Source organism: Budorcas taxicolor, chromosome 1 (genome assembly GCF_023091745.1).
Source record: "Budorcas taxicolor isolate Tak-1 chromosome 1, Takin1.1, whole genome shotgun sequence".
In the NCBI taxonomy this organism is placed as follows: Eukaryota; Metazoa; Chordata; class Mammalia; order Artiodactyla; family Bovidae; genus Budorcas; species Budorcas taxicolor.
The window spans coordinates 61,459,661-61,530,871 of record NC_068910.1 but is presented as its reverse complement, the minus strand read 5'-3'; positions in this window follow the sequence as shown (position 1 = coordinate 61,530,871).

Here is a 71,211-nt window from a genome sequence, read left to right as displayed (position 1 = left end):
CATGTCAACACTGGAGAGGAATCCTCAGGTTGCGGCCCCGAGTCCTCACAAGGTCTTAGGCCCCGGCATCGACGGGAGCGGAATCCCGAGATGGCCACTAGCAACTCGCATGGGGACTGACCTTTCCTGAGGCCACCAGAGCGGGTCCCTGAGATCCCCGTCGTAACACGAGAAGACCTGCCTCAACCCGAGAAAATCCAGGAGGTTCTCCCCTCCAGGCGAGATGAGGCCCATTTCCGCTGCGTCGTCTCGAGGCTAATCACACCTCACCTCTGGAACTTCCAAAGGGTCCTTCACACCCTTGGTGCAACTCAAGAAGTTACCGAAATACCCGTCTCCACTCGAGAGGAATCACGAGGGTCCCGCCCACATCCAGAGGAGCCCCGTTTCCACCTCGTAGCTCCAGATGTGGGATCCTTTCCCTGCTTTTTCGGGAAAGAATTTCAGGCGTTCCCATCACATCTCAAGAGGAGGCGCTCTCAACAGGAAAGGCGAGACGAACTTAGGATCTTGTCACCATTCCAAGAGTCCCCAAGGTGTCTCAGTCCATTCCAGAGAAATCTCTTTTCCCTGCTCTGGCTCGTCATTCACACCGAGGATAGACTCACACCATGGTGGCACGTGGCACAGCACTGTGGGAAATCCTCGTGCGAAAGCCTCGAGGAAAAGCCACATTTCCCTTGATCCATGTGACGGGAAGCGTGACACTGCTGCTACAGCTCGGGAGAAAAGCACAAATGCATGTGCCCAGTCGAGACGAGGGCTGACTCCCCTGGGGAGACTCCAGAAGTACCCCAAGGTCCATGTCAGCACTGGGAGGTTTTCTCAGGATCCGGTCCCGACTCCACACAAAGTCTTAGGCCCCGGTATCGACGGGAGAGGAATCCCGAGAGGCCCCCTAGCAACTCGCATGGGGACTGGCCTTTCCTGAAGAGCGGGTCCCTGAGGTTGCCGTCGTAACTCGTGAAGACCTACCACAACTCGAGAAAATCCAGGAGGTTCTTCCCTCCAGGCGAGATGAGCCCGATTGCCGCTAAGGCGTCTGGAGGCTGATCACACCTCACCTCTTGAACTTCGAAAGGGTCCTTCACACCCTTGGTGCAACTCAAGAAGTTACCGAAATACCCGTCTCCACTCGAGAGGAATCACGAGGGTCCCGCCCACATCCAGAGGAGCCCCGTTTCCGCCTCGTAGCTCCAGATGTGGGATCCTTTCCCTGCTTTTTCGGGAAAGAATTTCAGGCGTTCCCATCACATCTCAAGAGGAGGTGCTCTCAACAGGAAAGGCGAGACAAACTTAGGATCTTGTCACCATTCCAAGAGTCCCCAAGGTGTCTCAGTCCATTCCAGAGAAATCTCTTTTCCCTGCTCTGGCTCGTCATTCACACCGAGGATAGACTCACACCATGGTGGCACGTGGCACAGCACTGTGGGAAATCCTCGTGCGAAAGCCTCGAGGAAAAGCCACATTTCCCTTGATCCATGTGACGGGAAGCGTGACACTGCTGCTACAGCTCGGGAGAAAAGCACAAATGCATGTGCCCAGTCGAGACGAGGGCTGACTCCCCTGGGGAGACTCCAGAAGTACCCCAAGGTCCATGTCAGCACTGGGAGGTTTTCTCAGGATCCGGTCCCGACTCCACACAAAGTCTTAGGCCCCGGTATCGACGGGAGAGGAATCCCGAGAGGCCCCCTAGCAACTCGCATGGGGACTGGCCTTTCCTGAAGAGCGGGTCCCTGAGGTTGCCGTCGTAACTCGTGAAGACCTACCACAACTCGAGAAAATCCAGGAGGTTCTTCCCTCCAGGCGAGATGAGCCCGATTGCCGCTAAGGCGTCTGGAGGCTGATCACACCTCACCTCTTGAACTTCGAAAGGGTCCTTCACACCCTTGGTGCAAATCACGAAGTTCCCCGACAAACCCGTCTCCATTCGAGAGGAAACACCTGGGTCCCGACCACATCCAGAGGAGAACCGTTTGCGCCTCGTAGCTCGAGGTAAGGGATCCTTTCCATGCTTCGTCGGGCAAGAGTTCCCGGAGTTCTCGTCGCATCTCAAGAGGAGGCCCTCTCAACAGGAACGGCGAGAGGAACTCCAGAGTCATGCCACAATTCCAAGAGTCCCGCAGATGTCTCAGTCCATTCCAGAGGAAACTCTTTCCCTTCGCCGTCTCGTCTTTCACGCCGAGGATCGACTCACACCAAGGTGGCACGTGGCACAGCCCTGTGGGAAAGCCTCGTGGGAAAGCCTCGAGGGAAAGCCTCGAGGGAAAGCCACAGATCCCTTGATCCACGTGACAGGAAGCGTCACACTACTGCTGCAGCTCGGGAGGAAAGCGCACGTGCATGCCCCCACCCGAGACGAGGCCTGACTCCCCTGGGGAGACTCAGAAGCACCCCAAGATCCATGTCAACACTGGAGAGGAATCCTCAGGTTCCGGCCCCGACTCCACACAAGGACTTACGCTCCGGCATCGACGGGAGAGGAATCTCGAGATGGCCCCTAGCAACTCGCATGGGGACTGGCCTTTCCTGAGGCCACCAGAGCGGGTCCCTGAGGTCCCCGTCGTAACTCGAGAAGACCTGCCGCAACTCGAGAAAATCCTGGAGGTTCTCCCCTCCAGGCGAGATGAGGCCCATTTCTGCTGAGGCGTCTCGAGGCTGATCACACTTCACCTCTGGAACTTCCAAAGGGTCCTTCACACCCTTGGTGCAACTCAAGAAGTTACCGAAATACCCGTCTCCACTCGAGAGGAATCACGAGGGTCCCGCGCACATCCAGAGGAGCCCCGTTTCCGCCTCGTAGCTCGAGATGTGGGATCCTTTCCCTGCTTTTTCGGGAAAGAATTTCCGGCGTTCCCATCACATCTCAAGAGGAGGCGCTCTCAACAGGAAAGGCGAGAGGAACTTAGGATCTTGTCACCATTCCAAGAGTCCCCAAGGTGTCTCAGTCCATTCCAGAGAAATCTCTTTTCCCTGCTCTGGCTCGTCATTCACACCGAGGATAGACTCACACCATGGTGGCACGTGGCACAGCACTGTGGGAAATCCTCGTGCGAAAGCCTCGAGGAAAAGCCACATTTCCCTTGATCCATGTGACGGGAAGCGTGACACTGCTGCTACAGCTCGGGAGAAAAGCACAAATGCATGTGCCCAGTCGAGACGAGGGCTGACTCCCCTGGGGAGACTCCAGAAGTACCCCAAGGTCCATGTCAGCACTGGGAGGTTTTCTCAGGATCCGGTCCCGACTCCACACAAAGTCTTAGGCCCCGGTATCGACGGGAGAGGAATCCCGAGAGGCCCCCTAGCAACTCGCATGGGGACTGGCCTTTCCTGAAGAGCGGGTCCCTGAGGTTGCCGTCGTAACTCGTGAAGACCTACCACAACTCGAGAAAATCCAGGAGGTTCTTCCCTCCAGGCGAGATGAGCCCGATTGCCGCTAAGGCGTCTGGAGGCTGATCACACCTCACCTCTTGAACTTCGAAAGGGTCCTTCACACCCTTGGTGCAAATCACGAAGTTCCCCGACAAACCCGTCTCCATTCGAGAGGAAACACCTGGGTCCCGACCACATCCAGAGGAGAACCGTTTGCGTCTCGTAGCTCGAGGTAAGGGATCCTTTCCATGCTTCGTCGGGCAAGAGTTCCCGGAGTTCTCGTCGCATCTCAAGAGGAGGCCCTCTCAACAGGAACGGCGAGAGGAACTCCAGAGTCATGCCACAATTCCAAGAGTCCCGCAGATGTCTCAGTCCATTCCAGAGGAAACTCTTTCCCTTCGCCGTCTCGTCTTTCACGCCGAGGATCGACTCACACCAAGGTGGCACGTGGCACAGCCCTGTGGGAAAGCCTCGTGGGAAAGCCTCGAGGGAAAGCCTCGAGGGAAAGCCACAGATCCCTTGATCCACGTGACAGGAAGCGTCACACTACTGCTGCAGCTCGGGAGGAAAGCGCACGTGCATGCCCCCACCCGAGACGAGGCCTGACTCCCCTGGGGAGACTCAGAAGCACCCCAAGATCCATGTCAACACTGGAGAGGAATCCTCAGGTTCCGGCCCCGACTCCACACAAGGACTTACGCTCCGGCATCGACGGGAGAGGAATCTCGAGATGGCCCCTAGCAACTCGCATGGGGACTGGCCTTTCCTGAGGCCACCAGAGCGGGTCCCTGAGGTCCCCGTCGTAACTCGAGAAGACCTGCCGCAACTCGAGAAAATCCTGGAGGTTCTCCCCTCCAGGCGAGATGAGGCCCATTTCTGCTGAGGCGTCTCGAGGCTGATCACACTTCACCTCTGGAACTTCCAAAGGGTCCTTCACACCCTTGGTGCAACTCAAGAAGTTACCGAAATACCCGTCTCCACTCGAGAGGAATCACGAGGGTCCCGCGCACATCCAGAGGAGCCCCGTTTCCGCCTCGTAGCTCGAGATGTGGGATCCTTTCCCTGCTTTTTCGGGAAAGAATTTCCGGCGTTCCCATCACATCTCAAGAGGAGGCGCTCTCAACAGGAAAGGCGAGAGGAACTTAGGATCTTGTCACCATTCCAAGAGTCCCCAAGGTGTCTCAGTCCATTCCAGAGAAATCTCTTTTCCCTGCTCTGGCTCGTCATTCACACCGAGGATAGACTCACACCATGGTGGCACGTGGCACAGCACTGTGGGAAATCCTCGTGCTAAAGCCTCGAGGAAAAGCCACATTTCCCTTGATCCATGTGACGGGAAGCGTGACACTGCTGCTACAGCTCGGGAGAAAAGCACAAATGCATGTGCCCAGTCGAGACGAGGGCTGACTCCCCTGGGGAGACTCCAGAAGTACCCCAAGGTCCATGTCAGCACTGGGAGGTTTTCTCAGGATCCGGTCCCGACTCCACACAAAGTCTTAGGCCCCGGTATCGACGGGAGAGGAATCCCGAGAGGCCCCCTAGCAACTCGCATGGGGACTGGCCTTTCCTGAAGAGCGGGTCCCTGAGGTTGCCGTCGTAACTCGTGAAGACCTACCACAACTCGAGAAAATCCAGGAGGTTCTTCCCTCCAGGCGAGATGAGCCCGATTGCCGCTAAGGCGTCTGGAGGCTGATCACACCTCACCTCTTGAACTTCGAAAGGGTCCTTCACACCCTTGGTGCAAATCACGAAGTTCCCCGACAAACCCGTCTCCATTCGAGAGGAAACACCTGGGTCCCGACCACATCCAGAGGAGAACCGTTTGCGTCTCGTAGCTCGAGGTAAGGGATCCTTTCCATGCTTCGTCGGGCAAGAGTTCCCGGAGTTCTCGTCGCATCTCAAGAGGAGGCCCTCTCAACAGGAACGGCGAGAGGAACTCCAGAGTCGTGCCACAATTCCAAGAGTCCCGCAGATGTCTCAGTCCATTCCAGAGGAAACTCTTTCCCTTCGCCGTCTCGTCTTTCACGCCGAGGATCGACTCACACCAAGGTGGCACGTGGCACAGCCCTGTGGGAAAGCCTCGTGGGAAAGCCTCGAGGGAAAGCCTCGAGGGAAAGCCACAGGTCCCTTGATCCACGTGACAGGAAGCGTCACACTACTGCTGCAGCTCGGGAGGAAAGCGCACGTGCATGCCCCCACCCGAGACGAGGCCTGACTCCCCTGGGGAGACTCAGAAGCACCCCAAGATCCATGTCAACACTGGAGAGGAATCCTCAGGTTCCGGCCCCGACTCCACACAAGGACTTACGCTCCGGCATCGACGGGAGAGGAATCTCGAGATGGCCCCTAGCAACTCGCATGGGGACTGGCCTTTCCTGAGGCCACCAGAGCGGGTCCCTGAGGTCCCCGTCGTAACTCGAGAAGACCTGCCGCAACTCGAGAAAATCCTGGAGGTTCTCCCCTCCAGGCGAGATGAGGCCCATTTCTGCTGAGGCGTCTCGAGGCTGATCACACTTCACCTCTGGAACTTCCAAAGGGTCCTTCACACCCTTGGTGCAACTCAAGAAGTTACCGAAATACCCGTCTCCACTCGAGAGGAATCACGAGGGTCCCGCGCACATCCAGAGGAGCCCCGTTTCCGCCTCGTAGCTCGAGATGTGGGATCCTTTCCCTGCTTTTTCGGGAAAGAATTTCAGGCGTTCCCATCACATCTCAAGAGGAGGCGCTCTCAACAGGAAAGGCGAGAGGAACTTAGGATCTTGTCACCATTCCAAGAGTCCCCAAGGTGTCTCAGTCCATTCCAGAGAAATCTCTTTTCCCTGCTCTGGCTCGTCATTCACACCGAGGATAGACTCACACCATGGTGGCACGTGGCACAGCACTGTGGGAAATCCTCGTGCGAAAGCCTCGAGGAAAAGCCACATTTCCCTTGATCCATGTGACGGGAAGCGTGACACTGCTGCTACAGCTAGGGAGAAAAGCACAAATGCATGTGCCCAGTCGAGACGAGGGCTGACTCCCCTGGGGAGACTCCAGAAGTACCCCAAGGTCCATGTCAGCACTGGGAGGTTTTCTCAGGATCCGGTCCCGACTCCACACAAAGTCTTAGGCCCCGGCATCGTCGGGAGAGGAATCCCGAGAGGCCCCCAAGCAACTCGCATGGGGACTGGCCTTTCCTGAAGAGCGGGTCCCTGAGGTTGCCGTCGGAACTCGTGAAGACCTACCACAACTCGAGAAAATCCAGGAGGTTCTTCCCTCCATGCGAGATGAGCCCGATTGCCGCTAAGGCGTCTGGAGGCTGATCACACCTCACCTCTTGAACTTCGAAAGGGTCCTTCACACCCTTGGTGCAAATCACGAAGTTCCCCGACAAACCCGTCTCCATTCGAGAGGAAACACATGGGTCCCGCCCACAACCAGAGGAGAACCGTTTGCGCCTCGTAGCTCGAGGTAAGGGATCCTTTCCATGCTTCGTCGGGCAAGAGTTCCCGGAGTTCTCGTCGCATCTCAAGAGGAGGCCCTCTCAACAGGAACGGAGAGAGGAACTCCAGAGTCGTGCCACAATTCCAAGAGTCCCGCAGATGTCTCAGTCCATTCCAGAGGAAACTCTTTCCCTTCGCCGTCTCGTCTTTCACGCCGAGGATCGACTCACACCAAGGTGGCACGTGGCACAGCCCTGTGGGAAAGCCTCGTGGGAAAGCCTCGAGGGAAAGCCTCGAGGGAAAGCCACAGATCCCTTGATCCACGTGACAGGAAGCGTCACACTACTGCTGCAGCTCGGGAGGAAAGCGCACGTGCATGCCCCCACCCGAGACGAGGCCTGACTCCCCTGGGGAGACTCAGAAGCACCCCAAGATCCATGTCAACACTGGAGAGGAATCCTCAGGTTCCGGCCCCGACTCCACACAAGGACTTACGCTCCGGCATCGACGGGAGAGGAATCTCGAGATGGCCCCTAGCAACTCGCATGGGGACTGGCCTTTCCTGAGGCCACCAGAGCGGGTCCCTGAGGTCCCCGTCGTAACTCGAGAAGACCTGCCGCAACTCGAGAAAATCCTGGAGGTTCTCCCCTCCAGGCGAGATGAGGCCCATTTCTGCTGAGGCGTCTCGAGGCTGATCACACTTCACCTCTGGAACTTCCAAAGGGTCCTTCACACCCTTGGTGCAACTCAAGAAGTTACCGAAATACCCGTCTCCACTCGAGAGGAATCACGAGGGTCCCGCGCACATCCAGAGGAGCCCCGTTTCCGCCTCGTAGCTCGAGATGTGGGATCCTTTCCCTGCTTTTTCGGGAAAGAATTTCCGGCGTTCCCATCACATCTCAAGAGGAGGCGCTCTCAACAGGAAAGGCGAGAGGAACTTAGGATCTTGTCACCATTCCAAGAGTCCCCAAGGTGTCTCAGTCCATTCCAGAGAAATCTCTTTTCCCTGCTCTGGCTCGTCATTCACACCGAGGATAGACTCACACCATGGTGGCACGTGGCACAGCACTGTGGGAAATCCTCGTGCGAAAGCCTCGAGGAAAAGCCACATTTCCCTTGATCCATGTGACGGGAAGCGTGACACTGCTGCTACAGCTCGGGAGAAAAGCACAAATGCATGTGCCCAGTCGAGACGAGGGCTGACTCCCCTGGGGAGACTCCAGAAGTACCCCAAGGTCCATGTCAGCACTGGGAGGTTTTCTCAGGATCCGGTCCCGACTCCACACAAAGTCTTAGGCCCCGGCATCGTCGGGAGAGGAATCCCGAGAGGCCCCCAAGCAACTCGCATGGGGACTGGCCTTTCCTGAAGAGCGGGTCCCTGAGGTTGCCGTCGTAACTCGTGAAGACCTACCACAACTCGAGAAAATCCAGGAGGTTCTTCCCTCCAGGCGAGATGAGCCCGATTGCCGCTAAGGCGTCTGGAGGCTGATCACACCTCACCTCTTGAACTTCGAAAGGGTCCTTCACACCCTTGGTGCAACTCAAGAAGTTACCGAAATACCCGTCTCCACTCGAGAGGAATCACGAGGGTCCCGCCCACATCCAGAGGAGCCCCGTTTCCGCCTCGTAGCTCCAGATGTGGGATCCTTTCCCTGCTTTTTCGGGAAAGAATTTCAGGCGTTCCCATCACATCTCAAGAGGAGGCGCTCTCAACAGGAAAGGCGAGACGAACTTAGGATCTTGTCACCATTCCAAGAGTCCCCAAGGTGTCTCAGTCCATTCCAGAGAAATCTCTTTTCCCTGCTCTGGCTCGTCATTCACACCGAGGATAGACTCACACCATGGTGGCACGTGGCACAGCACTGTGGGAAATCCTCGTGCGAAAGCCTCGAGGAAAAGCCACATTTCCCTTGATCCATGTGACGGGAAGCGTGACACTGCTGCTACAGCTCGGGAGAAAAGCACAAATGCATGTGCCCAGTCGAGACGAGGGCTGACTCCCCTGGGGAGACTCCAGAAGTACCCCAAGGTCCATGTCAGCACTGGGAGGTTTTCTCAGGATCCGGTCCCGACTCCACACAAAGTCTTAGGCCCCGGTATCGACGGGAGAGGAATCCCGAGAGGCCCCCTAGCAACTCGCATGGGGACTGGCCTTTCCTGAAGAGCGGGTCCCTGAGGTTGCCGTCGTAACTCGTGAAGACCTACCACAACTCGAGAAAATCCAGGAGGTTCTTCCTTCCAGGCGAGATGAGCCCGATTGCCGCTAAGGCGTCTGGAGGCTGATCACACCTCACCTCTTGAACTTCGAAAGGGTCCTTCACACCCTTGGTGCAACTCAAGAAGTTACCGAAATACCCGTCTCCACTCGAGAGGAATCACGAGGGTCCCGCCCACATCCAGAGGAGCCCCGTTTCCACCTCGTAGTTCCATATGTGGGATCCTTTCCCTGCTTTTTCGGGAAAGAATTTCAGGCGTTCCCATCACATCTCAAGAGGAGGCGCTCTCAACAGGAAAGGCGAGACGAACTTAGGATCTTGTCACCATTCCAAGAGTCCCCAAGGTGTCTCAGTCCATTCCAGAGAAATCTCTTTTCCCTGCTCTGGCTCGTCATTCACACCGAGGATAGACTCACACCATGGTGGCACGTGGCACAGCACTGTGGGAAATCCTCGTGCGAAAGCCTCGAGGAAAAGCCACATTTCCCTTGATCCATGTGACGGGAAGCGTGACACTGCTGCTACAGCTCGGGAGAAAAGCACAAATGCATGTGCCCAGTCGAGACGAGGGCTGACTCCCCTGGGGAGACTCCAGAAGTACCCCAAGGTCCATGTCAGCACTGGGAGGTTTTCTCAGGATCCGGTCCCGACTCCACACAAAGTCTTAGGCCCCGGTATCGACGGGAGAGGAATCCCGAGAGGCCCCCTAGCAACTCGCATGGGGACTGGCCTTTCCTGAAGAGCGGGTCCCTGAGGTTGCCGTCGTAACTCGTGAAGACCTACCACAACTCGAGAAAATCCAGGAGGTTCTTCCTTCCAGGCGAGATGAGCCCGATTGCCGCTAAGGCGTCTGGAGGCTGATCACACCTCACCTCTTGAACTTCGAAAGGGTCCTTCACACCCTTGGTGCAACTCAAGAAGTTACCGAAATACCCGTCTCCACTCGAGAGGAATCACGAGGGTCCCGCCCACATCCAGAGGAGCCCCGTTTCCACCTCGTAGTTCCATATGTGGGATCCTTTCCCTGCTTTTTCGGGAAAGAATTTCAGGCGTTCCCATCACATCTCAAGAGGAGGCGCTCTCAACAGGAAAGGCGAGACGAACTTAGGATCTTGTCACCATTCCAAGAGTCCCCAAGGTGTCTCAGTCCATTCCAGAGAAATCTCTTTTCCCTGCTCTGGCTCGTCATTCACACCGAGGATAGACTCACACCATGGTGGCACGTGGCACAGCACTGTGGGAAATCCTCGTGCGAAAGCCTCGAGGAAAAGCCACATTTCCCTTGATCCATGTGACGGGAAGCGTGACACTGCTGCTACAGCTCGGGAGAAAAGCACAAATGCATGTGCCCAGTCGAGACGAGGGCTGACTCCCCTGGGGAGACTCCAGAAGTACCCCAAGGTCCATGTCAGCACTGGGAGGTTTTCTCAGGATCCGGTCCCGACTCCACACAAAGTCTTAGGCCCCGGTATCGACGGGAGAGGAATCCCGAGAGGCCCCCTAGCAACTCGCATGGGGACTGGCCTTTCCTGAAGAGCGGGTCCCTGAGGTTGCCGTCGTAACTCGTGAAGACCTACCACAACTCGAGAAAATCCAGGAGGTTCTTCCCTCCAGGCGAGATGAGCCCGATTGCCGCTAAGGCGTCTGGAGGCTGATCACACCTCACCTCTTGAACTTCGAAAGGGTCCTTCACACCCTTGGTGCAAATCACGAAGTTCCCCGACAAACCCGTCTCCATTCGAGAGGAAACACCTGGGTCCCGACCACATCCAGAGGAGAACCGTTTGCGCCTCGTAGCTCGAGGTAAGGGATCCTTTCCATGCTTCGTCGGGCAAGAGTTCCCGGAGTTCTCGTCGCATCTCAAGAGGAGGCCCTCTCAACAGGAACGGCGAGAGGAACTCCAGAGTCGTGCCACAATTCCAAGAGTCCCGCAGATGTCTCAGTCCATTCCAGAGGAAACTCTTTCCCTTCGCCGTCTCGTCTTTCACGCCGAGGATCGACTCACACCAAGGTGGCACGTGGCACAGCCCTGTGGGAAAGCCTCGAGGGAAAGCCACAGATCCCTTGATCCACGTGACAGGAAGCGTCACACTACTGCTGCAGCTCGGGAGGAAAGCGCACGTGCATGCCCCCACCCGAGACGAGGCCTGACTCCCCTGGGGAGACTCAGAAGCACCCCAAGATCCATGTCAACACTGGAGAGGAATCCTCAGGTTCCGGCCCCGACTCCACACAAGGACTTACGCTCCGGCATCGACGGGAGAGGAATCTCGAGATGGCCCCTAGCAACTCGCATGGGGACTGGCCTTTCCTGAGGCCACCAGAGCGGGTCCCTGAGGTCCCCGTCGTAACTCGAGAAGACCTGCCGCAACTCGAGAAAATCCTGGAGGTTCTCCCCTCCAGGCGAGATGAGGCCCATTTCTGCTGAGGCGTCTCGAGGCTGATCACACTTCACCTCTGGAACTTCCAAAGGGTCCTTCACACCCTTGGTGCAACTCAAGAAGTTACCGAAATACCCGTCTCCACTCGAGAGGAATCACGAGGGTCCCGCGCACATCCAGAGGAGCCCCGTTTCCGCCTCGTAGCTCGAGATGTGGGATCCTTTCCCTGCTTTTTCGGGAAAGAATTTCCGGCGTTCCCATCACATCTCAAGAGGAGGCGCTCTCAACAGGAAAGGCGAGAGGAACTTAGGATCTTGTCACCATTCCAAGAGTCCCCAAGGTGTCTCAGTCCATTCCAGAGAAATCTCTTTTCCCTGCTCTGGCTCGTCATTCACACCGAGGATAGACTCACACCATGGTGGCACGTGGCACAGCACTGTGGGAAATCCTCGTGCGAAAGCCTCGAGGAAAAGCCACATTTCCCTTGATCCATGTGACGGGAAGCGTGACACTGCTGCTACAGCTCGGGAGAAAAGCACAAATGCATGTGCCCAGTCGAGACGAGGGCTGACTCCCCTGGGGAGACTCCAGAAGTACCCCAAGGTCCATGTCAGCACTGGGAGGTTTTCTCAGGATCCGGTCCCGACTCCACACAAAGTCTTAGGCCCCGGTATCGACGGGAGAGGAATCCCGAGAGGCCCCCTAGCAACTCGCATGGGGACTGGCCTTTCCTGAAGAGCGGGTCCCTGAGGTTGCCGTCGTAACTCGTGAAGACCTACCACAACTTGAGAAAATCCAGGAGGTTCTTCCCTCCAGGCGAGATGAGCCCGATTGCCGCTAAGGCGTCTGGAGGCTGATCACACCTCACCTCTTGAACTTCGAAAGGGTCCTTCACACCCTTGGTGCAAATCACGAAGTTCCCCGACAAACCCGTCTCCATTCGAGAGGAAACACCTGGGTCCCGACTACATCCAGAGGAGAACCGTTTGCGCCTCGTAGCTCGAGGTAAGGGATCCTTTCCATGCTTCGTCGGGCAAGAGTTCCCGGAGTTCTCGTCGCATCTCAAGAGGAGGCCCTCTCAACAGGAACGGCGAGAGGAACTCCAGAGTCATGCCACAATTCCAAGAGTCCCGCAGATGTCTCAGTCCATTCCAGAGGAAACTCTTTCCCTTCGCCGTCTCGTCTTTCACGCCGAGGATCGACTCACACCAAGGTGGCACGTGGCACAGCCCTGTGGGAAAGCCTCGTGGGAAAGCCTCGAGGGAAAGCCTCGAGGGAAAGCCACAGATCCCTTGATCCACGTGACAGGAAGCGTCACACTACTGCTGCAGCTCGGGAGGAAAGCGCACGTGCATGCCCCCACTCGAGACGAGGCCTGACTCCCCTGGGGAGACTCAGAAGCACCCCAAGATCCATGTCAACACTGGAGAGGAATCCTCAGGTTCCGGCCCCGACTCCACACAAGGACTTACGCTCCGGCATCGACGGGAGAGGAATCTCGAGATGGCCCCTAGCAACTCGCATGGGGACTGGCCTTTCCTGAGGCCACCAGAGCGGGTCCCTGAGGTCCCCGTCGTAACTCGAGAAGACCTGCCGCAACTCGAGAAAATCCTGGAGGTTCTCCCCTCCAGGCGAGATGAGGCCCATTTCTGCTGAGGCGTCTCGAGGCTGATCACACTTCACCTCTGGAACTTCCAAAGGGTCCTTCACACCCTTGGTGCAACTCAAGAAGTTACCGAAATACCCGTCTCCACTCGAGAGGAATCACGAGGGTCCCGCGCACATCCAGAGGAGCCCCGTTTCCGCCTCGTAGCTCGAGATGTGGGATCCTTTCCCTGCTTTTTCGGGAAAGAATTTCCGGCGTTCCCATCACATCTCAAGAGGAGGCGCTCTCAACAGGAAAGGCGAGAGGAACTTAGGATCTTGTCACCATTCCAAGAGTCCCCAAGGTGTCTCAGTCCATTCCAGAGAAATCTCTTTTCCCTGCTCTGGCTCGTCATTCACACCGAGGATAGACTCACACCATGGTGGCACGTGGCACAGCACTGTGGGAAATCCTCGTGCGAAAGCCTCGAGGAAAAGCCACATTTCCCTTGATCCATGTGACGGGAAGCGTGACACTGCTGCTACAGCTCGGGAGAAAAGCACAAATGCATGTGCCCAGTCGAGACGAGGGCTGACTCCCCTGGGGAGACTCCAGAAGTACCCCAAGGTCCATGTCAGCACTGGGAGGTTTTCTCAGGATCCGGTCCCGACTCCACACAAAGTCTTAGGCCCCGGCATCGTCGGGAGAGGAATCCCGAGAGGCCCCCAAGCAACTCGCATGGGGACTGGCCTTTCCTGAAGAGCGGGTCCCTGAGGTTGCCGTCGTAACTCGTGAAGACCTACCACAACTCGAGAAAATCCAGGAGGTTCTTCCCTCCAGGCGAGATGAGCCCGATTGCCGCTAAGGCGTCTGGAGGCTGATCACACCTCACCTCTTGAACTTCGAAAGGGTCCTTCACACCCTTGGTGCAAATCACGAAGTTCCCCGACAAACCCGTCTCCATTCGAGAGGAAACACATGGGTCCCGCCCACAACCAGAGGAGAACCGTTTGCGCCTCGTAGCTCGAGGTAAGGGATCCTTTCCATGCTTCGTCGGGCAAGAGTTCCCGGAGTTCTCGTCGCATCTCAAGAGGAGGCCCTCTCAACAGGAACGGAGAGAGGAACTCCAGAGTCGTGCCACAATTCCAAGAGTCCCGCAGATGTCTCAGTCCATTCCAGAGGAAACTCTTTCCCTTCGCCGTCTCGTCTTTCACGCCGAGGATCGACTCACACCAAGGTGGCACGTGGCACAGCCCTGTGGGAAAGCCTCGTGGGAAAGCCTCGAGGGAAAGCCTCGAGGGAAAGCCACAGATCCCTTGATCCACGTGACAGGAAGCGTCACACTACTGCTGCAGCTCGGGAGGAAAGCGCACGTGCATGCCCCCACCCGAGACGAGGCCTGACTCCCCTGGGGAGACTCAGAAGCACCCCAAGATCCATGTCAACACTGGAGAGGAATCCTCAGGTTCCGGCCCCGACTCCACACAAGGACTTACGCTCCGGCATCGACGGGAGAGGAATCTCGAGATGGCCCCTAGCAACTCGCATGGGGACTGGCCTTTCCTGAGGCCACCAGAGCGGGTCCCTGAGGTCCCCGTCGTAACTCGAGAAGACCTGCCGCAACTCGAGAAAATCCTGGAGGTTCTCCCCTCCAGGCGAGATGAGGCCCATTTCTGCTGAGGCGTCTCGAGGCTGATCACACTTCACCTCTGGAACTTCCAAAGGGTCCTTCACACCCTTGGTGCAACTCAAGAAGTTACCGAAATACCCGTCTCCACTCGAGAGGAATAACGAGGGTCCCCGCGCACATCCAGAGGAGCCCCGTTTCCGCCTCGTAGCTCGAGATGTGGGATCCTTTCCCTGCTTTTTCGGGAAAGAATTTCCGGCGTTCCCATCACATCTCAAGAGGAGGCGCTCTCAACAGGAAAGGCGAGAGGAACTTAGGATCTTGTCACCATTCCAAGAGTCCCCAAGGTGTCTCAGTCCATTCCAGAGAAATCTCTTTTCCCTGCTCTGGCTCGTCATTCACACCGAGGATAGACTCACACCATGGTGGCACGTGGCACAGCACTGTGGGAAATCCTCGTGCGAAAGCCTCGAGGAAAAGCCACATTTCCCTTGATCCATGTGACGGGAAGCGTGACACTGCTGCTACAGCTCGGGAGAAAAGCACAAATGCATGTGCCCAGTCGAGACGAGGGCTGACTCCCCTGGGGAGACTCCAGAAGTACCCCAAGGTCCATGTCAGCACTGGGAGGTTTTCTCAGGATCCGGTCCCGACTCCACACAAAGTCTTAGGCCCCGGCATCGTCGGGAGAGGAATCCCGAGAGGCCCCCAAGCAACTCGCATGGGGACTGGCCTTTCCTGAAGAGCGGGTCCCTGAGGTTGCCGTCGTAACTCGTGAAGACCTACCACAACTCGAGAAAATCCAGGAGGTTCTTCCCTCCAGGCGAGATGAGCCCGATTGCCGCTAAGGCGTCTGGAGGCTGATCACACCTCACCTCTTGAACTTCGAAAGGGTCCTTCACACCCTTGGTGCAAATCACGAAGTTCCCCGACAAACCCGTCTCCATTCGAGAGGAAACACATGGGTCCCGCCCACAACCAGAGGAGAACCGTTTGCGCCTCGTAGCTCGAGGTAAGGGATCCTTTCCATGCTTCGTCGGGCAAGAGTTCCCGGAGTTCTCGTCGCATCTCAAGAGGAGGCCCTCTCAACAGGAACGGAGAGAGGAACTCCAGAGTCGTGCCACAATTCCAAGAGTCCCGCAGATGTCTCAGTCCATTCCAGAGGAAACTCTTTCCCTTCGCCGTCTCGTCTTTCACGCCGAGGATCGACTCACACCAAGGTGGCACGTGGCACAGCCCTGTGGGAAAGCCTCGTGGGAAAGCCTCGAGGGAAAGCCTCGAGGGAAAGCCACAGATCCCTTGATCCACGTGACAGGAAGCGTCACACTACTGCTGCAGCTCGGAGGAAAGCGCACGTGCATGCCCCCACCCGAGACGAGGCCTGACTCCCCTGGGGAGACTCAGAAGCACCCCAAGATCCATGTCAACACTGGAGAGGAATCCTCAGGTTCCGGCCCCCGACTCCACACAAGGACTTACGCTCCGGCATCGACGGGAGAGGAATCTCGAGATGGCCCCTAGCAACTCGCATGGGGACTGGCCTTTCCTGAGGCCACCAGAGCGGGTCCCTGAGGTCCCCGTCGTAACTCGAGAAGACCTGCCGCAACTCGAGAAAATCCTGGAGGTTCTCCCCTGCAGCCGAGATGAGGCCCATTTCTGCTGAGGCGTCTCGAGGCTGATCACACCTCACCTCTTGAACTTCGAAAGGGTCCTTCACACCCTTGGTGCAAATCACGAAGTTCCCCGACAAACCCGTCTCCATTCGAGAGGAAACACGAGGGTCCCGCCCACATCCAGAGGAGCCCCGTTTCCGCCTCGTAGCTCGAGATGAGGGATCCTTTCCCTGCTTCGTCGGAAAGAGTTCCAGGCGTTCCCGTCGCATCTCAAGAGGAGGCCCTCTCAACAGGAACGGCGAGAGGTACTCCAGGGTCGTATCACCATTCCAAGAGATCCCCAGGTGTTTCAGTCCATTCCAGAGGAACCTCTTTTCCCTTCACCGGCTCGACTTTCACGCCGAGGATCGACTCACACCAAGGTGGCACGTGGCACAGCCCTGTGGAAAGCCTCGTGGGAAAGCCTGGAGGGAAAGCCACGAGGGAAAGCCACAGATCCCTTGATCCTCGTGACAGAAAGCGTGACACTACTGCTGCAGCACGGGAGGAAAGCGCACGTGCATGCCCCCACTCGAGACGAGGCCTGACTCCCCTGGGGAGACTCAGAGGCACGCCAAGATACTTGGTAACACTGGAGAGGAATCCTCAGGTTCCTGGCCCTGACTTCACACAAGGGCTTAGGCCCCCGCATCGACGGGAGAGGAATACCGAGATGGCCCGTAGCAACTCGCATGGGGACTGGCCTTTCCTGAGGTCACCAGAGCGGGTCTTGAGGTCCCGGTCGTACCTCGAGAAGACATGCCGCAACTCGAGAAAATCCAGGAGGTTCTCCCCTCCATGCGAGATGAGGCCCATTTCCGCTGAGGCGTCTCTACACCTCACCTCTGGAACTTCGAAAGGGTCCTTCACACCCTTGGTGCAAATCAAGAAGTTCCCCGACATACCCGTCTCCACTCGAGAGGAAACACGAGGGTCCCGCCCTCATCCAGAGGAGTCCCGATTCCGCCTTGTAGCTCGAGATGAGGATCCTTTCCCTGCTTCGTCGGGAAGCAGTTCCCGGCATTCCCGTCGCATCTCAAGAGGAGGCCCTGTCAACAGGAGCGGCCAAGGAACTCCAGGGTCGTGCCACCATTCCAAGAGTCCCCCAGATGTCTCAGTCCATTCCAGAGGAACCTCTTTTCCCTTCACCGGCTCGTCTTTCACGCTGAGGAACGACTCACAACAAGGTGGCACGCGGCACACTCCTGTGAGAAAGCCTCGAGGGAAAGCCACAGATCCCTTGATCCACGTAACAGGAAGCGTGACCCTACTGCTGCAGCTCGAGAGGAAAGCGCATGGGCAAGCCCCACACGAGACGAGGCCTGACACCCCTGCGGAGACTCAGAAGCACCCCAAGATCCATGGCAACACTGGAGAGGAATCCTCAGGTTCCGGCCCCCAACTCCACACAAGGTCTTAGGCCCCGGCATCGACGGGAGTGGAATCCTGAGATGGCCCCTAGCAACTCGCATGGGGACTGGCCTTTCCTGAGGCCACCAGAGCGGGTCCCTGAGGACCCCGTCGTAACACGAGAAGACCTGCCACAGCTGGAGAAAATACAGGGGGTGCTCCCCTCCAGGCGAGATGAGGCCCATTTCCGCTGAGACGTCTCGAGGCTGATCACACCTCACCTCTGGAACTTCGAAAGGGTCCTTCACACCCTTGGTGCAAGTCAAGAAGTTCCCCGACATACCCGTCTCCACTCGAGAGGAAACACGAGGGTCCTGCTCACAGCCAGAGGAGCCCCGTTTCCGCCTCGTTGCTCGAGATGAGGAATCCTTTCCCTGCTTCCTCGGGAAAGAGATAGCGGCGTTCCCGTCGCATCTCAAGAGGAGGCCCTCTCAACAGGAACGGCGAGAGGAACTCCAGGGATGTGCCACCACTCCAAGAGTCCCCCAGATGTCTCAGTCCATTCCAGAGGAACCTCTTTCCCTTCACCGGCTCGTCTTTCACGCCGAGGATCAACTCACACCAAGGTGGCACGTGGCACAGCCCTGTGGGAAAGCCTCGTGGGAAAGCCTCGAGCGAAAGCCTTGAGGGAAACCACAGATCCCTTGATCTACGTGACAGGAAGCGTGACACTACTGCTGCAGCTCGGGAGCAAAGCGCACGTGCATGCCCCCACTCGAGACGAGGCCTGACTGCCCTGGGGAGACTCAGAAGCACCCCAAGATCCATGGCAACACTGGAGAGGAATCCTCAGGTTCCGGCCCCGACTCCACACAAGGTCTTACGCCCCGGCATGGACGGGAGAGGAATCCCGAGATGGCCCCTAGCAACTCGCATGGGGACTGGCCTTTCCTGAGGCCACCATAGCGTGTCCCTGAGGTCCCCGTCGTAACTCGAGAAGACCTGCGGCAACTCGAGAAAATCCAGGAGGTTCTCCCCTCCAGGTGAGATGAGGCCCATTTCCGCTGAGGCGTCTCTAGGCTGATCACACCTCACCTCTGGAACTTCGAAAGGGTCCTTCACACCCTTGGTGCAAATGAAGAAGTTCCCCGACATACCCGTCTCCACTCGAGAGGAAACACGAGGGTCCCGCCCACATCCAGAGGAGCCCCGTTTCCGCCTCGTAGCTCGAGATGAGGAATCCTTTCCCTGCTTCGTCGGGCAAGAGTTCGCGGCGTTCCCGTCGCATCTCAAGAGGAGGCCCTCTCAACAGGAACGGCGAGAGGAACTCCAGGGTCGTACCACCATTCCAAGAGTGCCCCAGATGTCTCAGTCCTTTCCAGAGGAACCTCTTTTCCCTTCACCGGCTCTTCTTTCATGCCGAGGATCGACTCACACCAAGGTGGCACGTGGCACATCCCTGTGGGAAAGCCTCCTGGGAAAGCCTCGAGGGAAACCACAGATCCCTTGATCCACGTGACAGAAAGCGTGACACTACTGCTGAAGCTCGGGAGGAAAACGCACGTGCATGCCCCCACTGGAGACGAGGCCTGACTCCCCTGGGGAGACTCAGAAGCACCCCACGATCCATGTCAACACTGGAGAGGAATCCTCAGGTTCCGGCCCCGATCCCACACAAGGTCTTAGGCCCTGGCATCAACGGCAGAGGAATCTCGAGATGGCCCCTAGCAACTCGCATGGGGACTGGCCTTTCCTGAGGCCACCAGAGCGGGTCCCTGAGGTCCCCGTCATAGCTCGAGAAGACCTGACGCAACTCGAGAAAATCGAGGAGGTTCTCCCCTCCAGGCGAGATGAGGCCCATTTCTGATGAGGCGTCTCGAGGATGATCACACCTCACCTCTGGAACATCGAAAGGGTCCTTCACACCCTTGGTGCAAATCAAGAAGTTCCCCGACATACCCGTCTCCACTCGAGAGGAAACACGAGGGTCCCGCCCTCATCCAGAGGAGCCCCGTTTCCGCCTCGTAGCTCGAGATGAGGGATCCTTTCCCTGCTTCTTCGGGAAAGAGTTCCAGGCGTTCCCGTCGCATCTCAAGAGGAGGCCCTCTCAACAGGAACGGCGAGAGGTACTCCAGGGTCGTATCACCATTCCAAGAGATCCCCAGGTGTCTCAGTCCATTCCAGAGGAACCTCTTTTCCATTCAAGGGCTCGACTTTCACGCCGAGGATCGACTCACACCAAGGTGGCACGTGGCACAGCCCTGTGGGAAAGCCTCCTGGGAAAGCCTCGAGGGAAAGCCTCGAGGGAAAGCCACAGATCCCTTGATCCACGTGACAGGAAGCGTCACACTACTGCTGCAGCTCTGGAGGAAAGCGCACGTGCAAGCCCCACACGAGACGAGGCCTGACTCCCCTGCGGAGACTCAGAAGCACCCCAAGATCCATGGCAACACTGGAGAGGAATCCTCAGGTTCCGGCCCCAACTCCACACAAGGTCTTAGGCCATGGCATCGACGGGACAGGAATCCAAGGATGACCCCTAGCAACTCGCATGGGGACTGGCCTTTCCTGAGGCCACCAGAGCGGGTCCCTGAGGTCCCCCTCGAAACTCGAGAAGACCTGCCACAGCTGGAGAAAATCCAGGAGGTACTCCCCTCCAGGCGAGATGAGGCCCATTTCCGCTGAGGCGTCTCGAGCCTGATCACACCTCACCTCTGGAACTTTGAAAGGGTCCTTCACACCCTTGGTGCAAATCAAGAAGTTCCCCAACATACCCGTCTCCACTCGAGAGGAAACACGTGGGTCCCGCCCACATCCAGAGGAGCCCCGTTTCCACCTCGAAGCTCGAGATGAGGGATCCTTTCCCTGCTTCGTCGGGAAAGAGTTCCAAGCGTTCCCGTCGCATCTCAAGAGGAGGCCCTCTCAACAGGAAGGGCGAGAGGAACTTCATGGTCGTGCCATTATTCCAAGAGTCCCCCAGATGTCTCAGTCCATTCCAGAGAAACCTGTTATCCCTTCACCGGCTCGTCTTTCACGCCGAGGATCGACTCACACCAACGTGGCACGTGGCACAGCCCTGTTGGAAAGCTTCGTGGGAAAGCCTCGAGGGAAAGCCTCGAGGGAAAGCCGCAGATCCCTTGATCCACGTGACAGGAAGCGTCACACTACTGCTGCAGATCGGGAGGAAAGCGCACGTGCAAGCCCCACACGAGACGAGGCCTAACTCCCCTGCGGAGACTCAGAAGCACCCCAAGATCCATGGCAACACTGAAAAGGAATCCTCTGGTTCCGGTCCCGACTCCACACAAAGTATTAGTCCCCGGCATGGACGGGAGAGGAATCCCGAGATGGCCACTAGCAACTCACATGGGGACTGCCTTTCCTGAGGCCACCAGAGCGGGTCCCTGAGGTCACCGTCGTAACTCGAGAAGACCTGCCGCTACTCGAGAAAATCCAGGAGGCTCTCCACTCCAGGCGAGATGAGGCCCATTTCCGCTGAGACGTCTCGAGGCTGATCACACCTCACCTCTGGAACTTCGAAAGGGTACTTCACACCCTTGGAGCAACTCAAAAGTTCCCCGGCATACCAGTCTCTACTCGATAGGAGACACGAGGGTCCCGCCCACACCCACAGGAGCCCCGTTTCCGCCTCGTAGCTCGAGATGAGGGATCCTTTCCCTGCTTCGTCGGAAAAGAGTTCCCGGCGTTTCCGTCGCAACTCAAGAGGAGGCTCTCTCAACAGGAACGGCGAGAGGAACTCGAGGGTCGTGCCACAATTCCAGGAGTCCCCCAGATATCTGGGTCCATTCCAGAGGAACCACTTTCCCTTCACCGGCTCTTCTTTCATGCCGAGGATCGACTCACACCAATGTGGCACGTGTCACGGCCCTTTGGGTAAGCCTTGTGGGAAAGCCTCGAGGGAAAACGTCGAGGGAAAGCCACGGATCCCTTGACCCTCATGACCGGAACCGTGGCACTACTCCTGCAGCTCGGGAGGATAGCGCACGAGCATGGCCCCACTCGAGACGAGGCCTGACTCCCATGGGGAGACTCAGAAGGACTCCAAGATCCATGTCAACACTGGAGAGGAATCCTCAGGTTCCGGCCCCGACTCCACTCAAGGTCGTAGGCCCCGGAATGGACGGGAGAGGAATCCCGAGTTGGCCCCTAGCAACTCGCATGGGGACTGGCCTTTCCTGAGGCCACCAGAGCGGGTCCCTGAGGTCACCGTCGTAACTCGAGAAGACCTGCCGCAACTCGAGAAAATCCAGGAGGTTCTCTCCTCCAGGCGAGATGAGGCCCATTACCGCTGAGGCATCTCGAGGCTGATCACACCTCACGTCTGGAACTTCGAAAGGGTCCTTCACACCCTTGGTGCAAATTAAGAAGTTCCCCGACATACCCGTCTCCACTCGAGAGGAAACACGAGGGTCCCGCCCACATCCAGAGGAGGCCCGTTACCGCCTCATAGCTCGAGTTGAGAGATGCTTTCCTTGCCTCTTCGGGAAAGAGTTCCCAGCGTTCCTGTCGCATCGCAAGAGGAGGCCCTCTCAACAGGAACGGCGAGAGGAACTCCAGGGTCGTGCCACCATTCCAAGAGTCCCCCAGATGTCTCAGTCCATTCCAGAGGAACCTCTTTTCCCTTCATCGACTAGTCTTTCAGGCCGAGGATCGACTCACACCAAGGTGGCACGTGGCACAGGCCTGTGGGAAAGCCTCGTGGGAAAGCCTCGAGGGAAAGCCACAGATCCCTGGATCCACGTGACAGGAAGCGTGACACTACTGCTGCAGCTCGGGAGGAAAGCGCACGTGCATGCCCCTACTCGAGACGACGCCTGACTCCCCTGGGGAGACTCAGAAGCACCCCAAGATCCATGGCAACACTGGAGAGGAACACTCAGATTCCGGCCCTGTCTCCACATAAGGTCTTAGGCCCCGGCATGGACGGGAGCGGAATTCCGCGAGGGCTCCTGGCAACTCGCATGGGGACTGGCCTTTCCTGAAGACACCAGAGCGGGTCCCGGAGGTCCCCGTCGTAACTCAAGAACTCCTGCCCCAACTCGAGAAAATGTAGGAGGTTCTCCCCTCCAGGCGAGATGAGGCCCATTTCCGCTGAGGCATCTCGAGGCTAATCACACCTATCCTCTGGAACTTCGAAAGGGTCCTTCACACCCTTACTGCAACTCAAGAAGTTCCCCGACATACCCGTCTCCACTCAAGAGGAAGCACAATGGTCCCGCCCACATCCAGAGGAGCCCCATTTCCACCCCGTAGCTCGAGATGAGGGATCCTTTCCCTGATTGTCGGGAATGAATTTCTGGCGATCTGGTCGCATGTCAAGAAGACGCGCTCTCAGCAGGAAAGGCGAGAGGAACTCCAGGGTCGTGCCACCATTCCAAGAGTCCCCCAGATGTCTCAGTCCATTCCAGAGGAACCTCTTTTCCCTTCGCGGGCGCATCTTTCACGCTGAGGATCGACTCACACCAAGGTGGCACGTGGCACAGCCCTGTGGGAAAGCCTCGTGGGAAAGCCTCGAGGAAAAGCCTCGAGGGAAAGCCACAGATCCCTTGATCCACGTGACAGGAAGCGTGACACTAATGCTGCAGCTCGGGAGGAAAGCGCACGTGCATGCCCCCACTCGAGACGAGGCCTGACTCCCGTAGGGAAACTCAGAATCACCAGAAGATCCATGTCAACACTTTAGAGGAATCCTCAGATTCCGGCCCCGACTCCACACAAGGTCTCAGACCCCGGCATCGACGGGAGAGGAACCCCGAGCTGGCCCCTAGCAACTCGCAAAGGGACTGGCCTTTCCTGAGGCCACCAGAGCGGGTCTTGAGGTCCCCGTCAATACTGGAGAAGACCTGCCGCCATCCGAGACAATGCAGGAGGTTCTCCCCTCCAGGCAAGGTGAGCCCATTTCCCCCGAGGCATCTCGAGGCTGATCACACCTCACCTCTGGAACTTCGAAAGGGTCTTTCACACCCTTGGTGCAAATCAAGAAGTTCCCCGACATGCCCGTCTCCACTCGAGAGGAAACACAAGGGTCCCGCCCAAAGAGAGAGGGGCCCAGTTTCCGCCTCATAGCTCGAGATGAGGGATCCTTTCCCTGCTTCATCGGGAAAGAGTTCCCGGATTTCCCGTCGCATCTCAAGAGGAAGCCCTCTCAACAGGAACGGCGTGAGGAACTCCAGGGTGTTGCCACCATTCCAAGAATCGCCCAGATGTCTCAGTCCTTTCCAGAGGAACCTCTTTTCCCTTCACCGGCTCGTCTTTCACGCCGAGGATCGACTCACACCAAGGTGGCACGTGGCACAGCCCTGTGGGTAAGCCTCGAGGGAAAGCCTCGAGGGAAAGCCACAGATCCCTTGATCCACGTGACAGGAAGCGTCACACTACGGCTGCAGCTCGGGAGGAAAGCGCACGTGCAAGCCCCCAGTCGAGACGAGGCCTGACTCCCCTGGGGAGACTCAGAAGCACCCCAAGAGCCATGGCAACACTGGAGAGGAATCCTCAGGTTCCGGCCCCGACTCCACTCAAGGTCTTAGGCCCCGGCATGGACGGGAGAGGAATCCCGAGATGGCCCCTAGCAACTCGCATGGGGACTGGCCTTTCCTGAGGCCACCAGAGCGGGTCCCTGAGGTGCCCGTCGTACCTCGAGAAGATCTGTCGGAACTCGAGAAAATCCAGGAGGTTCTCCCCTCCAGGCGAGATGAGGCCCATTTCCGCTGAGGTGTCTCGAGGCTCATCACACCTCACCTCTGGAAGTTCGAAAGGGTCCTTCACACCCTTGGTGCAAATCAAGAAGTTGCCCGAAATACCCGTCTCCACGCGAGAGGAAACACGAGGGTCCCGCCCACATCCAGAGGAGCCCCGTTTCCGCCTTGTAGCTCGAGATGAGGGATCCTTTCCCTGCTTCGTCGCGCAGGAGTTCCCGGCATTCCCGTCGCATCTCAAGAAGAGGCCCTCTCAACAGGAACGGCGAGAGGAACTCCACGGTCGTGCCACCATTCCATGAGTCCCCCAGATGTCTCAGTCCATTCCAGAGGAACCTCTTTTTCCTTCGCCGGCTCGTCTTTCACGCCTAGGATCGACTCACAACAATGTGGCACGTGTCACGGCCCTTTGGGTAAGCCTCGTGGGAAAGCCTCGAGGGAAAACGTCGAGGGAAAGCCACGGATCCCTTGACCCTCATGACCGGAACCGTGGCACTACTCCTGCAGCTCGGGAGGATAGCGCACGAGCATGCCCCCACTCGAGACGAGGCCTGACTCCCATGGGGAGACTCAGAAGGACTCCAAGATCCATGTCAACACTGGAGAGGAATCCTCAGGTTCCGGCCCCGACTCCACTCAAGGTCTTAGGCCCCGGAATGGACGGGAGAGGAATCCCGAGTTGGCCCCTAGCAACTCGCATGGGGACTGGCCTTTCCTGAGGCCACCAGAGCGGGTCCCTGAGGTCCCCGTCGTAACTCGAGAAGACCTGCCGCAACTCGAGAAAATCCAGGAGGTTCTCTCCTCCAGGCGAGATGAGGCCCATTACCGCTGAGGCATCTCGAGGCTGATCACACCTCACGTCTGGAACTTCGAAAGGGTCCTTCACACCCTTGGTGCAAATTAAGAAGTTCCCCGACATACCCGTCTCCACTCGAGAGGAAACACGAGGGTCCCGCCCACATCCAGAGGAGGCCCGTTACCGCCTCATAGCTCGAGATGAGAGATGCTTTCCTTGCCTCTTCGGGAAAGAGTTCCCAGCGTTCCTGTCGCATCGCAAGAGGAGGCCCTCTCAACAGGAACGGCGAGAGGAACTCCAGGGTCGTGCCACCATTCCAAGAGTCCCCCAGATGTCTCAGTCCATTCCAGAGGAACCTCTTTTCCCTTCATCGACTAGTCTTTCAGGCCGAGGATCGACTCACACCAAGGTGGCACGTGGCACAGGCCTGTGGGAAAGCCTCGTGGGAAAGCCTCGAGGGAAAGCCACAGATCCCTGGATCCACGTGACAGGAAGCGTGACACTACTGCTGCAGCTCGGGAGGAAAGCGCACGTGCATGCCCCTACTCGAGACGACGCCTGACTCCCCTGGGGAGACTCAGAAGCACCCCAAGATCCATGGCAACACTGGAGAGGAACACTCAGATTCCGGCCCTGTCTCCACATAAGGTCTTAGGCCCCGGCATGGACGGGAGCGGAATTCCGCGAGGGCTCCTGGCAACTCGCATGGGGACTGGCCTTTCCTGAAGACACCAGAGCGGGTCCCGGAGGTCCCCGTCGTAACTCAAGAACTCCTGCCCCAACTCGAGAAAATGTAGGAGGTTCTCCCCTCCAGGCGAGATGAGGCCCATTTCCGCTGAGGCATCTCGAGGCTAATCACACCTATCCTCTGGAACTTCGAAAGGGTCCTTCACACCCTTACTGCAACTCAAGAAGTTCCCCGACATACCCGTCTCCACTCAAGAGGAAGCACAATGGTCCCGCCCACATCCAGAGGAGCCCCATTTCCACCCCGTAGCTCGAGATGAGGGATCCTTTCCCTGATTGTCGGGAATGAATTTCTGGCGATCTGGTCGCATGTCAAGAAGACGCGCTCTCAGCAGGAAAGGCGAGAGGAACTCCAGGGTCGTGCCACCATTCCAAGAGTCCCCCAGATGTCTCAGTCCATTCCAGAGGAACCTCTTTTCCCTTCGCGGGCGCATCTTTCACGCTGAGGATCGACTCACACCAAGGTGGCACGTGGCACAGCCCTGTGGGAAAGCCTCGTGGGAAAGCCTCGAGGAAAAGCCTCGAGGGAAAGCCACAGATCCCTTGATCCACGTGACAGGAAGCGTGACACTACTGCTGCAGCTCGGGAGGAAAGCGCACGTGCATGCCCCCACTCGAGACGAGGCCTGACTCCCCTAGGGAAACTCAGAATCACCAGAAGATCCATGTCAACACTTTAGAGGAATCCTCAGATTCCGGCCCCGACTCCACACAAGGTCTCAGACCCCGGCATCGACGGGAGAGGAACCCCGAGCTGGCCCCTAGCAACTCGCAAAGGGACTGGCCTTTCCTGAGGCCACCAGAGCGGGTCTTGAGGTCCCCGTCAATACTGGAGAAGACCTGCCGCCATCCGAGACAATGCAGGAGGTTCTCCCCTCCAGGCAAGGTGAGCCCATTTCCCCCGAGGCATCTCGAGGCTGATCACACCTCACCTCTGGAACTTCGAAAGGGTCTTTCACACCCTTGGTGCAAATCAAGAAGTTCCCCGACATGCCCGTCTCCACTCGAGAGGAAACACAAGGGTCCCGCCCAAAGAGAGAGGGGCCCCGTTTCCGCCTCATAGCTCGAGATGAGGGATCCTTTCCCTGCTTCATCGGGAAAGAGTTCCCGGATTTCCCGTCGCATCTCAAGAGGAAGCCCTCTCAACAGGAACGGCGTGAGGAACTCCAGGGTGTTGACACCATTCCAAGAATCGCCCAGATGTCTCAGTCCTTTCCAGAGAAACCTCTTTTCCCTTCACCGGCTCGTCTTTCACGCCGAGGATCGACTCACACCAAGGTGGCATGTGGCACAGCCCTGTGGGTAAGCCTCGAGGGAAAGCCTCGAGGGAAAGCCACAGATCCCTTGATCCACGTGACAGGAAGCGTCACACTACGGCTGCAGCTCGGGAGGAAAGCGCACGTGCAAGCCCCCAGTCGAGACGAGGCCTGACTCCCCTGGGGAGACTCAGAAGCACCCCAAGAGCCATGGCAACACTGGAGAGGAATCCTCAGGTTCCGGCCCCGACTCCACTCAAGGTCTTAGGCCCCGGCATGGACGGGAGAGGAATCCCGAGATGGCCCCTAGCAACTCGCATGGGGACTGGCCTTTCCTGAGGCCACCAGAGCGGGTCCCTGAGGTGCCCGTCGTACCTCGAGAAGATCTGTCGGAACTCGAGAAAATCCAGGAGGTTCTCCCCTCCAGGCGAGATGAGGCCCATTTCCGCTGAGGTGTCTCGAGGCTCATCACACCTCACCTCTGGAAGTTCGAAAGGGTCCTTCACACCCTTGGTGCAAATCAAGAAGTTGCCCGAAATACCCGTCTCCACGCGAGAGGAAACACGAGGGTCCCGCCCACATCCAGAGGAGCCCCGTTTCCGCCTTGTAGCTCGAGATGAGGGATCCTTTCCCTGCTTCGTCGCGCAGGAGTTCCCGGCATTCCCGTCGCATCTCAAGAGGAGGCCCTCTCAACAGGAACGGCGAGAGGAACTCCACGGTCGTGCCACCATTCCATGAGTCCCCCAGATGTCTCAGTCCATTCCAGAGGAACCTCTTTTCCCTTCGCCGGCTCGTCTTTCACGCCTAGGATCGACTCACACCAATGTGGCACGTGGCACAGCCCTGTGGGAAAGCCTCGTGGGAAAGCCTCGAGGAAAAGCCTCGAGGGAAAGCCACAGATCCCTTGATCCACGTGACAGGAAGCGTGACACTAATGCTGCAGCTCGGGAGGAAAGCGCACGTGCATGCCCCCACTCGAGACGAGGCCTGACTCCCCTAGGGAAACTCAGAATCACCAGAAGATCCATGTCAACACTTTAGAGGAATCCTCAGATTCCGGCCCCGACTCCACACAAGGTCTCAGACCCCGGCATCGACGGGAGAGGAACCCCGAGCTGGCCCCTAGCAACTCGCAAAGGGACTGGCCTTTCCTGAGGCCACCAGAGCGGGTCTTGAGGTCCCCGTCAATACTGGAGAAGACCTGCCGCCATCCGAGACAATGCAGGAGGTTCTCCCCTCCAGGCAAGGTGAGCCCATTTCCCCCGAGGCATCTCGAGGCTGATCACACCTCACCTCTGGAACTTCGAAAGGGTCTTTCACACCCTTGGTGCAAATCAAGAAGTTCCCCGACATGCCCGTCTCCACTCGAGAGGAAACACAAGGGTCCCGCCCAAAGAGAGAGGGGCCCCGTTTCCGCCTCATAGCTCGAGATGAGGGATCCTTTCCCTGCTTCATCGGGAAAGAGTTCCCGGATTTCCCGTCGCATCTCAAGAGGAAGCCCTCTCAACAGGAACGGCGTGAGGAACTCCAGGGTGTTGACACCATTCCAAGAATCGCCCAGATGTCTCAGTCCTTTCCAGAGAAACCTCTTTTCCCTTCACCGGCTCGTCTTTCACGCCGAGGATCGACTCACACCAAGGTGGCATGTGGCACAGCCCTGTGGGTAAGCCTCGAGGGAAAGCCTCGAGGGAAAGCCACAGATCCCTTGATCCACGTGACAGGAAGCGTCACACTACGGCTGCAGCTCGGGAGGAAAGCGCACGTGCAAGCCCCCAGTCGAGACGAGGCCTGACTCCCCTGGGGAGACTCAGAAGCACCCCAAGAGCCATGGCAACACTGGAGAGGAATCCTCAGGTTCCGGCCCCGACTCCACTCAAGGTCTTAGGCCCCGGCATGGACGGGAGAGGAATCCCGAGATGGCCCCTAGCAACTCGCATGGGGACTGGCCTTTCCTGAGGCCACCAGAGCGGGTCCCTGAGGTGCCCGTCGTACCTCGAGAAGATCTGTCGGAACTCGAGAAAATCCAGGAGGTTCTCCCCTCCAGGCGAGATGAGGCCCATTTCCGCTGAGGTGTCTCGAGGCTCATCACACCTCACCTCTGGAAGTTCGAAAGGGTCCTTCACACCCTTGGTGCAAATCAAGAAGTTGCCCGAAATACCCGTCTCCACGCGAGAGGAAACACGAGGGTCCCGCCCACATCCAGAGGAGCCCCGTTTCCGCCTTGTAGCTCGAGATGAGGGATCCTTTCCCTGCTTCGTCGCGCAGGAGTTCCCGGCATTCCCGTCGCATCTCAAGAGGAGGCCCTCTCAACAGGAACGGCGAGAGGAACTCCACGGTCGTGCCACCATTCCATGAGTCCCCCAGATGTCTCAGTCCATTCCAGAGGAACCTCTTTTCCCTTCGCCGGCTCGTCTTTCACGCCTAGGATCGACTCACACCAATGTGGCACGTGGCACAGCCCTGTGGGTAAGCATCGTGGGAAAGCCTCGAGGGAAAACGTCGAGGGAAAGCCACGGATCCCTTGATCCTCATGACCGGAACCGTGGCACTACTCCTGCAGCTCGGGAGGATAGCGCACGAGCATGCCCCCACTCGAGACGAGGCCTGACTCCCATGGGGAGACTCAGAAGGACTCCAAGATCCATGTCAACACTGGAGAGGAATCCTCAGGTTCCGGCCCCGACTCCACTCAAGGTCTTAGGCCCCGGAATGGACGTGAGAGGAATCCCGAGTTGGCCCCTAGCAACTCGCATGGGGACTGGCCTTTCCTGAGGCCACCAGAGCGGGTCCCTGAGGTCCCCGTCGTAACTCGAGAAGACCTGCCGCAACTCGAGAAAATCCAGTAGGTTCTCCCCTCCAGGCGTGATGAGGTCCATTTCCACTGAGGCGTCTCGAGGCTGATCACACCTCACCTCTGGAACTTCGAAAGGGTCCTTCACACCCTTGGTGCAAATCAGAAAGTTCCCCGACATACCCGTCTCCACTCAAGAGGAAACACGAGGCTCCCGCCCACATCCAGAGGAGCCCCGTTTCCGCCTCATAGCTCGAATTGAGGAATCCTTTCCCTGCTTCTTCAGGAAAGTGTTCCCGGCGTTCCAGGCGCTTCTCAAGAGGAGGCCATCTCAACAGGAACGGCGAGAGGAACTCCAGGGTCAGGCCACCATTCCAAGAGTCCCCCAGATGTCTCAGTCAATTCCAGAGGAACCTCTTTTCCTTTCACCGGGTCGTCCTTCACACCGAGGACCGACTCACACCAAGGTGGCACGTGGCACAGCACTGTGGGAAAGGCTCGTGGGAAAGCCACAGATCCCTTGATCCACGTGAGAGGAAGCGGACACTACTGCTGCAGCTCGGGAGGAAAGCGCACGTGCATGCCTCCACTCGCTACGATCCCTGACTCCCCTGGGGAGACTCGGAAGCACCCCAAGATCCATGTCAACACTGGAGAGGAATCCTCAGGTTCCGGCCCCGACTCCACACAAGGTCTTAGGCCCCGGCATGGGCGGGAGACGAATCCCGAGATGGCCCCTAGCAACTCGCATGGAGAATGGGCTTTCCTGAGGCCACCAGAGCGGGTCCCTGAGGTCCCCGTCGTAACTCGAGAAGACCTCCTGCAACTCGAGAAAATCCAGCAGGTTCTCCCCTCAAGGCGAGCAGAGGGCCATTTCCGCTGAGGCGTCTCGAGGCTGATCACACCTCACCTCTGGAACTTCGAAAGGGTCCTTCACACCCTGGTGCAAATCAAGAAGTTCCCCGACATACCCGGCTCCACTCGAGATTAAACACGACGGTCCCGCCCACATCCAGAGGAGCCCCGTTTCCGCCTCGGAACTCAAATGAGGGATTCTTTCCCCGCTTCATCGGGAAAGATTCCCGGCGTTCCCGTCGCATCTCAAGAGGAGGTCCTCTCAACAGGAACGGCGAGAGGAACTCCAGGGTAGTGCCACCATTCCAAGAGTCCCCCAGATGTCTCTGTCCATTCCAGAGGAACCTCTTTTTCCTTCAACGGCTCCTCTTCCACGCCGAGGATCGACTCACACCAAGGTGGCACGTGGCACAGCCCTGTGGGAAACCTCGTGGGAAAGCCTGGAGGGAAAGCCTCGAGGGAAAGCCAAAGATCCCTTGATCCACGTGACAGGAAGCGTGACACTACTGCTGCAGCTCGGGAGGAAAGCGCACGTGGAGTCCCGAGTCGAGACGAGGGCTGAATCCCCTGGGGAGACGCAGAAGCAGCCCAAGATCCTTGTCAACACAGGAGAGGAAACCTCAGGTTCCGGCCCCAACTCCACACAAGGTCTTAGGCCACGGCATTGACGGGCAGGAATCCCGAGATGGCCCCTAGCAACTCGCATGGGGACTGGACTTTCCTGAGGCCACCAGAGCGCGTCCCTGAGGTCCCCGTCGTAACTCGAGAAGACCTGCCGCAACTCGAGAAATTCCAGGAGGTTCTCCCCTCCAGGCGAGATGAGGCCCATTTCCGCTGAGGCGTCTCGAGGCTGATCACACCTCACCTCTGGAACTTTGAATGGATCCTACACACCCTTGGTGCAAATCAAGAAGTTCCCCGACATGCCAGTCTCCACTCGAGAGGAAACACGACGTTCCCGCCCACATCCAGAGGAGACCCGTTTCCGCCTCGTAGCTCGACATGAGGGATCCTTTCCCTGCTTCTTCGGGAATGAGTTCTCGGCGTTCCAGGCGCATCTCAAGAGGAGGTCCTCTCAACAGGAACGGCGAGAGGAACTCCAGGGTCGTGCCACCATTCCAAGAGTCCCCCAAATATCTCAGTCCATTACAGAGGAACCTCTTTTCCCTTCACCGGCTCGTCTTCCACGCCGAGGATCGACTCACACCAAGGTGGCACATCGCACAGACCTGTGGGAAAATCTCGTGGGAAGGCCTCGAGGGACAGCATCGAGGGAAAGCCACAGATGCCTTGATCCACGTGACAGGAAGCGTGACACTACTGCTGCAGCTCGGGAGGAAAGCGCACGTGCCTGCCCCCACTCGAGACGAGGCCTGACTTCCCTGGGGAGACTCAGAAGCACCCCAAGTTCCATGGCAACCCTGGAGATGAATCCTCAGGTTCCGGCCCCGACTCCACACAAGGTCTTAGGCCCCGGCATGGACGGGAGAGGAATCCCGAGATGGCCCCTAGCAACTCGCATGGGGACTGGCCTTTCCTGAGGCCACAAGAGCGGGTCCCTGAGGTCCCCGTCGTAACTCGAGAAGACCTGCCACAACTCGAGAAAATCCAGGAGGTTCTCCCCTCCAGGCGAGATGAGGCCCATTTCCGCTGATGCGTCTCGAGGCTGATCACACCTCACCTCTGGAACTTCGAAAGGGTCCTTCACACCCTTGGTGCAAATCAAGAAGTTCCCGGACAAACCCGTCTCCACTCGAGAGGAAACACGAGGGTCCCGCCCACATCCAGAGGAGCCCCGTTTCCGCCTCGTAGCTCGAGATGAGGGATCCTTTCCCTGCTTCGACGGGAAAGAATTCCCGGCGTTCCCGTCGTATCTCAAGAGGAGGCCATCTGAACAGGAACAGTGAGAGGAACTCCAGAGTCGTGCCACCATTCCAAGAGTCCCACAGATGCCTCAGTCCATTCCAGAGGAACCTCTTTTCCCTTCACCAGCTCGTCTTTCACGCCGAGGATCGACTCACACCAAGGTGGCACGTGGCACTGCCCTGTGGGAATGCCTCGTGGGAAAGCCTCGAGGGAAAGCCACAGATCCCTTGATCCACGTGCCAGGAAGCGTGACACTACTGCTGCAGCTCAGGAGGTAAGCGCACGTGCAGCCCCCAGTCGAGACGAGGCCTGACTCCGCTGGGGAGACGCAGAAGCACCCCAAGATCCTTGTCAACAGAGGAGAGGAATCCTCAGGTTCCGGCCCCGACTCCACACAAGGTTTTAGGCCCCGGCATGGACGGGAGAGGAATCCCGAGGTGGCGCCTAGCAACTCGCTAGGGGACTGGCCTTTCCTGAGGCCACCAGAGCGGGTCCCTGAGGTCCCCGTCATACCTCGAGAAGACCTGTCGCAACTCGAGAAAATCCAGGAGGTTCTCTCCACCAGGCGAGATGAGGCCCATTACCGCTGAGGCATCTCGAGGCTGATCACACCTCACGTCTGGAACTTCGAAAGGGTCCTTCACACCCTTGGTGCAAATTAAGAAGTTCCCCGACATACCCGTCTCCACTCGAGAGGAAACACGAGGGTCCCGCCCACATCCAGAGGAGGCCCGTTACCGCCTCATAGCTCGAGATGAGGGATGCTTTCCTTGCCTCTTCGGGAAAGAGTTCCCAGCGTTCCTGTCGCATCTCAAGAGGAGGCCCTCTCAGCAGGAACGGCGAGAGGAACTCCAGGGTCGTGCCACCATTCCAAGAGTCCCCCAGATGTCTCAGTCCATTCCAGAGGAACCTCTTTTCCCTTCATCGACTAGTCTTTCAGGCCGAGGATCGACTCACACCAAGGTGGCACGTGGCACAGCCCTGTGGGAAAGCCTCGTGGGAAAGCCTCGAGGGAAAGCCACAGATCCCTGGATCCACGTGACAGGAAGCGTGACACTACTGCTGCAGCTCGGGAGGAAAGCGCACGTGCATGCTCCTACTCGAGACGACGCCTGACTCCCGTGGGGAGACTCAGAAGCACCCCAAGATCCATGGCAACACTGGAGAGGAACACTCAGGTTCCGGCCCTGTCTCCACATAAGGTCTTAGGCCCCGGCATGGACGGGAGCGGAATTCCGCGAGGGCTCCTCGCAACTCGCATGGGGACTGGCCTTTCCTGAAGACACCAGAGCGGGTCCCGGAGGTCCCCGTCGTAACTCAAGAACTCCTGCCCCAACTCGAGAAAATGTAGGAGGTTCTCCCCTCCAGGCGAGATGAGGCCCATTTCCGCTGAGGCATCTCGAGGCTAATCACACCTATCCTCTGGAACTTCGAAAGGGTCCTTCACACCCTTGCTGCAACTCAAGAAGTTCCCCGACATACCCGTCTCCACTCAAGAGGAAGCACAATGGTCCCGCCCACATCCAGAGGAGCCCCATTTCCACCTCGTAACTCGAGATGAGGGATCCTTTCCCTGATTGTCGGGAATGAATTTCTGGCGATCTGGTCGCATGTCAAGAAGACACGCTCTCGGCAGGAAAGGCGAGAGGAAATCCAGGGTCGTGCCACCATTCCAAGAGTCCCCCAGATGTCTCAGTCCATTCCAGAGGAACCTCTTATCCCTTCGCGGGCTCATCTTTCACGCCGAGGATCGACTCACACCAAGGTGGCACCTGGCACAGCCCAGTGGGAAAGCCTCGTGGGAAAGCCTCGAGGAAAAGCCTCGAGGGAAAGCCACAGATCCCTTGATCCACGTGACAGGAAGCGTGACACTAATGCTGCAGCTCGGGAGGAAAGCGCACGTGCATGCCCCCACTCGAGACGAGGCCTGACTCCCCTAGGGAAACTCAGAATCACCCGAAGATCCATGTCAACACTTTAGAGGAATCCTCAGGTTCCGGCCCCGACTCCACACAAGGTCTCAGACCCCGGCATCAACGGGAGAGGAATCCCGAGCTGGCCCCTAGCAACTCGCAAAGGGACTGGCCTTTCCTGAGGCCACCAGAGCGGGTCCCTGAGGTCGCAGTCGTAACGTGAGAAGACCTGCCGCAACTCGAGAAAATCCAGGAGGTTCTCCCCTCCAGGCGAGATGAGGCCCATTTCCGCTGAGGCGTCTCGAGGCTGATCACACCTCACCTCTGGAACTTTGAAAGAGTCCTTCACACCCTTGGTGCAAATCAAGAAGTTCCCTGACATACCCGTCTCCACTCGAGAGGAAATACGAGGGTCCCGCCCACATCCAGAGGATCCCCGTTTCCACCTCGTAGCTCGAGATGAGAGATCCTTGCCCTGCTTCGTCGGGAAAGAGTTCCCGGCGTTCCCGTCGCATCTCAAGACGAGGCCCTCTCAACAGGAACGGCGAGAGGAACTCCAGGGTCGTGCCACCATTCCAAGAGTCCCCCAGATGTCTCAGTCCATTCCAGAGGAACCTCTTATCCCTTCATCGGCAAGTCTTTCACGCCGAGGATCGACTCACACCAAGGTGGCACGTGGCACAGCCCTGTGGGAAAGCCTCGTGGGAAAGCCTCGAGGGAGAGCCTCAAGGGAAAGCCACAGAACCCTTGATCCACGTGAAAGGAAGTGTGACACTACTGCTGCAGCTCGGGAGGAAAGCGCACGTGCATGCCCCCAATCTAGACGACGCCTGACTCCCCTGGGGAGACTCAGAAGCACCCCAAGATCCATGGCAACACTGGAGAGGGATCCTCAGGTTCCAGCCCCGACTCCACACAAGGACTTAGGCCCCGGCATGGACGGGAGAGGAATCCCGAGATGGCCCCTAGCAACTCGCATGGGGACTGGCCTTTCCTGAGGCCACCAGAGCGGGTCCCTGGGGTACCCGTGGTAAATCGAGAAGACGTGCCGCAACTCGAGAAAATCCAGGAGGTTCTCCCCTCCAGGCGAGATGAGGCCCATTTCCGCCGCGGCGTCTCGAGGCTGATCACACCTCACCTCTGGAACTTCAAAAGGGTCCTTCACACCCTTGGTGCAAATCAAGAAGTTCCCCGACATACCCGGCTCGACTCGAGAGGAAACACGAGGGTCCCGCCCACATCCAGAGGAGACCCGTTTCCGCCACGTAACTCGAGATGAGGGATCCTTTCCCTGCTTCTTCGGAAAAGAGTTCCCGGCCTTCCCGTCGCATCTCAAGAGGAGGCCCTCTCAACAGGAACGGCGAGAGGAACTCCAGGGTCGTGCCACCATTCCAAGAGTCCCCCAGATGTCTCAGTCCATTCCAGAGGAACCTCTTTTCCCTTCACCGGCTCGTCTTTCTCGCCGAGGATCGACTCACACCAAGGTGGCATGTGGCACAACCCTGTGGGAAAGTTTCGTGGAAAAGCCTCGAGGGAAAGCCTCGAGGGAAAGCCACAGATCCCTTGATCTACGTGACAGGAAGCGTGACACTACTGCTGCAGCTTGGTAGGAAAGCGCCCGTGCATGCCCCACTCGAGACGAGGCCTGACTCCCCTGGGGAGGCTCAGAAGCACTCCAAGATCCATGGCAACACTGGAGAGGAATCCTCAGGTTCCGGCCCCGACTCCACACAAGGTCTTAGGCCCCGGCATCGACGGGAGAGGAATACCTAGATGGCCACTAGCAACTCGCATGAGGACTGGCCTTTCCTGAGGCCACCAGAGCGGGTCTTGAGGTCCCCGTCAATACTGGAGAAGACCTGCCGCAATCCGAGACAATGCAGGAGGTTCTCCCCTCCAGGCAAGGTGAGCCCATTTCCCCCGAGGCATCCCGAGGCTGATCACACCTCACGTCTGGAACTTCGAAAGGGTCCTTCACACCCTTGGTGCAAATTAAGAAGTTCCCCGACATACCCGTCTCCACTCGAGAGGAAACACGAGGGTCCCGCCCACATCCAGAGGAGGCCCGTTACCGCCTCATAGCTCGAGATGAGGGATGCTTTCCTTGCCTCTTCGGGAAAGAGTTCCCAGCGTTCCTGTCGCATCTCAAGAGGAGGCCCTCTCAGCAGGAACGGCGAGAGGAACTCCAGGGTCGTGCCACCATTCCAAGAGTCCCCCAGATGTCTCAGTCCATTCCAGAGGAACCTCTTTTCCCTTCATCGACTAGTCTTTCAGGCCGAGGATCGACTCACACCAAGGTGGCACGTGGCACAGGCCTGTGGGAAAGCCTCGTGGGAAAGCCTCGAGGGAAAGCCACAGATCCCTGGATCCACGTGACAGGAAGCGTGACACTACTGCTGCAGCTCGGGAGGAAAGCGCACGTGCATGCCCCTACTCGAGACGACGCCTGACTCCCCTGGGGAGACTCAGAAGCACCCCAAGATCCATGGCAACACTGGAGAGGAACACTCAGGTTCCGGCCCTGTCTCCACATAAGGTCTTAGGCCCCGGCATGGACGGGAGCGGAATTCCGCGAGGGCTCCTCGCAACTCGCATGGGGACTGGCCTTTCCTGAAGACACCAGAGCGGGTCCCGGAGGTCCCCGTCGTAACTCAAGAACTCCTGCCCCAACTCGAGAAAATGTAGGAGGTTCTCCCCTCCAGGCGAGATGAGGCCCATTTCCGCTGAGGCATCTCGAGGCTAATCACACCTATCCTCTGGAACTTCGAAAGGGTCCTTCACACCCTTGGTGCAAATAAAGAAGTTCCCCGACATACCCGTCTCCACTCGATAGGAACACGTCGGTGCCACTCACATAAAGAGGAGCCCCGTTTCAGCCTCGTACTCGAGATGAGGGATCCTTTCCCTGCTTCGTCGGGAAAGAGTTCCCGGCGTTCCCGTCGCATCTCAAGAGGAGGCCCTCTCAGCAGGAACGGCGAGAGGAACTCCAGGGTCGTGCCACCATTCCAAGAGTCCCCCAGATGTCTCAGTCCATTCCAGAGGAACCTCTTTTCCCTTCATCGACTAGTCTTTCAGGCCGAGGATCGACTCACACCAAGGTGGCACGTGGCACAGCCCTGTGGGAAAGCCTCGTGGGAAAGCCTCGAGGAAAAGCCTCGAGGGAAAGCCACAGATCCCTTGATCCACGTGACAGGAAGCGTGACACTAATGCTGCAGCTCGGGAGGAAAGCGCACGTGCATGCCCCCACTCGAGACGAGGCCTGACTCCCCTAGGGAAACTCAGAATCACCCGAAGATCCATGTCAACACTTTAGAGGAATCCTCAGGTTCCGGCCCCGACTCCACACAAGGTCTCAGACCCCGGCATCGACGGGAGAGGAATCCCGAGATGGCCCCTAGCAACTCACAAAGGGACTGGCCTTTCCTGAGGCCACCAGAGCGGGTCCCTGAGGTCGCAGTCGTAACGCGAGAAGACCTGCCGCAACTCGAGAAAATCCAGGAGGTTCTCCCCTCCAGGCGAGATGAGGCCCATTTCCGCTGAGGCATCTCGAGGCTGATCACACCTCACCTCTGGAACTTTGAAAGGGTCCTTCACACCCTTGGTGCAAATCAAGAAGTTCCCTGACATACCCGTCTCCACTCGAGAGGAAATACGAGGGTCCCGCCCACATCCAGAGGATCCCCGTTTCCACCTCGTAGCTCGAGATGAGAGATCCTTGCCCTGCTTCGTTGGGAAAGAGTTCCGGCGTTCCCGTCGCATCTCAAGACGAGGCCCTCTCAACAGGAACGGCGAGAGGAACTCCAGGGTCGTGCCACCATTCCAAGAGTCCCCCAGATGTCTCAGTCCATTCCAGAGGAACCTCTTTTCCCTTCATCGACTAGTCTTTCAGGCCGAGGATCGACTCACACCAAGGTGGCACGTGGCACAGCCCTGTGGGAAAGCCTCGTGGGAAAGCCTCGAGGGAAAGCCACAGATCCCTGGATCCACGTGACAGGAAGCGTGACACTACTGCTGCAGCTCGGGAGGAAAGCGCACGTGCATGCCCCTACTCGAGACGACGCCTGACTCCCCTGGGGAGACTCAGAAGCACCCCAAGATCCATGGCAACACTGGAGAGGAACACTCAGGTTCCGGCCCTGTCTCCACATAAGGTCTTAGGCCCTGGCATGGACGGGAGCGGAATTCCGCGAGGGCTCCTGGCAACTCGCATGGGGACTGGCCTTTCCTGAAGACACCAGAGCGGGTCCCGGAGGTCCCCGTCGTAACTCAAGAACTCCTGCCCCAACTCGAGAAAATGTAGGAGGTTCTCCCCTCCAGGCGAGATGAGGCCCATTTCCGCTGAGGCATCTCGAGGCTAATCACACCTATCCTCTGGAACTTCGAAAGGGTCCTTCACACCCTTGCTGCAACTCAAGAAGTTCCCCGACATACCCGTCTCCACTCAAGAGGAAGCACAATGGTCCCGCCCACATCCAGAGGAGCCCCATTTCCACCTCGTAACTCGAGATGAGGGATCCTTTCCCTGATTGTCGGGAATGAATTTCTGGCGATCTGGTCGCATGTCAAGAAGACGCGCTCTCGGCAGGAAAGGCGAGAGGAAATCCAGGGTCGCGCCACCATTCCAAGAGTCCCCCAGATGTCTCAGTCCATTCCAGAGGAACCTCTTTTCCCTTCGCGGGCTCATCTTTCACGCCGAGGATCGACTCACACCAAGGTGGCACGTGGCACAGCCCTGTGGGAAAGCCTCGTGGGAAAGCCTCGAGGAAAAGCCTCGAGGGAAAGCCACAGATCCCTTGATCCACGTGACAGGAAGCGTGACACTAATGCTGCAGCTCGGGAGGAAAGCGCACGTGCATGCCCCCACTCGAGACGAGGCCTGACTCCCCTAGGGAAACTCAGAATCACCCGAAGATCCATGTCAACACTTTAGAGGAATCCTCAGGTTCCGGCCCCGACTCCACACAAGGTCTCAGACCCCGGCATCGACGGGAGAGGAATCCCGAGATGGCCCCTAGCAACTCGCAAAGGGACTGGCCTTTCCTGAGGCCACCAGAGCGGGTCCCTGAGGTCGCAGTCGTAACGCGAGAAGACCTGCCGCAACTCGAGAAAATCCAGGAGGTTCTCCCCTCCAGGCGAGATGAGGCCCATTTCCGCTGAGGCATCTCGAGGCTGATCACACCTCACCTCTGGAACTTTGAAAGGGTCCTTCACACCCTTGGTGCAAATCAAGAAGTTCCCTGACATACCCGTCTCCACTCGAGAGGAAATACGAGGGTCCCGCCCACATCCAGAGGATCCCCGTTTCCACCTCGTAGCTCGAGATGAGAGATCCTTGCCCTGCTTCGTTGGGAAAGAGTTCCGGCGTTCCCGTCGCATCTCAAGACGAGGCCCTCTCAACAGGAACGGCGAGAGGAACTCCAGGGTCGTGCCACCATTCCAAGAGTCCCCCAGATGTCTCAGTCCATTCCAGAGGAAACTCTTATCCCTTCATCGGCAAGTCTTTCAGGCCGAGGATCGACTCACACCAAGGTGGCACGTGGCACAGCCCTGTGGGAAAGCCTCGTGGGAAAGCCTCGAGGGAAAGCCTCAAGGGAAAGCCACAGAACCCTTGATCCACGTGAAAGGAAGTGTGACACTACTGCTGCAGCTCGGGAGGAAAGCGCACGTGCATGCCCCCAATCTAGACGACGCCTGACTCCCCTGGGGAGACTCAGAAGCACCCCAAGATCCATGGCAACACTGGAGAGGGATCCTCAGGTTCCAGCCCCGACTCCACACAAGGACTTAGGCCCCGGCATGGACGGGAGAGGAATCCCGAGATGGCCCCTAGCAACTCGCATGGGGACTGGCCTTTCCTGAGGCCACCAGAGCGGGTCCCTGGGGTACCCGTGGTAAATCGAGAAGACGTGCCGCAACTCGAGAAAATCCACGAGGTACTCCCCTCCAGGCGAGATGAGACCCATTTCCGCCGCGGCGTCTCGAGGCTGATCACACCTCACCTCTGGAACTTCAAAAGGGTCCTTCACACCCTTGGTGCAAATCAAGAAGTTCCCCGACATACCCGGCTCGACTCGAGAGGAAACACGAGGGTCCCGCCCACATCCAGAGGAGACCCGTTTCCGCCACGTAACTCGAGATGAGGGATCCTTTCCCTGCTTCTTCGGAAAAGAGTTCCCGGCCTTCCCGTCGCATCTCAAGAGGAGGCCCTCTCAACAGGAACGGCGAGAGGAACTCCAGGGTCGTGCCACCATTCCAAGAGTCCCCCAGATGTCTCAGTCCATTCCAGAGGAACCTCTTTTCCCTTCACCGGCTCGTCTTTCTCGCCGAGGATCGACTCACACCAAGGTGGGATGTGGCACAACCCTGTGGGAAAGTTTCGTGGAAAAGCCTCGAGGGAAAGCCACAGATCCCTTGATCTACGTGACAGGAAGTGTGACACTACTGCTGCAGCTTGGTAGGAAAGCGCCTGTGCATGCCCCACTCGAGGGAGGCCTGACTCCCCTGGGGAGGCTAAGAAGCACTCCAAGATCCATGGCAACACTGGAGAGGAATCCTCAGGTTCCGGCCCCGACTCCACACAAGGTCTTAGGCCCCGGCATCGACGGGAGAGGAATACCTAGATGGCCACTAGCAACTCGCTTGAGGACTGGCCTTTCCTGAGGCCACCAGGGCGGGTCTTGAGGTCCCCGTCAATACTGGAGAAGACCTGCCGCAATCCGAGACAATGCAGGAGGTTCTCCCCTCCAGGCAAGGTGAGCCCATTTCCCCCAAGGCATCTCGAGGCTGATCACACCTCACCTCTGGAACTTCGAAAGGGTCTTTCACACCCTTTTTGCAAATCAAGAAGTTCCCCGACATGCCCATCTCAACTCGAGAGGAAACACGAGGGTCCCGCCCAAAGAGAGAGGGCCCCCGTTTCTGCCTCATAGCTCGAGATGAGGGATCCTTTCCCTGCTTCATCGGGAAAGAGTTCCCGGATTTCCCGTCGCATCTCAAGAGGAAGCCCTCTCAACAGGAACGGCGTGAGGAACTCCAGGGTGTTGCCACCATTCCAAGAATCGCCCAGATATCTCAGTCCTTTCCAGAGGAACCTCTTTTCCCTTCACCGGCTCGTCTTTCACGCCGAGGATCGACTCACACCAAGGTGGCACGTGGCACAGCCCTGTGGGTAAGCCTCGAGGGAAAGCCTCGAGGGAAAGCCACAGATCCCTTGATCCACGTGACAGGAAGCGTCACACTACTGCTGCAGCTCGGGAGGAAAGCGCACGTGCAAGCCCCCAGTCGAGACGAGGCCTGACTCCCCTGGGGAGACTCAGAAGCACCCCAAGATCCATGGCAACACTGGAGAGGAATCCTCAGGTTCCGGCCCCGACTCCACTCAAGGTCTTAGGCCCCTGCATGGACGGGAGAGGAATCCCGAGATGGCCCCTAGCAACTCGCATGGGGACTGGCCTTTCCTGAGGCCAACAGAGCGGGTCCCTGAGGTCGCAGTCGTAACGCGAGAAGACCTGCCGCAACTCGAGAAAATCCAGGAGGTTCTCCCCTCCAGGCGAGATGAGGCCCATTTCCGCTGGGGCGTCTCGAGGCCGATCACACCTCACCTCTGGAACTTTGAAAGGGTCCTTCACACCCTTGGTGCAAATCAAGAAGTTCCCTGACATACCCGTCTCCACTCGAGAGGAAATACGAGGGTCCCGCCCACATCCAGAGGAGACCCGTTTCCGCCACGTAACTCGAGATGAGGGATCCTTTCCCTGCTTCTTCGGAAAAGAGTTCCCGGCCTTCCCGTCGCATCTCAAGACGAGGCCCTCTCAACAGGAACGGCGAGAGGAACTCCAGGGTCGTGCCACCATTCCAAGAGTCCCCCAGATGTCTCAGTCCATTCCAGAGGAACCTCTTATCCCTTCATCGGCAAGTCTTTCACGCCGAGGATCGACTCACACCAAGGTGGCACGTGGCACAGCCCTGTGGGAAAGCCTCGTGGGAAAGCCTCGAGGGAAAGCCTCAAGGGAAAGCCACAGAACCCTTGATCCACGTGAAAGGAAGCGTGACACTACTGCTGCAGCTCGGGAGGAAAGCGCACGTGCATGCCCCCAATCTAGACGAGGCCTGACTCCCCTGGGGAGACTCAGAAGCACCCCAAGATCCATGGCAACACTGGAGAGGGATCCTCAGGTTCCAGCCCCGACTCCACACAAGGACTTAGGCCCCAGCATGGACGGGAGAGGAATCCCGAGATGGCCCCTAGCAACTCGCATGGGGACTGGCCTTTCCTGAGGCCACCAGAGCGGGTCCCTGGGGTACCCGTGGTAAATCGAGAAGACGTGCCGCAACTCGAGAAAATCCACGAGGTACTCCCCTCCAGGCGAGATGAGGCCCATTTCCGCCGCGGCGTCTCGAGGCTGATCACACCTCACCTCTGGAACTTCAAAAGGGTCCTTCACACCCTTGGTGCAAATCAAGAAGTTCCCCGACATACCTGGCTCGACTCGAGAGGAAACACGAGGGTCCCGCCCACATCCAGAGGAGACCCGTTTCCGCCACGTAACTCGAGATGAGGGATCCTTTCCCTGCTTCTTCGGAAAAGAGTTCCCGGCCTTCCCGTCGCATCTCAAGAGGAGGCCCTCTCAACAGGAACGGCGAGAGGAACTCCAGGGTCGTGCCACCATTCAAAGAGTCCCCCAGATGTCTCAGTCCATTCCAGAGGAACCTCTTTTCCCTTCACCGGCTCGTCTTTCTCGCCGAGGATCGACTCACACCAAGGTGGCATGTGGCACAACCCTGTGGGAAAGTTTCGTGGAAAAGCCTCGAGGGAAAGCCACAGATCCCTTGATCTACGTGACAGGAAGCGTGACACTACTGCTGCAGCTTGGTAGGAAAGCGCCTGTGCATGCCCCACTCGAGGGAGGCCTGACTCCCCTGGGGAGGCTAAGAAGCACTCCAAGATCCATGGCAACACTGGAGAGGAATCCTCAGGTTCCGGCCCCGACTCCACACAAGGTCTTAGGCCCCGGCATCGACGGGAGAGGAATACCTAGATGGCCACTAGCAACTCGCTTGAGGACTGGCCTTTCCTGAGGCCACCAGGGCGGGTCTTGAGGTCCCCGTCAATACTGGAGAAGACCTGCCGCAATCCGAGACAATGCAGGAGGTTCTCCCCTCCAGGCAAGGTGAGCCCATTTCCCCCAAGGCATCTCGAGGCTGATCACACCTCACCTCTGGAACTTCGAAAGGGTCTTTCACACCCTTGGTGCAAATCAAGAAGTTCCCCGACATGCCCGTCTCAACTCGAGAGGAAACACGAGGGTCCCGCCCAAAGAGAGAGGGGCCCCGTTTCCGCCTCATAGCTCGAGATGAGGGATCCTTTCCCTGCTTCATCGGGAAAGAGTTCCCGGATTTCCCGTCGCATCTCAAGACGAGGCCCTCTCAACAGGAACGGCGAGAGGAACTCCAGGGTCGTGCCACCATTCCAAGAGTCCCCCAGATGTCTCAGTCCATTCCAGAGGAACCTCTTATCCCTTCATCGGCAAGTCTTTCACGCCGAGGATCGACTCACACCAAGGTGGCACGTGGCACAGCCCTGTGGGAAAGCCTCGTGGGAAAGCCTCGAGGGAAAGCCTCAAGGGAAAGCCACAGAACCCTTGATCCACGTGAAAGGAAGTGTGACACTACTGCTGCAGCTCGGGAGGAAAGCGCACGTGCATGCCCCCAATCTAGACGAGGCCTGACTCCCCTGGGGAGACTCAGAAGCACCCCAAGATCCATGGCAACACTGGAGAGGGATCCTCAGGTTCCAGCCCCGACTCCACACAAGGACTTAGGCCCCGGCATGGACGGGAGAGGAATCCCGAGATGGCCCCTAGCATCTCGCATGGGGACTGGCCTTTCCTGAGGCCACCAGAGCGGGTCCCTGGGGTACCCGTGGTAAATCGAGAAGACGTGCCGCAACTCGAGAACATCCACGAGGTACTCCCCTCCAGGCGAGATGAGGCCCATTTCCGCCGCGGCGTCTCGAGGCTGATCACACCTCACCTCTGGAACTTCGAAACGGTCCTTCACACCCTTGGTGCAAATCAGGAATTTCCCCGACATACCCGTCTCTACTCGAGAGGTAACACGAGGGTCCCACCCACATGCAGAGGAGCCCCGTTTCCGCCTCATAGCTCGAGATGAGGGATCCTTTCCCTGCTTCGTCGGGAAAGAGTTCCCGGCGTTCCCGTCGCATCTCAAGAGGAGGCCCTCTCAACAGGAACGGCGAGAGGAACTCCAGGGTCGTGCCACCATTGCAAGAGTCCCCCAGATATCTCAGTCCATTCCAGAGGAACCTCTTTTCCCTTAGCCGGATCGTCTTTCACGCCGAGGATCGACTCACACCAAGGTGGAACGTGGCACAGCCCTGTGAGCAAGCCTCTTGGGAAAGCCTCGAGGGAAAGCCACAGATCCCTTCATCCACGTGACGGGAAGCGTGACATTGCTGCTACAGCTCGGGAGGAAAGGGCAAGTGCATGGCCCCACTCGAGACGATGGCTGATTCCCTAGGGAGACTCCATAAGTACCCTAAGATCCATGTCAGCACTGGAGAGGAATCCTCAGGTTCCAGCCCCGTCTCCACACAAGGCATTAGGTCCCGGCATCGAAGGGAGAGGAATCTCGAGAGGCCCCGTACCAACTCGCATGGAGACTGTCCTTTCCTGAAGACACCAGAGCGGGTCCCGGAGGTCCCCATCGTAACTCAAGAACTCCTGCCCCAACTCGAGAAAATGTAGGAGGTTCTCCCCTCCAGGCGAGATGAGGCCCATTTCCGCTGAGGCATCTCGAGGCTAATCACACCTATCCTCTGGAACTTCGAAAGGGTCCTTCACACCCTTGCTGCAACTCAAGAAGTTCCCCGACATACCCGTCTCCACTCAAGAGGAAGCACAATGGTCCCGCCCACATCCAGAGGAGCCCCATTTCCACCTCGTAGCTCGAGATGAGGGATCCTTTCCCTGATTGTCGGGAATGAATTTCTGGCGATCTGGTCGCATGTCAAGAAGACGCGCTCTCAGCAGGAAAGGCGAGAGGAACTCCAGGGTCGTGCCACCATTCCAAGAGTCCCCCAGATGTCTCAGTCCATTCCAGAGGAACCTCTTTTCCCTTCGCGGGCTCATCTTTCACGCCGAGGATCGACTCACACCAAGGTGGCACGTGGCACAGCCCTGTGGGAAAGCCTCGTGGGAAAGCCTCGAGGAAAAGCCTCGAGGGAAAGCCACAGATCCCTTGATCCACGTGACAGGAAGCGTCACACTACTGCTGCAGCTCGGGAGGAAAGCGCACGTGCATGCCCCCACCCGAGACGAGGCCTGACTCCCCTGGGGAGACTCAGAAGCACCCCAAGATCCATGTCAACACTGGAGAGGAATCCTCAGGTTCCAGCCCCGACTCCACACAAGGACTTAGGCCCCGGCATGGACGGGAGAGGAATCCCGAGATGGCCCCTAGCAACTCGCATGGGGACTGGCCTTTCCTGAGGCCACCAGAGCGGGTCCCTGGGGTACCCGTGGTAAATCGAGAAGACGTGCCGCAACTCGAGAAAATCCACGAGGTACTCCCCTCCAGGCGAGATGAGGCCCATTTCCGCCGCGGCGTCTCGAGGCTGATCACACCTCACCTCTGGAACTTCAAAAGGGTCCTTCACACCCTTGGTGCAAATCAAGAAGTTCCCCGACATACCTGGCTCGACTCGAGAGGAAACACGAGGGTCCCGCCCACATCCAGAGGAGACCCGTTTCCGCCACGTAACTCGAGATGAGGGATCCTTTCCCTGCTTCTTCGGAAAAGAGTTCCCGGCCTTCCCGTCGCATCTCAAGAGGAGGCCCTCTCAACAGGAACGGCGAGAGGAACTCCAGGGTCGTGCCACCATTCAAAGAGTCCCCCAGATGTCTCAGTCCATTCCAGAGGAACCTCTTTTCCCTTCACCGGCTCGTCTTTCTCGCCGAGGATCGACTCACACCAAGGTGGCATGTGGCACAACCCTGTGGGAAAGTTTCGTGGAAAAGCCTCGAGGGAAAGCCACAGATCCCTTGATCTACGTGACAGGAAGCGTGACACTACTGCTGCAGCTTGGTAGGAAAGCGCCTGTGCATGCCCCACTCGAGGGAGGCCTGACTCCCCTGGGGAGGCTAAGAAGCACTCCAAGATCCATGGCAACACTGGAGAGGAATCCTCAGGTTCCGGCCCCGACTCCACACAAGGTCTTAGGCCCCGGCATCGACGGGAGAGGAATACCTAGATGGCCACTAGCAACTCGCTTGAGGACTGGCCTTTCCTGAGGCCACCAGGGCGGGTCTTGAGGTCCCCGTCAATACTGGAGAAGACCTGCCGCAATCCGAGACAATGCAGGAGGTTCTCCCCTCCAGGCAAGGTGAGCCCATTTCCCCCAAGGCATCTCGAGGCTGATCACACCTCACCTCTGGAACTTCGAAAGGGTCTTTCACACCCTTGGTGCAAATCAAGAAGTTCCCCGACATGCCCGTCTCAACTCGAGAGGAAACACGAGGGTCCCGCCCAAAGAGAGAGGGGCCCCGTTTCTGCCTCATAGCTCGAGATGAGGGATCCTTTCCCTGCTTCATCGGGAAAGAGTTCCCGGATTTCCCGTCGCATCTCAAGACGAGGCCCTCTCAACAGGAACGGCGAGAGGAACTCCAGGGTCGTGCCACCATTCCAAGAGTCCCCCAGATGTCTCAGTCCATTCCAGAGGAACCTCTTATCCCTTCATCGGCAAGTCTTTCACGCCGAGGATCGACTCACACCAAGGTGGCACGTGGCACAGCCCTGTGGGAAAGCCTCGTGGGAAAGCCTCGAGGGAAAGCCTCAAGGGAAAGCCACAGAACCCTTGATCCACGTGAAAGGAAGCGTGACACTACTGCTGCAGCTCGGGAGGAAAGCGCACGTGCATGCCCCCAATCTAGACGAGGCCTGACTCCCCTGGGGAGACTCAGAAGCACCCCAAGATCCATGGCAACACTGGAGAGGGATCCTCAGGTTCCAGCCCCGACTCCACACAAGGACTTAGGCCCCGGCATGGACGGGAGAGGAATCCCGAGATGGCCCCTAGCATCTCGCATGGGGACTGGCCTTTCCTGAGGCCACCAGAGCGGGTCCCTGGGGTACCCGTGGTAAATCGAGAAGACGTGCCGCAACTCGAGAACATCCACGAGGTACTCCCCTCCAGGCGAGATGAGGCCCATTTCCGCCGCGGCGTCTCGAGGCTGATCACACCTCACCTCTGGAACTTCGAAACGGTCCTTCACACCCTTGGTGCAAATCAGGAATTTCCCCGACATACCCGTCTCTACTCGAGAGGTAACACGAGGGTCCCACCCACATGCAGAGGAGCCCCGTTTCCGCCTCATAGCTCGAGATGAGGGATCCTTTCCCTGCTTCGTCGGGAAAGAGTTCCCGGCGTTCCCGTCGCATCTCAAGAGGAGGCCCTCTCAACAGGAACGGCGAGAGGAACTCCAGGGTCGTGCCACCATTGCAAGAGTCCCCCAGATATCTCAGTCCATTCCAGAGGAACCTCTTTTCCCTTAGCCGGCTCGTCTTTCACGCCGAGGATCGACTCACACCAAGGTGGAACGTGGCACAGCCCTGTGAGCAAGCCTCTTGGGAAAGCCTCGAGGGAAAGCCACAGATCCCTTCATCCACGTGACGGGAAGCGTGACATTGCTGCTACAGCTCGGGAGGAAAGGGCAAGTGCATGGCCCCACTCGAGACGATGGCTGATTCCCTAGGGAGACTCCATAAGTACCCTAAGATCCATGTCAGCACTGGAGAGGAATCCTCAGGTTCCAGCCCCGTCTCCACACAAGGCATTAGGTCCCGGCATCGAAGGGAGAGGAATCTCGAGAGGCCCCCTACCAACTCGCATGGAGACTGTCCTTTCCTGAAGACACCAGAGCGGGTCCCGGAGGTCCCCGTCGTAACTCAAGAACTCCTGCCCCAACTCGAGAAAATGTAGGAGGTTCTCCCCTCCAGGCGAGATGAGGCCCATTTCCGCTGAGGCATCTCGAGGCTAATCACACCTATCCTCTGGAACTTCGAAAGGGTCCTTCACACCCTTGCTGCAACTCAAGAAGTTCCCCGACATACCCGTCTCCACTCAAGAGGAAGCACAATGGTCCCGCCCACATCCAGAGGAGCCCCATTTCCACCTCGTAGCTCGAGATGAGGGATCCTTTCCCTGATTGTCGGGAATGAATTTCTGGCGATCTGGTCGCATGTCAAGAAGACGCGCTCTCAGCAGGAAAGGCGAGAGGAACTCCAGGGTCGTGCCACCATTCCAAGAGTCCCCCAGATGTCTCAGTCCATTCCAGAGGAACCTCTTTTCCCTTCGCGGGCTCATCTTTCACGCCGAGGATCGACTCACACCAAGGTGGCACGTGGCACAGCCCTGTGGGAAAGCCTCGTGGGAAAGCCTCGAGGAAAAGCCTCGAGGGAAAGCCACAGATCCCTTGATCCACGTGACAGGAAGCGTCACACTACTGCTGCAGCTCGGGAGGAAAGCGCACGTGCATGCCCCCACCCGAGACGAGGCCTGACTCCCCTGGGGAGACTCAGAAGCACCCCAAGATCCATGTCAACACTGGAGAGGAATCCTCAGGTTCCGGCCCCGACTCCACACAAGGACTTACGCTCCGGCATCGACGGGAGAGGAATCTCGAGATGGCCCCTAGCAACTCGCATGGGGACTGGCCTTTCCTGAGGCCACCAGAGTGGGTCCCTGAGGTCCCCGTCGTAACTCGAGAAGACCTGCCGCAACTCGAGAAAATCCTGGAGGTTCTCCCCTCCAGGCGAGATGAGGCCCATTTCTGCTGAGGCGTCTCGAGGCTGATCACACTTCACCTCTGGAACTTCCAAAGGGTCCTTCACACCCTTGGTGCAACTCAAGAAGTTACCGAAATACCCGTCTCCACTCGAGAGGAATCACGAGGGTCCCGCGCACATCCAGAGGAGCCCCGTTTCCGCCTCGTAGCTCGAGATGTGGGATCCTTTCCCTGCTTTTTCGGGAAAGAATTTCCGGCGTTCCCATCACATCTCAAGAGGAGGCGCTCTCAACAGGAAAGGCGAGAGGAACTTAGGATCTTGTCACCATTCCAAGAGTCCCCAAGGTGTCTCAGTCCATTCCAGAGAAATCTCTTTTCCCTGCTCTGGCTCGTCATTCACACCGAGGATAGACTCACACCATGGTGGCACGTGGCACAGCACTGTGGGAAATCCTCGTGCGAAAGCCTCGAGGAAAAGCCACATTTCCCTTGATCCATGTGACGGGAAGCGTGACACTGCTGCTACAGCTCGGGAGAAAAGCACAAATGCATGTGCCCAGTCGAGACGAGGGCTGACTCCCCTGGGGAGACTCCAGAAGTACCCCAAGGTCCATGTCAGCACTGGGAGGTTTTCTCAGGATCCGGTCCCGACTCCACACAAAGTCTTAGGCCCCGGTATCGACGGGAGAGGAATCCCGAGAGGCCCCCTAGCAACTCGCATGGGGACTGGCCTTTCCTGAAGAGCGGGTCCCTGAGGTTGCCGTCGTAACTCGTGAAGACCTACCACAACTCGAGAAAATCCAGGAGGTTCTTCCCTCCAGGCGAGATGAGCCCGATTGCCGCTAAGGCGTCTGGAGGCTGATCACACCTCACCTCTTGAACTTCGAAAGGGTCCTTCACACCCTTGGTGCAAATCACGAAGTTCCCCGACAAACCCGTCTCCATTCGAGAGGAAACACCTGGGTCCCGACCACATCCAGAGGAGAACCGTTTGCGTCTCGTAGCTCGAGGTAAGGGATCCTTTCCATGCTTCGTCGGGCAAGAGTTCCCGGAGTTCTCGTCGCATCTCAAGAGGAGGCCCTCTCAACAGGAACGGCGAGAGGAACTCCAGAGTCGTGCCACAATTCCAAGAGTCCCGCAGATGTCTCAGTCCATTCCAGAGGAAACTCTTTCCCTTCGCCGTCTCGTCTTTCACGCCGAGGATCGACTCACACCAAGGTGGCACGTGGCACAGCCCTGTGGGAAAGCCTCGTGGGAAAGCCTCGAGGGAAAGCCTCGAGGGAAAGCCACAGATCCCTTGATCCACGTGACAGGAAGCGTCACACTACTGCTGCAGCTCGGGAGGAAAGCGCACGTGCATGCCCCCACCCGAGACGAGGCCTGACTCCCCTGGGGAGACTCAGAAGCACCCCAAGATCCATGTCAACACTGGAGAGGAATCCTCAGGTTCCGGCCCCGACTCCACACAAGGACTTACGCTCCGGCATCGACGGGAGAGGAATCTCGAGATGGCCCCTAGCAACTCGCATGGGGACTGGCCTCTCCTGAGGCCACCAGAGCGGGTCCCTGAGGTCCCCGTCGTAACTCGAGAAGACCTGCCGCAACTCGAGAAAATCCTGGAGGTTCTCCCCTCCAGGCGAGATGAGGCCCATTTCTGCTGAGGCGTCTCGAGGCTGATCACACTTCACCTCTGGAACTTCCAAAGGGTCCTTCACACCCTTGGTGCAACTCAAGAAGTTACCGAAATACCCGTCTCCACTCGAGAGGAATCACGAGGGTCCCGCGCACATCCAGAGGAGCCCCGTTTCCGCCTCGTAGCTCGAGATGTGGGATCCTTTCCCTGCTTTTTCGGGAAAGAATTTCCGGCGTTCCCATCACATCTCAAGAGGAGGCGCTCTCAACAGGAAAGGCGAGAGGAACTTAGGATCTTGTCACCATTCCAAGAGTCCCCAAGGTGTCTCAGTCCATTCCAGAGAAATCTCTTTTCCCTGCTCTGGCTCGTCATTCACACCGAGGATAGACTCACACCATGGTGGCACGTGGCACAGCACTGTGGGAAATCCTCGTGCGAAAGCCTCGAGGAAAAGCCACATTTCCCTTGATCCATGTGACGGGAAGCGTGACACTGCTGCTACAGCTCGGGAGAAAAGCACAAATGCATGTGCCCAGTCGAGACGAGGGCTGACTCCCCTGGGGAGACTCCAGAAGTACCCCAAGGTCCATGTCAGCACTGGGAGGTTTTCTCAGGATCCGGTCCCGACTCCACACAAAGTCTTAGGCCCCGGCATCGTCGGGAGAGGAATCCCGAGAGGCCCCCAAGCAACTCGCATGGGGACTGGCCTTTCCTGAAGAGCGGGTCCCTGAGGTTGCCGTCGTAACTCGTGAAGACCTACCACAACTCGAGAAAATCCAGGAGGTTCTTCCCTCCAGGCGAGATGAGCCCGATTGCCGCTAAGGCGTCTGGAGGCTGATCACACCTCACCTCTTGAACTTCGAAAGGGTCCTTCACACCCTTGGTGCAAATCACGAAGTTCCCCGACAAACCCGTCTCCATTCGAGAGGAAACACATGGGTCCCGCCCACAACCAGAGGAGAACCGTTTGCGCCTCGTAGCTCGAGGTAAGGGATCCTTTCCATGCTTCGTCGGGCAAGAGTTCCCGGAGTTCTCGTCGCATCTCAAGAGGAGGCCCTCTCAACAGGAACGGAGAGAGGAACTCCAGAGTCGTGCCACAATTCCAAGAGTCCCGCAGATGTCTCAGTCCATTCCAGAGGAAACTCTTTCCCTTCGCCGTCTCGTCTTTCACGCCGAGGATCGACTCACACCAAGGTGGCACGTGGCACAGCCCTGTGGGAAAGCCTCGTGGGAAAGCCTCGAGGGAAAGCCTCGAGGGAAAGCCACAGATCCCTTGATCCACGTGACAGGAAGCGTCACACTACTGCTGCAGCTCGGGAGGAAAGCGCACGTGCATGCCCCCACCCGAGACGAGGCCTGACTCCCCTGGGGAGACTCAGAAGCACCCCAAGATCCATGGCAACACTGGAGAGGAATCCTCAGGTTCCGGCCCCGACTCCACACAAGGACTTACGCTCCGGCATCGACGGGAGAGGAATCTCGAGATGGCCCCTAGCAACTCGCATGGGGACTGGCCTTTCCTGAGGCCACCAGAGTGGGTCCCTGAGGTCCCCGTCGTAACTCGAGAAGACCTGCCGCAACTCGAGAAAATCCTGGAGGTTCTCCCCTCCAGGCGAGATGAGGCCCATTTCTGCTGAGGCGTCTCGAGGCTGATCACACTTCACCTCTGGAACTTCCAAAGGGTCCTTCACACCCTTGGTGCAACTCAAGAAGTTACCGAAATACCCGTCTCCACTCGAGAGGAATCACGAGGGTCCCGCGCACATCCAGAGGAGCCCCGTTTCCGCCTCGTAGCTCGAGATGTGGGATCCTTTCCCTGCTTTTTCGGGAAAGAATTTCCGGCGTTCCCATCACATCTCAAGAGGAGGCGCTCTCAACAGGAAAGGCGAGAGGAACTTAGGATCTTGTCACCATTCCAAGAGTCCCCAAGGTGTCTCAGTCCATTCCAGAGAAATCTCTTTTCCCTGCTCTGGCTCGTCATTCACACCGAGGATAGACTCACACCATGGTGGCACGTGGCACAGCACTGTGGGAAATCCTCGTGCGAAAGCCTCGAGGAAAAGCCACATTTCCCTTGATCCATGTGACGGGAAGCGTGACACTGCTGCTACAGCTCGGGAGAAAAGCACAAATGCATGTGCCCAGTCGAGACGAGGGCTGACTCCCCTGGGGAGACTCCAGAAGTACCCCAAGGTCCATGTCAGCACTGGGAGGTTTTCTCAGGATCCGGTCCCGACTCCACACAAAGTCTTAGGCCCCGGCATCGTCGGGAGAGGAATCCCGAGAGGCCCCCAAGCAACTCGCATGGGGACTGGCCTTTCCTGAAGAGCGGGTCCCTGAGGTTGCCGTCGTAACTCGTGAAGACCTACCACAACTCGAGAAAATCCAGGAGGTTCTTCCCTCCAGGCGAGATGAGCCCGATTGCCGCTAAGGCGTCTGGAGGCTGATCACACCTCACCTCTTGAACTTCGAAAGGGTCCTTCACACCCTTGGTGCAAATCACGAAGTTCCCCGACAAACCCGTCTCCATTCGAGAGGAAACACATGGGTCCCGCCCACAACCAGAGGAGAACCGTTTGCGCCTCGTAGCTCGAGGTAAGGGATCCTTTCCATGCTTCGTCGGGCAAGAGTTCCCGGAGTTCTCGTCGCATCTCAAGAGGAGGCCCTCTCAACAGGAACGGAGAGAGGAACTCCAGAGTCGTGCCACAATTCCAAGAGTCCCGCAGATGTCTCAGTCCATTCCAGAGGAAACTCTTTCCCTTCGCCGTCTCGTCTTTCACGCCGAGGATCGACTCACACCAAGGTGGCACGTGGCACAGCCCTGTGGGAAAGCCTCGTGGGAAAGCCTCGAGGGAAAGCCTCGAGGGAAAGCCACAGATCCCTTGATCCACGTGACAGGAAGCGTCACACTACTGCTGCAGCTCGGGAGGAAAGCGCACGTGCATGCCCCCACCCGAGACGAGGCCTGACTCCCCTGGGGAGACTCAGAAGCACCCCAAGATCCATGTCAACACTGGAGAGGAATCCTCAGGTTCCGGCCCCGACTCCACACAAGGACTTACGCTCCGGCATCGACGGGAGAGGAATCTCGAGATGGCCCCTAGCAACTCGCATGGGGACTGGCCTTTCCTGAGGCCACCAGAGCGGGTCCCTGAGGTCCCCGTCGTAACTCGAGAAGACCTGCCGCAACTCGAGAAAATCCTGGAGGTTCTCCCCTGCAGCCGAGATGAGGCCCATTTCTGCTGAGGCGTCTCGAGGCTGATCACACTTCACCTCTGGAACTTCAAAAGGGTCCTTCACCCCCTTGGTGCAAATCAAGAAGTTCCCCGACATACCCGTCTCCACTCGAGAGGAAATACGACGGTCCCGCCCATATCCAGAGGAGCCCCATTTCCGCCTCGTAGCTCGAGATGAGGGATCCTTTCCCTGCTTCGTCGAGCAAGAGTTCGCGGCGTTCCCGTCGCATCTCAAGAGGAGGCCCTCTCAACAGGAACGGCGAGAGGAACTCCAGGGTCGTACCACCGTTCCAAGAGTGCCCCAGATGTCTCAGTCCTTTCCAGAGGAACCTCTTTTCCCTTCACCGGCTCTTCTTTCATGCCGAGGATCGACTCACACCAAGGTGGCACGTGGCAAATCCCTGTGGGAAAGCCTCCTGGGAAAGCCTCGAGGGAAAACCACAGATCCCTTGATCCACGTGACAGAAAGCGTGACACTACTGCTGAAGCTCGGGAGGAAAACGCACGTGCATGCCCCCACTGGAGACGAGGCCTGACTCCCCTGGGGAGACTCAGAAGCACCCCAAGATCCATGTCAACACTGGAGAGGAATCCTCAGGTACGGCCCCGATCCCACACAAGGTCTTAGGCCCTGGCATCAATGGGAGAGGAATCTCGAGATGGCCCCTAGCAACTCGCATGGGGACTGGCCTTTCCTGAGGCCACCAGAGCGGGTCCCTGAGGTCCCCGTCATAGCTCGAGAAGACCTGCCGCAACTCGAGAAAATCGAGGAGGTTCTCCCCTCCAGGCGAGATGAGGCCCATTTCCGATGAGGCGTCTCGAGGCTGATCACACCTCACCTCTGGAACATCGAAAGGGTCCTTCACACCCTTGGTGCAAATCAAGACGTTCCCCGACATACCCGTCTCCACTCGAGAGGAAACACGAGGGTCCCGCCCACATCCAGAGGAGCCCCGTTTCCGCCTCGTAGCTCGAGATGAGGGATCCTTTCCCTGCTTCATCGGGAAAGAGTTCCAGGCGTTCCCGTCGCATCTCAAGAGGAGGCCCTCTCAACAGGAACGGCGAGAGGTACTCCAGGGTCGTATCACCATTCCAAGAGATCCCCAGGTGTTTCAGTCCATTCCAGAGGAACCTCTTTTCCCTTCACCGGCTCGACTTTCACGCCGAGGATCGACTCACACCAAGGTGGCACGTGGCACAGCCCTGTGGGAAAGCCTCGTGGGAAAGCCTGGAGGGAAAGCCACGAGGGAAAGCCACAGATCCCTTGATCCTCGTGACAGAAAGCGTGACACTACTGCTGCAGCACGGGAGGAAAGCGCACGTGCATGCCCCCACTCGAGACGAGGCCTGACTCCCCTGGGGAGACTCAGAGGCACGCCAAGATACTTGGTAACACTGGAGAGGAATCCTCAGGTTCCTGGCCCTGACTTCACACAAGGGCTTAGGCCCCCACATCGACGAGAGAGGAATACCGAGATGGCCCGTAGCAACTCGCATGGGGACTGGCCTTTCCTGAGGTCACCAGAGCGGGTCTTGAGGTCCCGGTCGTACCTCGAGAAGACATGCCGCAACTCGAGAAAATCCAGGAGGTTCTCCCCTCCATGCGAGATGAGGCCCATTTCCGCTGAGGCGTCTCTACACCTCATCTCTGGAACTTCGAAAGGGTCCTTCACACCCTTGGTGCAAATCAAGAAGTTCCCCGACATACCCGTCTCCACTCGAGAGGAAACACGAGGGTCCCGCCCTCATCCAGAGGAGTCCCGATTCCGCCTTGTAGCTCGAGATGAGGATCCTTTCCCTGCTTCGTCGGGAAGCAGTTCCCGGCATTCCCGTCGCATCTCAAGAGGAGGCCCTGTCAACAGGAGCGGCCAAGGAACTCCAGGGTCGTGCCACCATTCCAAGAGTCCCCCAGATGTCTCAGTCCATTCCAGAGGAACCTCTTTTCCCTTCACCGGCTCGTCTTTCACGCTGAGGAACGACTCACAACAAGGTGGCACGCGGCACACTCCTGTGAGAAAGCCTCGAGGGAAAGCCACAGATCCCTTGATCCACGTAACAGGAAGCGTGACCCTACTGCTGCAGCTCGAGAGGAAAGCGCATGGGCAAGCCCCACACGAGACGAGGCCTGACACCCCTGCGGAGACTCAGAAGCACCCCAAGATCCATGGCAACACTGGAGAGGAATCCTCAGGTTCCGGCCCCAACTCCACACAAGGTCTTAGGCCCCGGCATCGACGGGAGTGGAATCCTGAGATGGCCCCTAGCAACTCGCATGGGGACTGGCCTTTCCTGAGGCCACCAGAGCGGGTCCCTGAGGACCCCGTCGTAACACGAGAAGACCTGCCACAGCTGGAGAAAATACAGGGGCTGCTCCCCTCCAGGCGAGATGAGGCCCATTTCCGCTGAGACGTCTCGAGGCTGATCACACCTCACCTCTGGAACTTCGAAAGGGTCCTTCACACCCTTGGTGCAAGTCAAGAAGTTCCCCGACATACCCGTCTCCACTCGAGAGGAAACACGAGGGTCCTGCTCACAGCCAGAGGAGCCCCGTTTCCGCCTCGTAGCTCGAGATGAGGAATCCTTTCCCTGCTTCCTCGGGAAAGAGATAGCGGCGTTCCCGTCGCATCTCAAGAGGAGGCCCTCTCAACAGGAACGGCGAGAGGAACTCCAGGGATGTGCCACCACTCCAAGAGTCCCCCAGATGTCTCAGTCCATTCCAGAGGAACCTCTTTCCCTTCACCGGCTCGTCTTTCACGCCGAGGATCAACTCACACCAAGGTGGCACGTGGCACAGCCCTGTGGGAAAGCCTCGTGGGAAAGCCTCGAGCGAAAGCCTTGAGGGAAACCACAGATCCCTTGATCTACGTGACAGGAAGCGTGACACTACTGCTGCAGCTCGGGAGCAAAGCGCACGTGCATGCCCCCACTCGAGACGAGGCCTGACTGCCCTGGGGAGACTCAGAAGCACCCCAAGATCCATGGCAACACTGGAGAGGAATCCTCAGGTTCCGGCCCCGACTCCACACAAGGTCTTACGCCCCGGCATGGACGGGAGAGGAATCCCGAGATGGCCCCTAGCAACTCGCATGGGGACTGGCCTTTCCTGAGGCCACCATAGCGTGTCCCTGAGGTCCCCGTCGTAACTCGAGAAGACCTGCGGCAACTCGAGAAAATCCAGGAGGTTCTCCCCTCCAGGTGAGATGAGGCCCATTTCCGCTGAGGCGTCTCTAGGCTGATCACACCTCACCTCTGGAACTTCGAAAGGGTCCTTCACACCCTTCGTGCAAATGAAGAAGTTCCCCGACATACCCGTCTCCACTCGAGAGGAAACACGAGGGTCCCGCCCACATCCAGAGGAGCCCCGTTTCCGCCTCGTAGCTCGAGATGAGGAATCCTTTCCCTTCTTCCTCGGGAAAGAGTTAGCGGCGTTCCCGTCGCATCTCAAGAGGAGGCCCTCTCAACAGAAACGGCGAGAGGAACTCCAGGGTCGTGCCACCACTCCAAGAGTCCCCCAGATGTCTCAGTCCATTCCAGAGGAACCTCTTTCCCTTCACCGGCTCGTCTTTCACGCCGAGGATCGACTCACACCAAGGTGGCACGTGGCACAGCCCTGTGGGAAAGCCTCGTGGGAAAGCCTCGAGGGAAACCCTCGAGGCAAAGCCACAGATCCCTTAATCCACGTGCCAGGAAGCGTTACACTACTACTGTAGCTCGGGAGGAAAGCGCACGTGCATGCCCCCACTCGAGACGTGGCCTGACGCCCCTGGGGAGACTCAGAGAGACCCCAAGATCCATGTCAACACAGGAGAGGAATCCTCAGGTTGCGGCCCCGAGTCCTCACAAGGTCTTAGGCCCCGGCATCGACGGGAGAGGAATCCCGAGATGGCCCCTAGCAACTCGCATGGGGACTGGCCTTTCCTGAGGCCACCAGAGCGGGTCCCTGAGGTCCCCGTCGTAACACGAGAAGACCTGCCTCAACCCGAGAAAATCCAGGAGGTTCTCCCCTCCAGGCGAGATGAGGCCCATTTCCGCTGCGTCGTCTCGAGGCTAATCACACCTCACCTCTAGAACTTCCAAAGGGTCCTTCACACCCTTGGTGCAACTCAAGAAGTTACCGAAATACCCGTCTCCACTCGAGAGGAATCACGAGGGTCCCGCGCACATCCAGAGGAGCCCCGTTTCCGCCTCGTAGCTCGAGATGTGGGATCCTTTCCCTGCTTTTTCGGGAAAGAATTTCCGGCGTTCCCATCACATCTCAAGAGGAGGCGCTCTCAACAGGAAAGGCGAGAGGAACTTAGGATCTTGTCACCATTCCAAGAGTCCCCAAGGTGTCTCAGTCCATTCCAGAGAAATCTCTTTTCCCTGCTCTGGCTCATCATTCACACCGAGGATAGACTCACACCATGGTGGCACGTGCCACAGCACTGTGGGAAATCCTCGTGCGAAAGCCTCGAGGAAAAGCCACATTTCCCTTGATCCATGTGACAGGAAGTATGACACTGCTGCTACAGCTCGGGAGAAAAGCACAAATGCATGTGCCCAGTCGAGACGAGGGCTGACTCCCCTGGGGAGACTCCAGAAGCACCCCAAGGTCCATGTCAGCACTGGGAGGTTTTCTCAGGATCCGGTCCCGACTCCACACAAAGTCTTAGGCCCCGGCATCAACGGGAGAGGAATCCCGAGGGGCCCCCTAGCAACTCGCATGGGGACTGGCCTTTCCTGAAGAGCGGGTCCCTGAGGTTGCCGTCGTAACTCGTGAAGACCTACCACAACTCGAGAAAATCCAGGAGGTTCTTCCCTCCAGGCGAGATGAGCCCGATTGCCGCTAAGGCGTCTGGAGGATGATCACACCTCACCTCTTGAACTTCGAAAGGGTCCTTCACACCCTTGGTGCAAATCACGAAGTTCCCCGACAAACCCGTCTCCATTCGAGAGGAAACAACTGGGTCCCGCCCACATCCAGAGGAGAACCGTTTGCGCCTCGTAGCTCGAGGTAAGGGATCCTTTCCATGCTTCGTCGGGCAAGAGTTCCCGGAGTTCTCGTCGCATCTCAAGAGGAGGCCCTCTCAACAGGAACGGCGAGAGGAACTCCAGAGTCGTGCCACAATTCCAAGAGTCCCGCAGATGTCTCAGTCCATTCCAGAGGAAACTCTTTCCCTTCGCCGTCTCGTCTTTCACGCCGAGGATCGACTCACACCAAGGTGGCACGTGGCACAGCCCTGTGGGAAAGCCTCGAGGGAAAGCCTCGAGGGAAAGCCTCGAGGGAAAGCCACAGATCCCTTGATCCACGTGACAGGAAGCGTCACACTACTGCTGCAGCTCGGGAGGAAAGCGCACGTGCATGCCCCCACCCGAGACGAGGCCGGACTCCACTGGGGAGACTCAGAAGCAACCCAAGATCCATGTCAACACTGGAGAGGAATCCTCAGGTTCCGGCCCCGACTCCACACAAAGACTTACGCTCCGGCATCGACGGGAGAGGAATCTCGAGATGGCCCCTAGCAACTCGCATGGGGACTGGCCTTTCCTGAGGCCACCAGAGCGCGTCCCTGAGGTCCCCGTCGTAACTCGAGAAGACCTGCCGCAACTCGAGAAAATCCTGGAGGTTCTCCCCTCCAGGCGAGATGAGGCCCATTTCTGCTGAGGCGTCTCGAGGCTGATCACACCTCACCTCTGGAACTTCAAAAGGGTCCTTCACACCCTTGGTGCAAATCAAGAAGTTCCCCGACATACCCGTCTCCACTCGAGAGAAAATACGACGGTCCCGCCCATATCCAGAGGAGACCCATTTCCGCCTCGTAGCTCGAGATGAGGGATCCTTTCCCTGCTTCGTCGGGCAAGAGTTCGCGGCGTTCCCGTCGCATCTCAAGAGGAGGCCCTCTCAACAGGAACGGCGAGAGGAACTCCAGGGTCGTACCACCATTCCAAGAGTGCCCCAGATGTCTCAGTCCTTTCCAGAGGAACCTCTTTTCCCTTCACCGGCTCTTCTTTCATGCCGAGGATCGACTCACACCAAGGTGGCACGTGGCACATCCCTGTGAGAAAGCCTCCTGGGAAAGCCTCGAGGGAAAACCACAGATCCCTTGATCCACGTGACAGAAAGCGTGACACTACTGCTGAAGCTCGGGAGGAAAACGCACGTGCATGCCCCCACTGGAGACGAGGCCTGACTCCCCTGGGGAGACTCAGAAGCACCCCACGATCCATGTCAACACTGGAGAGGAATCCTCAGGTTCCGGCCCCGATCCCACACAAGGTCTTAGGCCCTGGCATCAACGGCAGAGGAATCTCGAGATGGCCCCTAGCAACTCGCATGGGGACTGGCCTTTCCTGAGGCCACCAGAGCGGGTCCCTGAGGTCCCCGTCATAGCTCGAGAAGACCTGACGCAACTCGAGAAAATCGAGGAGGTTCTCCCCTCCAGGCGAGATGAGGCCCATTTCTGATGAGGCGTCTCGAGGATGATCACACCTCACCTCTGGAACATCGAAAGGGTCCTTCACACCCTTGGTGCAAATCAAGAAGTTCCCCGACATACCCGTCTCCACTCGAGAGGAAACACGAGGGTCCCGCCCTCATCCAGAGGAGCCCCGTTTCCGCCTCGTAGCTCGAGATGAGGGATCCTTTCCCTGCTTCGTCGGGAAAGAGTTCCAGGCGTTCCCGTCGCATCTCAAGAGGAGGCCCTCTCAACAGGAACGGCGAGAGGTACTCCAGGGTCGTATCACCATTCCAAGAGATCCCCAGGTGTCTCAGTCCATTCCAGAGGAACCTCTTTTCCATTCAAGGGCTCGACTTTCACGCCGAGGATCGACTCACACCAAGGTGGCACGTGGCACAGCCCTGTGGGAAAGCCTCCTGGGAAAGCCTCGAGGGAAAGCCTCGAGGGAAAGCCACAGATCCCTTGATCCACGTGACAGGAAGCGTCACACTACTGCTGCAGCTCTGGAGGAAAGCGCACGTGCAAGCCCCACACGAGACGAGGCCTGACTCCCCTGCGGAGACTCAGAAGCACCCCAAGATCCATGGCAACACTGGAGAGGAATCCTCAGGTTCCGGCCCCAACTCCACACAAGGTCTTAGGCCATGGCATCGACGGGACAGGAATCCAAGGATGACCCCTAGCAACTCGCATGGGGACTGGCCTTTCCTGAGGCCACCAGAGCGGGTCCCTGAGGTCCCCCTCGAAACTCGAGAAGACCTGCCACAGCTGGAGAAAATCCAGGAGGTACTCCCCTCCAGGCGAGATGAGGCCCATTTCCGCTGAGGCGTCTCGAGCCTGATCACACCTCACCTCTGGAACTTTGAAAGGGTCCTTCACACCCTTGGTGCAAATCAAGAAGGTCCCCAACATACCCGTCTCCACTCGAGAGGAAACACGTGGGTCCCGCCCACATCCAGAGGAGCCCCGTTTCCACCTCGAAGCTCGAGATGAGGGATCCTTTCCCTGCTTCGTCGGGAAAGAGTTCCAAGCGTTCCCGTCGCATCTCAAGAGGAGGCCCTCTCAACAGGAAGGGCGAGAGGAACTCCATGGTCGTGCCATTATTCCAAGAGTCCCCCAGATGTCTCAGTCCATTCCAGAGAAACCTGTTATCCCTTCACCGGCTCGTCTTTCACGCCGAGGATCGACTCACACCAACGTGGCACGTGGCACAGCCCTGTTGGAAAGCTTCGTGGGAAAGCCTCGAGGGAAAGCCTCGAGGGAAAGCCGCAGATCCCTTGATCCACGTGACAGGAAGCGTCACACTACTGCTGCAGATCGGGAGGAAAGCGCACGTGCAAGCCCCACACGAGACGAGGCCTAACTCCCCTGCGGAGACTCAGAAGCACCCCAAGATCCATGGCAACACTGAAAAGGAATCCTCTGGTTCCGGCCCCGACTCCAGGCAATGTCTTAGGCCCCGGCATGGACGGGAGAGGAATCCCGAGATGGCCACTAGCAACTCACATGGGGACTGGCCTTTCCTGAGGCCACCAGAGCGGGTCCCTGAGGTCACCGTCGTAACTCGAGAAGACCTGCCGCTACTCGAGAAAATCCAGGAGGCTCTCCACTCCAGGCGAGATGAGGCCCATTTCCGCTGAGACGTCTCGAGGCTGATCACACCTCACCTCTGGAACTTCGAAAGGGTACTACACACCCTTGGAGCAACTCAAAAGTTCCCCGGCATACCAGTCTCCACTCGAGAGGAAACACGAGGGTCCGCCCACACCCACAGGAGCCCCGTTTCCGCCTCGTAGCTCGAGATGAGGAATCCTTTCCCTGCTTCGTCGGAAAAGAGTTCCCGGCGTTTCCGTCGCAACTCAAGAGGAGGCTCTCTCAACAGGAACGGCGAGAGGAACTCGAGGGTCGTGCCACAATTCCAGGAGTCCCCCAGATATCTGGGTCCATTCCAGAGGAACCACTTTCCCTTCACCGGCTCTTCTTTCATGCCGAGGATCGACTCACACCAATGTGGCACGTGTCACGGCCCTTTGGGTAAGCCTCGTGGGAAAGCCTCGAGGGAAAACGTCGAGGGAAAGCCACGGATCCCTTGATCCTCATGACCGGAACCGTGGCACTACTCCTGCAGCTCGGGAGGATAGCGCACGAGCATGCCCCCACTCGAGACGAGTCCTGACTCCCATGGGGAGACTCAGAAGGACTCCAAGATCCATGTCAACACTGGAGAGGAATCCTCAGGTTCCGGCCCCGACTCCACTCAAGGTCTTAGGCCCCGGAATGGACGGGAGAGGAATCCCGAGTTGGCCCCTAGCAACTCGCATGGGGACTGGCCATTCCTGAGGCCACCAGAGCGGGTCCCTGAGGTCCCCGTCGTAACTCGAGAAGACCTGCCGCAACTCGAGAAAATCCAGGAGGTTCTCTCCTCCAGGCGAGATGAGGCCCATTACCGCTGAGGCATCTCGAGGCTGATCACACCTCACGTCTGGAACTTCGAAAGGGTCCTTCACACCCTTGGTGCAAATTAAGAAGTTCCCCGACATACCCGTCTCCACTCGAGAGGAAACACGAGGGTCCCGCCCACATCCAGAGGAGGCCCGTTACCGCCTCATAGCTCGAGATGAGGGATGCTTTCCTTGCCTCTTCGGGAAAGAGTTCCCAGCGTTCCTGTCGCATCGCAAGAGGAGGCCCTCTCAACAGGAACGGCGAGAGGAACTCCAGGGTCGTGCCACCATTCCAAGAGTCCCCCAGATGTCTCAGTCCATTCCAGAGGAACCTCTTTTCCCTTCATCGACTAGTCTTTCAGGCCGAGGATCGACTCACACCAAGGTGGCACGTGGCACAGGCCTGTGGGAAAGCCTCGTGGGAAAGCCTCGAGGGAAAGCCACAGATCCCTGGATCCACGTGACAGGAAGCGTGACACTACTGCTGCAGCTCGGGAGGAAAGCGCACGTGCATGCCCCTACTCGAGACGACGCCTGACTCCCCTGGGGAGACTCAGAAGCACCCCAAGATCCATGGCAACACTGGAGAGGAACACTCAGATTCCGGCCCTGTCTCCACATAAGGTCTTAGGCCCCGGCATGGACGGGAGCGGAATTCCTTGAGGGCTCCTGGCAACTCACATGGGGACTGGCCTTTTCTGAAGACAACAGAGCGGGTCCCGGAGGTCCCCGTCGTAACTCAAGAACTCCTGCCCCAACTCGAGAAAATGTAGGAGGTTCTCCCCTCCAGGCGAGATGAGGCCCATTTCCGCTGAGGCATCTCGAGGCTAATCACACCTATCCTCTGGAACTTCGAAAGGGTCCTTCACACCCTTACTGCAACTCAAGAAGTTCCCCGACATACCCGTCTCCACTCAAGAGGAAGCACAATGGTCCCGCCCACATCCAGAGGAGCCCCATTTCCACCCCGTAGCTCGAGATGAGGGATCCTTTCCCTGATTGTCGGGAATGAATTTCTGGCGATCTGGTCGCATGTCAAGAAGACGCGCTCTCAGCAGGAAAGGCGAGAGGAACTCCAGGGTCGTGCCACCATTGCAAGAGTCCCCCAGATGTCTCAGTCCATTCCAGAGGAACCTCTTTTCCCTTCGCGGGCGCATCTTTCACGCCGAGGATCGACTCACACCAAGGTGGCACGTGGCACAGCCCTGTGGGAAAGCCTCGTGGGAAAGCCTCGAGGAAAAGCCTCGAGGGAAAGCCACAGATCCCTTGATCCACGTGACAGGAAGCGTGACACTAATGCTGCAGCTCGGGAGGAAAGCGCACGTGCATGCCCCCACTCGAGACGAGGCCTGACTCCCCTAGGGAAACTCAGAATCACCAGAAGATCCATGTCAACACTTTAGAGGAATCCTCAGATTCCGGCCCCGACTCCACACAAGGTCTCAGACCCCGGCATCGACGGGAGAGGAATCCCGAGCTGGCCCCTAGCAACTCGCAAAGGGACTGGCCTTTCCTGAGGCCACCAGAGCGGGTCCCTGAGGTCCCCGTCGTAACTCGAGAAGACCTGCCGCAACTCGAGAAAATCCAGGAGGTTCTCCCCTCCAGGCGTGATGAGGTCCATTTCAACTGAGGCGTCTCGAGGCTGATCACACCTCACCTCTGGAACTTCGAAAGGGTCCTTCACACCCTTGGTGCAAATCAAAAAGTTCCCCGACATACCCGTCTCCACTCAAGAGGAAACACGAGGCTCCCGCCCACATCCAGAGGAGCCCCGTTTCCGCATCATATTTCGAGATGAGGGATCCTTTCCCTGCTTCTTCAGGAAAGTGTTCCCGGCGTTCCAGGCGCTTCTCAAGGGGAGGCCATCTCAACATGAACGGCGAGAGGAACTCCAGGGTCAGGCCACCATTCCAAGAGTCCCCCAGATGTCTCAGTCAATTCCAGAGGAACCTCTTTTCCTTTCACCGGGTCGTCCTTCACACCGAGGACCGACTCACACCAAGGTGGCACGTGGCACAGCACTGTGGGAAAGGCTCGTGGGAAAGCCACAGATCCCTTGATCCACGTGAGAGGAAGCGTGACACTACTGCTGCAGCTCGGGAGGAAAGCGCACGTGCATGCCCCCACTCGAGACGTGGCCTGACTCCCCTGGGGAGACTCAGAGAGACCCCAAGATCCATGTCAACACTGGAGAGGAATCCTCAGGTTGGGGCCCCGAGTCCTCACAAGGTCTTAGGCCCCGGCATCGACGGGAGAGGAATCCCGAGATGGCCACTAGCAACTCGCATGGGGACTGGCCTTTCCTGAGGCCACCAGAGCGGGTCCCTGAGGTCCCCGTCGTAACACGAGAAGACCTGCCTCAACCCGAGAAAATCCAGGAGGTTCTCCCCTCCAGGGGAGATGAGGCCCATTTCCGCTGCGTCGTCTCGAGGCTAATCACACCTCACCTCTGGAACTTCCAAAGGGTCCTTCACACCCTTGGTGCAACTCAAAAGTTACCGAAATACCCGTCTCCACTCGAGAGGAATCACGAGGGTCCCGCGCACATCCAGAGGAGCCCCGTTTCCGCCTCGTAGCTCGAGATGTGGGATCCTTTCCCTGCTTTTTCGGGAAAGAATTTCAGGCGTTCCCATCACATCTCAAGAGGAGGCGCTCTCAACAGGAAAGGCGAGAGGAACTTAGGATCTTGTCACCATTCCAAGAGTCCCCAAGGTGTCTCAGTCCATTCCAGAGAAATCTCTTTTCCCTGCTCTGGCTCATCATTCACACCGAGGATAGACTCACACCATGGTGGCACGTGGCACAGCACTGTGGGAAATCCTCGTGCGAAAGCCTCGAGGAAAAGCCACATTTCCCTTGATCCATGTGACGGGAAGCGTGACACTGCTGCTACAGCTCGGGAGAAAAGCACAAATGCATGTGCCCAGTCGAGACGAGGGCTGACTCCCCTGGGGAGACTCCAGAAGTACCCCAAGGTCCATGTCAGCACTGGGAGGTTTTCTCAGGATCCGGTCCCGACTCCACACAAAGTCTTAGGCCCCGGCATCAACGGGAGAGGAATCCCGAGAGGCCTCCTAGCAACTCGCATGGGGACTGGCCTTTCCTGAAGAGCGGGTCCCTGAGGTTGCCGTCGTAACTCGTGAAGACCTACCACAACTCGAGAAAATCCAGGAGGTTCTTCCCTCCAGGCGAGATGAGCCCGATTGCCGCTAAGGCGTCTGGAGGCTGATCACACCTCACCTCTTGAACTTCGAAAGGGTCCTTCACACCCTTGGTGCAAATCACGAAGTTCCCCGACAAACCCGTCTCCATTCGAGAGGAAACACCTGGGTCCCGCCCACATCCAGAGGAGAACCGTTTGCGCCTCGTAGCTCGAGGTAAGGGATCCTTTCCATGCTTCGTCGGGCAAGAGTTCCCGGAGTTCTCGTCGCATCTCAAGAGGAGGCCCTCTCAACAGGAACGGCGAGAGGAACTCCAGAGTCGTGCCACCATTCCAAGAGTCCCGCAGATGTCTCAGTCCATTCCAGAGGAAACTCTTTCCCTTCGCCGTCTCGTATTTCACGCCGAGGATCGACTCACACCAAGGTGGCACGTGGCACAGCCCTGTGGGAAAGCCTCGTGGGAAAGCCTCGAGGGAAAGCCTCGAGGGAAAGCCACAGATCCCTTGATCCACGTGACAGGAAGCGTCACACTACTGCTGCAGCTCGGGAGGAAAGCGCACGTGCATGCCCCCACTCGAGACGAGGCCTGACTCCCCTAGGGAAACTCAGAATCACCAGAAGATCCATGTCAACACTTTAGAGGAATCCTCAGATTCCGGCCCCGACTCCACACAAGGTCTCAGACCCCGGCATCGACGGGAGAGGAACCCCGAGCTGGCCCCTAGCAACTCGCAAAGGGACTGGCCTTTCCTGAGGCCACCAGAGCGGGTCTTGAGGTCCCCGTCAATACTGGAGAAGACCTGCCGCCATCCGAGACAATGCAGGAGGTTCTCCCCTCCAGGCAAGGTGAGCCCATTTCCCCCGAGGCATCTCGAGGCTGATCACACCTCACCTCTGGAACTTCGAAAGGGTCTTTCACACCCTTGGTGCAAATCAAGAAGTTCCCCGACATGCCCGTCTCCACTCGAGAGGAAACACAAGGGTCCCGCCCAAAGAGAGAGGGGCCCCGTTTCCGCCTCATAGCTCGAGATGAGGGATCCTTTCCCTGCTTCATCGGGAAAGAGTTCCCGGATTTCCCGTCGCATCTCAAGAGGAAGCCCTCTCAACAGGAACGGCGTGAGGAACTCCAGGGTGTTGCCACCATTCCAAGAATCGCCCAGATGTCTAAGTCCTTTCCAGAGGAACCTCTTTTCCCTTCACCGGCTCGTCTTTCACGCCGAGGATCGACTCACACCAAGGTGGCACGTGGCACAGCCCTGTGGGTAAGCCTCGAGGGAAAGCCTCGAGGGAAAGCCACAGATCCCTTGATCCACGTGACAGGAAGCGTCACACTACGGCTGCAGCTCGGGAGGAAAGCGCACGTGCAAGCCCCCAGTCGAGACGAGGCCTGACTCCCCTGGGGAGACTCAGAAGCACCCCAAGAGCCATGGCAACACTGGAGAGGAATCCTCAGGTTCCGGCCCCGACTCCACTCAAGGTCTTAGGCCCCGGCATGGACGGGAGAGGAATCCCGAGATGGCCCCTAGCAACTCGCATGGGGACTGGCCTCTCCTGAGGCCACCAGAGCGGGTCCCTGAGGTCCCCGTCGTAACTCGAGAAGACCTGCCGCAACTCGAGAAAATCCAGGAGGTTCTCCCCTCCAGGCGAGATGAGGCCCATTTCCGCTGAGGTGTCTCGAGGCTCATCACACCTCACCTCTGGAAGTTCGAAAGGGTCCTTCACACCCTTGGTGCAAATCAAGAAGTTGCCCGAAATACCCGTCTCCACGCGAGAGGAAACACGAGGGTCCCGCCCACATCCAGAGGAGCCCCGTTTCCGCCTTGTAGCTCGAGATGAGGGATCCTTTCCCTGCTTCGTCGCGCAGGAGTTCCCGGCATTCCCGTCGCATCTCAAGAGGAGGCCCTCTCAACAGGAACGGCGAGAGGAACTCCACGGTCGTGCCACCATTCCATGAGTCCCCGAGATGTCTCAGTCCATTCCAGAGGAACCTCTTTTTCCTTCGCCGGCTCGTCTTTCACGCCTAGGATCGACTCACACCAATGTGGCACGTGTCACGGCCCTTTGGGTAAGCCTCGTGGGAAAGCCTCGAGGGAAAACGTCGAGGGAAAGCCACGGATCCCTTGACCCTCATGACCGGAACCGTGGCACTACTCCTGCAGCTCGGGAGGATAGCGCACGAGCATGCCCCCACTCGAGACGAGGCCTGACTCCCATGGGGAGACTCAGAAGGACTCCAAGATCCATGTCAACACTGGAGAGGAATCCTCAGGTTCCGGCCCCGACTCCACTCAAGGTCTTAGGCCCCGGAATGGACGGGAGAGGAATCCCGAGTTGGCCCCTAGCAACTCGCATGGGGACTGGCCTTTCCTGAGGCCACCAGAGCGGGTCCCTGAGGTCCCCGTCGTAACTCGAGAAGACCTGCCGCAACTCGAGAAAATCCAGGAGGTTCTCTCCTCCAGGCGAGATGAGGCCCATTACCGCTGAGGCATCTCGAGGCTGATCACACCTCACGTTTGGAACTTCGAAAGGGTCCTTCACACCCTTGGTGCAAATTAAGAAGTTCCCCGACATACCCGTCTCCACTCGAGAGGAAACACGAGGGTCCCGCCCACATCCAGAGGAGGCCCGTTACCGCCTCATAGCTCGAGATGAGAGATGCTTTCCTTGCCTCTTCGGGAAAGAGTTCCCAGCGTTCCTGTCGCATCGCAAGAGGAGGCCCTCTCAACAGGAACGGCGAGAGGAACTCCAGGGTCGTGCCACCATTCCAAGAGTCCCCCAGATGTCTCAGTCCATTCCAGAGGAACCTCTTTTCCCTTCATCGACTAGTCTTTCAGGCCGAGGATCGACTCACACCAAGGTGGCACGTGGCACAGGCCTGTGGGAAAGCCTCGTGGGAAAGCCTCGAGGGAAAGCCACAGATCCCTGGATCCACGTGACAGGAAGCGTGACACTACTGCTGCAGCTCGGGAGGAAAGCGCACGTGCATGCCCCTACTCGAGACGACGCCTGACTCCCCTGGGGAGACTCAGAAGCACCCCAAGATCCATGGCAACACTGGAGAGGAACACTCAGATTCCGGCCCTGTCTCCACATAAGGTCTTAGGCCCCGGCATGGACGGGAGCGGAATTCCGCGAGGGCTCCTGGCAACTCGCATGGGGACTGGCCTTTCCTGAAGACACCAGAGCGGGTCCCGGAGGTCCCCGTCGTAACTCAAGAACTCCTGCCCCAACTCGAGAAAATGTAGGAGGTTCTCCCCTCCAGGCGAGATGAGGCCCATTTCCGCTGAGGCATCTCGAGGCTAATCACACCTATCCTCTGGAACTTCGAAAGGGTCCTTCACACCCTTGCTGCAACTCAAGAAGTTCCCCGACATACCCGTCTCCACTCAAGAGGAAGCACAATGGTCCCGCCCACATCCAGAGGAGCCCCATTTCCACCTTGTAACTCGAGATGAGGGATCCTTTCCCTGATTGTCGGGAATGAATTTCTGGCGATCTGGCCGCATGTCAAGAAGACACGCTCTCGGCAGGAAAGGCGAGAGGAAATCCAGGGTCGTGCCACCATTCCAAGAGTCCCCCAGATGTCTCAGTCCATTCCAGAGGAACCTCTTATCCCTTCGCGGGCTCATCTTTCACGCCGAGGATCGACTCACACCAAGGTGGCACCTGGCACAGCCCATTGGGAAAGCCTCGTGGGAAAGCCTCGAGGAAAAGCCTAGAGGGAAAGCCACAGATCCCTTGATCCACGTGACAGGAAGCGTGACACTAATGCTGCAGCTCGGGAGGAAAGCGCACGTGCATGCCCCCACTCGAGACGAGGCCTGACTCCCCTAGGGAAACTCAGAATCACCCGAAGATCCATGTCAACACTTTAGAGGAATCCTCAGGTTCCGGCCCCGACTCCACACAAGGTCTCAGACCCCGGCATCAAAGGGAGAGGAATCCCGAGCTGGCCCCTAGCAACTCGCAAAGGGACTGGCCTTTCCTGAGGCCACCAGAGCGGGTCCCTGAGGTCGCAGTCGTAACGCGAGAAGACCTGCCGCAACTCGAGAAAATCCAGGAGGTTCTCCCCTCCAGGCGAGATGAGGCCCATTTCCGCTGAGGCGTCTCGAGGCTGATCACACCTCACCTCTGGAACTTTGAAAGAGTCCTTCACACCCTTGGTGCAAATCAAGAAGTTCCCTGACATACCCGTCTCCACTCGAGAGGAAATACGAGGGTCCCGCCCACATCCAGAGGATCCCCGTTTCCACCTCGTAGCTCGAGATGAGAGATCCTTGCCCTGCTTCTTCGGGAAAGAGTTCCCGGCGTTCCCGTCGCATCTCAAGACGAGGCCCTCTCAACAGGAACGGCGAGAGGAACTCCAGGGTCGTGCCACCATTCCAAGAGTCCCCCAGATGTCTCAGTCCATTCCAGAGGAACCTCTTATCCCTTCATCGGCAAGTCTTTCACGCCGAGGATCGACTCACACCAAGGTGGCACGTGGCACAGCCCTGTGGGAAAGCCTCGTGGGAAAGCCTCGAGGGAAAGCCTCAAGGGAAAGCCGCAGAACCCTTGATCCACGTGAAAGGAAGTGTGACACTACTGCTGCAGCTCGGGAGGAAAGCGCACGTGCATGCCCCCAATCTAGACGACGCCTGACTCCCCTGGGGAGACTCAGAAGCACCCCAAGATCCATGGCAAAACTGGAGAGGGATCCTCAGGTTCCAGCCCCGACTCCACACAAGGACTTAGGCCCCGGCATGGATGGGAGAGGAATCCCGAGATGGCCCCTAGCAACTCGCATGGGGACTGGCCTTTCCTGAGGCCACCAGAGCGGGTCCCTGGGGTCCCCGTGGTAAATCGAGAAGACGTGCCGCAACTCGAGAAAATCCAGGAGGTTCTCCCCTCCAGGCGAGATGAGGCCCATTTCCGCCGCGGCGTCTCGAGGCTGATCACACCTCACCTCTGGAA